Source organism: Carex rostrata, chromosome 4 (assembly GCF_964058835.1).
Source record: "Carex rostrata chromosome 4, lpCarRost1.2, whole genome shotgun sequence".
Lineage (NCBI taxonomy): Eukaryota > Viridiplantae > Streptophyta > Magnoliopsida > Poales > Cyperaceae > Carex > Carex rostrata.
This window is the reverse complement of record NC_135921.1, coordinates 11,962,331-12,034,419: the sequence shown is the minus strand read 5'-3', so window position 1 is coordinate 12,034,419 and position 72,089 is coordinate 11,962,331. Positions and strand designations below refer to the sequence as shown.

General features: G+C 33.7%; 4 protein-coding genes, 1 long non-coding RNA gene and 1 pseudogene across 8 annotated transcripts; 3 read left to right on the top strand and 3 right to left on the bottom strand.

The window, feature by feature from the left end:
* Positions 1–9,516: 9,516 nt before the first annotated feature.
* Positions 9,517–11,342, bottom strand: LOC144553252 (uncharacterized). The gene is made up of 2 exons (XM_078301347.1): positions 10,458–11,342; positions 9,517–9,522 (listed from the first exon to the last, which is right to left on the bottom strand). Exons 1-2 carry the CDS (start codon positions 11,340–11,342, stop codon positions 9,517–9,519), a joined length of 891 nt encoding a protein of 296 aa, XP_078157473.1.
* A 4,164-nt stretch (positions 11,343–15,506) lies between these two features.
* On the top strand, positions 15,507–19,064 carry LOC144553396 (inositol-pentakisphosphate 2-kinase IPK1-like). 3 transcript variants are annotated; one of them, XM_078301540.1, is made up of 8 exons: positions 15,507–15,831; positions 16,466–16,594; positions 16,847–17,050; positions 17,173–17,317; positions 17,440–17,474; positions 17,583–17,693; positions 17,828–18,418; positions 18,825–19,064. In XM_078301540.1, the coding sequence occupies exons 2-8, from the start codon at positions 16,493–16,495 to the stop codon at positions 18,936–18,938; spliced, it is 1,302 nt and encodes a 433-aa protein (XP_078157666.1). In that variant the 5' UTR covers positions 15,507–15,831; positions 16,466–16,492; the 3' UTR covers positions 18,939–19,064. The 3 variants fall into 3 exon arrangements, with proteins under 3 accessions (XP_078157666.1, XP_078157665.1, XP_078157667.1); XM_078301539.1 differs by having other exon boundaries at positions 15,507–15,893; XM_078301541.1 differs by lacking the exon at positions 15,507–15,831 and having other exon boundaries at positions 16,447–16,594.
* A 314-nt stretch (positions 19,065–19,378) lies between these two features.
* On the bottom strand, positions 19,379–36,837 carry LOC144553250 (subtilisin-like protease SBT1.4; annotated as a pseudogene). The gene is made up of 5 exons (XR_013511341.1): positions 36,694–36,837; positions 29,477–29,611; positions 28,166–29,233; positions 23,125–23,939; positions 19,379–19,800 (listed from the first exon to the last, which is right to left on the bottom strand). The product of XR_013511341.1 is annotated as a subtilisin-like protease SBT1.4 (transcript).
* Positions 21,093–22,496, top strand: LOC144553251 (F-box/kelch-repeat protein At1g57790-like). Its single transcript, XM_078301346.1, has one exon. It carries the CDS (start codon positions 21,360–21,362, stop codon positions 22,494–22,496), a length of 1,137 nt encoding a protein of 378 aa, XP_078157472.1. The 5' UTR covers positions 21,093–21,359.
* On the top strand, positions 25,302–27,486 carry LOC144553398 (F-box/kelch-repeat protein At1g57790-like). The gene has a single exon (XM_078301542.1). The coding sequence runs from the start codon at positions 25,438–25,440 to the stop codon at positions 26,545–26,547; it is 1,110 nt and encodes a 369-aa protein (XP_078157668.1). The 5' UTR covers positions 25,302–25,437; the 3' UTR covers positions 26,548–27,486.
* A 9,812-nt stretch (positions 36,838–46,649) lies between the features above and the next one.
* On the bottom strand, positions 46,650–49,414 carry LOC144552430 (uncharacterized). The gene is made up of 3 exons (XR_013511139.1): positions 49,302–49,414; positions 48,936–49,035; positions 46,650–48,679 (listed from the first exon to the last, which is right to left on the bottom strand). It is a non-coding gene; the product is annotated as an uncharacterized LOC144552430 (long non-coding RNA).
* Positions 49,415–72,089: the final 22,675 nt, after the last annotated feature.

Here is a 72,089-nt window from a genome sequence, read left to right as displayed (position 1 = left end):
TTTATGATAGTTGGGTCTATGAACGAAACTATATATTTTATTTTTTCAACCCTTGATTCAAGGGATTGATCCATGTGCGGTTGCATGTTAACTGTGCAATTGATGAGATATTTATTGAAAGTTATGATAATGTCTTTTAAATGTTTGCTTCATGTTATGAATTTTAAACAGTACTATTTCATCCAACTTCAGGTTCATATGTTCTATGTAATATATTGCGAGTGTAATACCCCAGGTACCTAAGGTGCAATTTAAAAGAACGAACGGCCCAGATTAATCTCAGTTGGGCCAAACTCAATTCGGAATCGGTTGGGACTAGGGTTGCACAAAAAGTTCGTAGTTTGTGATTCGATTCAAGTTTGATTCGAAAAAGTTCGTAAAAAAATCGATTCGAAATAGTTCGAAATTAATTCAAACCAAATTCAAACTGGACCTGGTTCGTTCGAAATAAGTTCACGAACTATTCTAATTTGAAATTCAAAGTAACGTGAACTATTGATTTTCGCTGATGACTTAAAAGTTAAAACATAAGACCGCCCAACCATAAGTCATAACTCATAAGACCGCCCAGCCACGACTTTCAGCTCTCGCTTTCGACGACTACGATCACTCTTCTTTATCATAAAAAAGTTCGTAAAAGATTCGAAATTGAGTTCGTAAAAAATTCGATTCGAAATTAATTCAAACCAAACTCAAATTGAGGTAAGTTCGATTCGTTTGCAGCTCTAGTTGGGACTGTAGGGGGGTATGCTTTGAGATTCGTGTCACATGAAAATATTGCTCCATTAATAGGAAACTCTTAATACATCTTTTAATCCAAAGTTTAATTTTATTATATGTTTTAATTTAGCTCTAAGAATAATATTATTGAGAAAACATTTATGAAGTGACTATATTTAAAATCATTTAATATATACTATCGCAATTTACAAGGAAATGCAGATTCCTTATATAAGTGTTATATTTTTTTTTTCTGAATTTTACAAGTTCTAAAATGAAAATAGCAAATTTTCTCAATCATATATGATCATAATTTTCATGTATATTTTTATGAGTATAATATTATACAAATTAATTTGTACAATTCTATCCGCACAATCCATAAGAATATTAATAATTTAATGAAACTAAGAAACAAGGAAAACAAATCATATTTACTAAAAAGTGTACTGAGCCGTGATATTTGCATGCAAATATTATAAGAAACAAGGAAAACAAATCAATATTAGTTAAAACAATAATTAATGACCAATAAACATAGTAAGATCTTAATAAGAAAAACAAAGAGAGCGTAAAGAAACTAAAAAAATGCGTTTGGATGGAGCAAGAATAACACTAATCCAAGAATAACATTATTCTTTTGAGTTATTCAATGTTTGGATGGATCAAGAATAGCACTAACTCACTATTCTTTATTTGTCTTATATGAATTAGCTCACTATTTTACTAACCCAATAAAAATTAAATTAGCTATTATTCTCAAAACTTGAGATTAGCTCTATTCTTACTTTATTCCTTGTTTCATCCAAACGTTCCCTTTAAAGAACAACAATCAGACCGAGGTCACAATTAAAGAGAATCCGATTGACTTTAGTCAATTTTGGATGAATCAAGGAATAGCTCGGAATAGCAGCTATTTCTGGGTTCAGAAGAGCCGATAATCCAACATTTTATAGGAATAGCGGAATAGCAGCTAACCCGAGCTATTCCTTTGTTGAGAATAGCATTTTTCTTCACTCAAACATGTTGTGTTGAGAATAGCTCGTCAGAAATAACAACTATTCATGAGTTAACGCTATTCCTGTGTCACCCAAACGTACTTGCAGTATTCATGCCCCTATTTAACATTATAGCATTCGTCATACTTGCAGTACACATGCCCCTAAATTTATAAGTTACATGTTTGAGAGAATTATTTAATCTTGTAAAATGATCGGTTGTGAGAAATGTCCGCTACATATCCAATCTAGTTGTCCTCGGAAACCGATAAGTTAGAAGATATTATTTTTCTTAAATAGATTGTGTGTTTTTATTTTTTTTTAATAAAGAGTAAAACAAATACTTTATATATTTAAAATGATTTTTAATAGGAAATGTTAATAATTCGAATAAAAGTGTAAGTATTTCAAAATTTAGTAGGGTAAATATGATATTATGAATTTTCAATGGGAAAATACGTAACTTCAAAGTTTTCAAGAGGAGGGATTTAATTACACTTTTTTTTGGTGACACCGGATTACACTTTATATTTTCAAAGTCGAAACAGTCGATCCAAACCATTCAACATGATGGATATGTTTAAATATACTTGTAGATCAAATTTTATATTTTTCTGATTTTTTTTACTATTTATTAAGATGGGTACAAAAATTCAATGGTCTGAATATATCGATTTTGTTAAATACTTAATAAATAGTAAAAAAATTCCAAAAAATGTAATATTTGATCTGCAAGCACATTTTAACATATCCATTATGGTGAACGGTTTGGATTGACTGTTTGAAATTTGAAAATTTTAAAAATTGAAAGTGTAATTCGGTGTCACCAAAAAAGGATTTAATTAATCCCTCCTCTGCCTCTAAAATAATTATACAATTATGTTCTATTTAAAATTTTGCTCCCACCATATCCTATTTTTATGGAATACTATACCATTTCACATGTCAGTAGGTATTTTTATACGTGGTCCCTTTTTTTATGAATAAAATTGAAAAAATAAAAGAGTAATTTCCAAGTCCTTACTTCTATCCCTCTAATTGATTAGTCTGGTAGGTTATAATTAGGAGGTGAGGTTAATTCCTATCTCCATGTCAACAAACCATGCATCACAGAATATAAAATTTGCTACCAGCTGGTAATCTAGAATCTTCTTCACTGTATATAAAATATGAGGAGGGATTCACTTGTACCCTTTTCTAATGATAACCAATTATTTTTTATATTTTCAAAGTTTTGAAAGTCCAAACAGCCAATTAAAATCGTTATTAAATGTGTTTGCAGAGCAAATTTTACATTTTTTTTTAATTTCTTACTACTTATTAAATATTTTACAAAATTATTGTTTTCAAACTGTTGAATTTTTGTACCAATCTTAATAAATAGTAAAAAAAATTAAAAAAAAAGAAAAATTTGATCTGCAAGCACATTTTAACATATCAATTATGTTGAATAGTTTGAATCGACTGTTTGAACTTTGAAAATATAAGATGTAATCAATTGATCCGATGTCACCAAAGAACGATGTAAGTGGATTCCTCATCATAAAATATAAATATAATTCAAACGCATATGTTTGTCTATCATATCATATGCTCAATTAGATTGTGTGAGGTGAGGCCGATACAGGTCGCTAAATAAAATATTCCTGCAACCTCATTCTAACGAAACAATAATATATTTTATTGTTGCTCTTATTGTAACTGATCAGCTAATTAAATACTCTAACATGTTGAAAATCCATACAAAAGTGTTAACAGGGTACGTAAGAGCTGACAGCATCGGATAAGGTCAAACAAATTAAACAAAATCATAAACGCTGCCAGTGGGCCCAGCAGATGAGATGCCTCAAGCGGTCTAGGGCTGTTCATGAGCCTGTTCATGAGCCGAGTTGAGTCCGAGTTGAAGATAATTTAAATTTAATTCACGAACTCATGAGTCGAGTTGAGTCCGAATTGCTAATTTAGTTTCGAGTCAAACTCTAATTTGGAATTAACTCGAATCGAAGCAAGTTGACTCGTGACTCATAATAAAATACATAGTTGTCACACCCCAAATCCACCGGGTCTGACAGCCTGCCGCGTGTATAAATCAACCGTCACATATACACACAAGGCAGTGGATCTTTTTATATGCATTACCAATATCCTCACTCGCTGCGTCCGTGCAATATAAACCTGAAAATAATCGGGAGGGTGGGGGTGAGAATAAATTCTCAGTGCGAATTTGCCACAGTTTAGACTATTGGACTTGCAATCAAACTCTATATTCAATAATGAAACCCAAACAATAACAATGCAAACAGATATACATATAATCATAAATAACAGAATGCCAGTGCTCGACAACAATTTATCAACCTGAAACACAGTTCACGGAATTTCCAAGATGAATCTCAAACACAACATATATTTTGGTTTAACTCGATTCCTAACTCAGTTCAGTAGGGCTTGTAGCAATTACAGATGTTCTTTCGAGCTGAACCATTATCAAACCCACATCTGTAGGGTTACTGACACCTACAGATGGCCAACCGCTGGACCCTTTATCTGACACCCATCTGCAACCGCTTGGCTTAACAGTTTATTAAGGTCTGGTTCAAATCATGTAAAGAAAATCCACTTTAGAATCGTTTCCAATATTCGTCATATTCAATCGACCGTTCAAATGCATTAACACGTAGGAAAATGCTACCGAGCCATAGACGTTACACAAGTCAACCACGATTTCCAATCACACATCTCATAACATAATCACCCTCCCTCGTCCCAACCGGTACTGGGAATATCGAGGGCCGTTCACCTAAGGCCATTTAGGATCCTGGGAATCCAAGTCAGCATACAGCCCGACTTGGCAAATTCATTGGATCCAAGTGCTTAACTTCGTAAATCCATTCACATACATTCACATACACAGCTCGTGGTGACTTTCAATCAAAATCAGATCACAATAGATCAACATAACCTATAACCATACCAGCATGCAAATCATTCAATTCAGATCAATTCGAGTTTAATTTAATTGGGCTATGCAAATGCTCTACGCAATTCAGTGATGCAATCAATGATATTCAACATGACAAACGAAAACACAGTTTAATTCCTGAAAATAAAGTATCAAACAAGTCCAAGAATCCCGCACCTTATTATGACGAGCGTACCGCTTAATTACGGATCGGGCGTCTCGAATTACCTCGCGATATCTGGCTCGACTGAGCCTACACCCGAGTTGGATGTCTCTCTCTTAGAAAGCCGGTTCCAAGGCAAGGCCGCGTCTCTCGACCGTCTAAAATCAGCGAGCACCACTTGAAATGGGCACCTCCAAGTACCAGGTCAGCGCAAGGGACGCACCAGCGGGATCAATTCGCAAGCATGAGGCACAACCCGCTTTTCTAGGGTTTCGAATTCTCACGGAACTAGCGGCAACCGGTGCCGAAGAGGGAGAGATAAATTGAAAGGGGTGTTCCACGGGTTAGAGAGAGAAGAGAGGGATATTTTGATGGTGGTGGCGTGGCTCGGCAAGAGAGGAGGAGGATGTGGTGCGGAGGGGCAGGGGAGGCCGGAACCTAGAGAGGGGGCGGCTGTTGGGGCTCCCATGGCCAGAGAGGAAGAGAGGAGAGAACGGCGGGTCCGGTGGGGTTCGCCGGCGACGGGAGGGGGCGGAGCCGCTGGGGTTTGGGGCTTGGCGTAACAGAGGGGGGGGCGCTGGGGCTTGGCGTGGATTTCACGCACAGACAGGGAGGGAGACAAGTGAAAGAGAGAAAGGAGGGATTTTAATAGGGATGCTTTGAGATTCGTGTCAATTCTATTTGAATGGTTGAGATTTTCCAAAGAAGCTACTCATAGAATGACATATATACCTGGCGCGAATTTCACCTGACAGGAAGCAACAAGAGTGGCAATTTCATAAAAATTGGTTTATTAAAAATTTAGTCTCTCTTAAATATCAAATTTATTTTATAAATTTGAATCGGAGTTTCTTAATTTTGCAATTAACTATTTCGAATGTTCATATTTAAATTTAGGATTCGGATAATTCGTTCTCAATTTATATAATATATATATATATTCGATTAAATCTCTAAACATCCTGAATGAACGAGTTTTATAATTTCTATAATTTATTTGTACGAATAATTTCGTATAATTATACACTTATTCAGAATTCAATTATCTATTTGTTCGCACGAATCTAATTAAATTAATTAAACTTTTTATTTAAGTCAAATGATCGATTTATCAATTTAATCAAGTTTTAAAATTTCAGAATGTAACAATAGTGAGACAATCTAATTTAATTCTAACGGAAAAAATAATACATAGTTTATCAAAATAATATACAATTGAAGACAATACATAATGAGATAATGGCCAGTATATAATTAAAAATTACGAAAATATCAAAATAATACATAATTAAAAATTACCAAACAGATAAAGTCTAACAAAACAGTACAGAGTGTAATAAATTAACAAAACAAAAGAAATCGTACATAGTTTATCAAATATTACAAACAAGTATAAGGTTTGACCAGGAACACAAAAATTAGAAATATATGGATCATGTGAGTCCAACAGAGTTGGAGGTAACTTGGATTCGACTCATAAATCAACGGAGTCATTAAACTTGAGTCAATTTTGATTCAAGTCAGTTTCAACTCGAATTATTAGCGAGTTGAATCCGAATTGATTCCAAACTGAATTTTTGAATCGTGACCCTCAACAGGTTATCTGTTTATCTTTCATTTTCATTTGAGTTGCGATTGTGCGTTCCAAGGGAATCAGATCTGGTTGTTGAGTGAAGTTGCTTAATTAAAAGAATTGTCACAGATCCTCGTGGGTCGGTTTGCAGATTTTTTTTTTTTTAGAAACTATAAATACAAAAATAGATTTTATCAAACTTACTTGATTACTTTGTTTTTTACAAAAATCATAAGAATCGAGATGCCATTTCAGTTCTGTTCTTTTTTTTTTTTTTGACCGAATTAACATTTCGGTTCCAGCCATTTTCATAGATTTTGAAAAAAAAAAATACGTTAAAAAATTGTGAAAATGCCTCAGACCGAATTATCATTTTGGTTCCGAAAAAATAATTGGACTGAAATGGCGACCGAATTGTCATTTTGGTTCCGAAAAAATAATTGGACTGAAATGACATTTCAATTCTTATATTTTTTGTAAAAGAAAAATTAATCATGTTGGTTTCATAATTATTATTTTTTAATTATTGTTTATAAAAAAAATTCCGGTTTGCATCCTCCAAATGGAAGAAGAAAATTGAGCCTTTGCCATTCGGAAGGGAACCAAATCGACCACACGTGCAGAGAATTCCTGCTAAACAGTGTCCAATTAAATATAGAATGAAATGCATAAATGAATGAATGGACTTTTGATTTCTTTTTTTCATCGATTTATAATCTGGATTTTCATGGTTAAAGCATGAATATTTTTTTTAATCTTATACACTTTTGATTTCAAATATAGTTGTTAAATCAATGAATGGATGGAAATATGGACCTGTTGACAGGAATTTTCTTTCTCATGTGAGCAGGAGATTTGATTCCATTCGAAAGACCCTTCTCTCGTAGTGGCACGGTTTGATGGACATTGCATCAAATTCGATCTCATATCTAATTTGTATCAAAATTCTTGCATTCTTGATCTTTACAAATTTTAAAGTTATCTACACGAAATTTTAATATGGATTAAATTACTATGTAGTATCAAATCAAATTTCATCTGATATCCATCAAACCGCTCTCCATTTCTTTTGATCGATCAATAACGAACGGTTCTGATCGGGTTAGTCAGGTGAGGTGATCCATTTCTTCACATTCGGAATATACTAAAAATAAGACCAATTTTCAAGGCTATACTCAAAATTCTTTTACAATATTCATGTCCATAATTATTATAAGATGAATAGGAATCACATATTGTACCTCAAATTTATGCTGCATTTTAAAGTCAAATGAAAAATGGTTAATGAATCAAATTTGAATGCACAACCAAAAATGGTTAAGATAACAGTTCGTCATTTTACCAAATTAAAAATTGGATTTTGAGCTTGTGTTATACAAATAATTTTATCTTTAAGTCAAGTCTACAAATTGAGATCAATAATTGTTAATAGAGGAGAGTTCAAATGCATTCAGTTTTGGTGTCTCCATATTCTTTAATTTTTAAAATTTAATAATTTAAAATAAGAAACTCCAATGTTAAAAACTTAAAATAAAACTTTTAGATATGAGTAATATCAATTCTTTTTTACATACATAAAAAATTACGATATTTGATTTTGTTTTAGTTGGCATAAAAAATTTGTGAAAATACATTGATATAAATAATTTCTACGGTTGAATTTTGAACTTATTAATTCATATAAAAGCAAAATTAATAATTGATAATTTCTTACGTGTGTAAAAAAATAATACACATCACATATGTAACTTTGATTTCTTTCTTTGTGTAGTAAAAAAAAAGGGTAAAAAAATAAAGGAACAATGATGATTGATGACAAAAAAATAAAACATTTAAATTTTTCTGTCATTTGAAATCTGATAGATTTTCTTATCCGTTCTAATTAATGCAGAAAGGAGCGTCCAAAGCGACCTTTGATTGGATGCTACAGTGTTGACAGCAAGATAAGCGACATTCCCAAAACATAGTGAAAAACTTGCATTGTAATTGGGCTGGTATTTTGAAGGCCCAAGAACTTCAGGTCGGAAATTTGGGTTGGGCCCAAGTGCCTCTCTTCATTTACGGATACGCATGCAAGTCTGTGTTGGGCTTTTTCTGTATTAGGTCTAAGAGCGTCGGTCACTAGGCCCACTAATCAGGTCCGAAATTTAATGTCTGGAAAAGAACTATTTGAGAAGAATTGGCATTGAAAATCAAAATTGATGGAATTTGCCCTTCTTATTGAATTAATTTATTACAAGTAACGCCTACTGGTTTTCAACAAAAATATTCTAGAGTCTTTGGGTCCCACCTGATGAAATTCACTGTGCCTTTAAATTTGATTCACGTGCACGCAGCACACATGTGGATCCCACATGCAAATAGTCTTCTAAGGTGGACGAATATTACTCAAATCATCATAATTGAATCTTTAATATTGTTCACACAATCATGAGGTGCAGAATAAATTTCTAAATCCTTTGCATTTATCATATGTGGGTCCCATCAAATCCGCTCTTTTCATTTGCTGTTGAACGGAAAAAATAATAATTAAAGAGGGTTGCGTAGCTAGTTGCTCGACAACCTCTCTTGGTAGTTGTTTCCGACCTGATAATTTTAATTTTAATTTTTTCAATATTGTGACTCTTTAGTTTTTTTTATTTATTTTGAAAGACGATAAAAAAAATTGTATAATTCTTCGGTTGAGGTCTTTTAGTATAAGAATGGTTAGAATAGTCAAATAAAGAATATATGTAATTTGTCTTATTAGAATAATTAAATTTTAAATTTTTTTAAGAATAACATATTCTAATAAAACAAAAAAAGTTTGAATTTTTTATTCTAACTATTTTAATCCGATCAAACACCGAATAAATTATTCTAAATAGCTTAATCTCCAAAATAACATATTCTCATCTCAACCAAACATATCATTAACACATTGTTTGGATAGAGAGTAGAGGAAGGGACAGATGGAAAGGAACAAAAACTTTTTGTTGAATCGTGTTTAGTTGATAAAATTATGTCAGAGGTGAAAGATACAGAAGGTGAAAGATTTAACCTTGTATTATAATTAACAAAATCGATTTTCCTCCGGTGACTTAACTCTTCTATTTAACCATTAAAACTAATAATGAGAACAATAATAATAAATTTATATCATAAGAATAAAAAAATATAACAATACAATTTATAGAATAATTATTTTAAAACTTCTAAAATTTTCCCTAATATATATATAGAGTAATATATAAAGAGGTGGAATTCACTTACAACATTTTACAACAATTCAATTTTGTTATTTTTAAAGTCCAAACAGTCAATTCAAACCGTTCAAAATGATATCTATATTAAAACGTATTTTGAGATCAAATTTTATATTTTTTGAATTTTTTTATTGTTTATTAAGTATTTTACAAAACTGTTGTTTTTAATAGTTCATAACAATGTTGTAAAAAATGTCCGTTTAGGCCAATTAATCGCCCGATTAGTCTTTGGCAGTGACCAAACCATCATAGATTTTTTCGACTAATCAGACAATTATTTTTGAATATGGCCAATTATTCCTGATTAATCACTTGGCGGTATCTTGTCCGTCCAACGACCGCATACCGTTATTTACAACACTGGTTCATAATTGTCTAAAAACATCAGTTTTATAAAATACTTAATAAATAGTAAAAATAATTCAAAAAATATATAAAATTTAATCTCCAAACACATTTTAATATAGAGATCATATTGAATAATTTGAATTGATTTTAAAAAATTTAAAATTATAAAATTAAATTGTTGCAACTTGTACCTTACAAATCAAATGTGATAAGTGAATCCTTTCTCATATATAAAAAAAGATTTCCGGATGAGTGTGGTTCGAAATTTTTAAAAATACCATTTTTTAATAATTATTAAACCAAAACACCAATTTCGGTTGGAAGCAGGCACCTGGAGCTGGGCCGCTTCGCACGGAAGCGAGCACTTTTTTGGGCCGCTTCGGAGCTCAGCGGGCTGGGCTGCGTTGGAGGGAAGCGGGCTGGCCGCTTTGGAGGGTAGCGGCCACACCTCCATGCTACGCAGCGACTCGGACCCGTTCGTCGTCATAATTCCCCAACGGAAACCCCCATCCAACGCCTGGAATATCTTCCATGGTTTAGGACATTCGTTCTCATCTTGATCTAGATACTTACCCACACCGTCCAACCAATTCAGAGCCCGATCACATACATCTCCCATTCCTTGCATTCCTTGCTCATATCTCCTCATCTTTCTCTTCGCCACACATATCCTGAAGTACTTGATTGCTTCTTCATTGCAATGATTCTTTTTCATATTTTCTGCTATGTGAGTAGCACAAAGACGGTGAACGCACTCATCCTCATCTTCCTCATTCCATCCCAGATCATCCTGTCGAAACACCTTTTTTATGCCCTTACCCCTATCAGTGATGACACACACAAACTTGGAGCGAATTACATTGCGCCTCAACCATTGCATGAACCATGCACAATCTTCAAAATTCTCTGTATCTACCAATGAAAAAGCCAACGGGAGGAGCTGATTTTCTGCATCGTACCCGGTTGCAATCAACATTTTACCTTTGTACCTGCCTGCTAAGAAACAGGCATCAACAGTGATGACAGGTCTCAGGTGTTGGAAAGCCTCTATGCATGGTCCAAATGCCCAAGCCGCCCTATTAAAGTACCTGTAAGGTCCAGGCTCACCAGTTGGATATGAGGTAACATCAAAGAATGTACCTGGATTGTTTCGCTTAATTGCCTCCAATAAGGGGACTATAAGCGCATATGACCCCTCCCAACTACCAAATTGGCGGGCAATTGCCAACTCCTTTCCACGCCACAATTTATTGTACGCTGGTACCTGATCGTTGTACGTTTGTGCACAAGCTATTCTGACAGAAGTGATATTTAAATCTACGTCATTTCTCATGTGCGCCGAGATGCAATCGGCAACCACAGCAGCGGTCAACTGTGCATGATCTATTCTTGTGGCATCCGCATGACAAACATGTTTTGTTGGGCACCTGGATACTTTCCATTGTGTACCAAAACCAGTGACCCTTGCATTAATGTACCAACCACATCTGGGGTCCTTGCACTTGAACCTAATTTGTTGTTTGTCACTGTGCGTATTCTTAATCTCTTTATTACAAAGAATGTGAAACTTGTAAATTGCAGCTTTCATTTCCTCCTTTGAATCATAGGTTTGTCCCTCTGACAATTCATTCTCAAACTTTGCATGTCTACCAAATAACCCCACATTTGCTTCCTGAAAACTTGACAGGTCATTGAAAGCTGCAATCGGGTGCTCAACCCCGCGACCCATTATCCGAAACCCTTTATCAACCTTGAATTTTTTTGGCTGCCCGAGCACAGGCCTCGTATCTGCTGTGTCACTACGATCGCTCATGCAATCAGGATCAACATCCCCCCAATTTTCCTCTGCCTCTTGTATTTCCGGAGCCACCGTCTCCTCAGTTTCCTCCGGATCACAAGGCTGGGCTCGGGATCGATGGTAGTGCCGACTATTAGACGGTCGGTCCCTCTGAACTGGGGCTTGACTACTCTCAGGCATGTCAATCGGCAAAGGGATTCGGGACCGACGGGAGGGCCGACTAGTAGACCGTCGGCCCTCCTGAACTGGGGCATTACTACTTTCAGGCATGTCAATCTGGAAAGGGGGTTGGGACACTGGACTTGATGAGGTTGACGCATTAGCCCGACTAGCACCCCGAATTAACCTTGCAAGGGGGTTAGGACGCTGGACTCGGTTAATCTCCACAAAGAGTTCAATTATCTTGTATCCACCCCCAGAAAAACTAATTGTCTGGTTGTACAGTACCTGCCAGACTCCATCATTCTGAACAGGAAAAAGTTGGAACCAAGTTTAGCCTGAACTAGTGGGCATGCTAATTTTGGCCTGAATATCAAGGTCATATCGATCTTGATTCAATCCGAGGTTCTGAGAAATAATCGATTTCAGAACCAACAAATAAGTACCTGAGATTACCGGTATCACAAAAATAGGCCCGATACTGTAATAAACCCCATTAGGGCCTGTTAAAATCTCACCACCAGTGTAAATAGATACCATAACAGCCATTTGGTATGAATATAAGAAAACCTACAATTAAAAATTAATTAAATTAATTATAAATACTAATTTTTTTTTTTAAAAGATAGAAAATAAAAAAACTTATGGTTCTGCTGAGAAGAACGGTGAAAATTGAAATGAATCTCTGTCTCTCCTCTGTAATACAACTCTGTAATATATATATATTATTTCAGGGTGCCCTCTACCCCAGGAAGCGGCCCAGCCCGCTGAGCTCCGAAGCGGTCCAAAAAAGTGCCCGCTTCCGTGCGAAGCGGCCCAGCTCCAGGTGCCCGCTTCCAGGGGAAGCGGCCATGCGAAATGTGCTAATTCCACGCGAAATTGGTGTTTTGATTTAATAATTATTAAAAAATGGTATTTTTAAAAATTTCGGTGAGTGTGGTACCGTGGTTGGTTCGCCGATGCGGTTCTAATGTTATATGTTCATAAAGGTTTTTTCTTTTTTGGTGTGAAGCCCGCAGGAGGTTTTATTGATATAAAGAGTTATAAACCAGTCGGTATATATAATTAGACAACAAATGTCTTATAAAGCATTCAACTGTAATCAAATTAAAAACACATAAGGGTATGTGCATCATGTGGACACAAATTTGGTTATTCTTGCTGAATGGAAATGATAGGAGCCCAGTGATTGTTTCCTCTGTGCGCAAAGTTGTCATGCTGGCAGACTTCATCGTAGAAGGTACTGAATCAAACTAAATTGGGAACTGAATTCACCAAACCGGGACAATCACCATTCATAAGTCCCAATTGAGGCACCAAATCAAACCGATTCAAAAACTGAATTAACCGGACTAAAACAGTCACCACGTAGATGTCGAATGAAAAGCTGCTAGCGGGAGAGTCAGAAAAAAGATGAAAGAGAGGAGGAGAAGAAAGAGAATACAACAAACACTAACACAGACAACAATATATAAAGTAACTGCATGTAGAGTTCGTTGCACCCACTCTTCCAGTACTAAAGAGAGAAAAAAGAATTTGAGAGAAGAGAACAAAAGACGAACTACTTGTTGAATAAAAATCCAAAAGATTAAGGAGGCGTTTGGTTCAAGCTTTAGGACGGTGATTCCCAGGCATTCCGATTCCCTGGAAACTGATTCCTGCGTTTGGCAAAATTTAGAAGGGAATACACATGGTAATCAACGATTCCTTGCTATCCTGATTACTTCATTTATGGCTATTGCGATGGCCAAAAAAAACGTGGATTTTCTTTGTTCCCGAGCGACGGTAATCACCCAGCGCGCGCGATTTCTTATTTTTTTCGGGACATACTCTCTCTCTCTCCCCCCAACTTCTCTTCTCTCCTCCATCTCCAACTTCTCTTCTCCGAGAGGGACAACTGTCAGCCTCCGTCACAATTTCTTTGTTCTAGAGAGGGAAAACCGTCAGCCTCCGTCTCCAACTTCTCTTCTCCGATTACAGGTTTGTTCTTTCTCCTCACTACTGACTTTTGTTCCCCAATCCCAATTCCAGTGTAGAAATTGAATAATTAGAACTCCGATTACTACGTTTGATTTCTCTCTTTCCTCCCTTCCCTTCCCAAATTTCATTATCTAAATTGAATAACCATCAGCCTCTGTTAGCTTGCACATGCTACTGGCTCCAAAAACGTTAAATTGAATAACAATCATAGCTTGTTTTGGACTTTTCCGTAATGTTGAGTGGTTGTTTCAAACTTGCTCTAACTCCAAAAATCATTGGTAAATATGAGGCTGTAAAGTGCTCCTGTGATCTGACACGATTGTATTTCATCTTTATTGGCAATAGCTACCGTGTTAATGGGATTAGTATAATTCGATTAAAATTTCAGCAATAGAGTCAGGGCTTTACTAGTGCATTTATATTCGGAATGCACTTGTCCAACTGTCTTCCCTACCGCTGTGCTTTAGGTTTTTGGGTTTCGATGTAAGTTTTGGTTTTGTTTAATTTCTTTAGATTTTTGGGTTTATATGTAAATTTTAGTTTTCAAGTTTGTTTTCAGGGGTTTTTTATTTTTATGTAAACAGTAACAAGTTTACAATTATTTGTTAATTTTATTTTGTTACTTTTGTACTGTTAACAACGTAATCACATTTTGCATATTGACACAAAATCTATCTACTGGTTCAAAGTGTGCAGCTGTTTTTTTTTTCCTACTGGTAAAGGATGTGTTTCTGAGGTTTTTTTGTTCGTTTTTTCTTACTATGTAAATTCCCTTACATTAGGTGTCAGGCTTTATTCTTGTATTTTAGTTGGTTTTTCTTTGTACTTGGTTTAGGAATTTAATTTGTTGTATTAGCAGATAGTTTACTTGGGCTTTTTTACAATCGTGGGGGTTGCAGAGGGGGTCGAAACAATATTTAATTGTCAAATTGATGCTTTTGTTGAAGTATTTTTTGTTGAGAAAAGTAGTTAAAAGTTCAAATATCAATATTCTTCTTCAAAAAAAAAAAAAAATCAAATATCATTAGTAGATCTACATCACTGAAATTCCAGTTTTAATGTGAAATAAAGTATTTTTTTTGGACAAAATTTAGTTAATAATTTAAAAATAGTGAAGTGTCTTTATAGCTATTGAAATAGCTATGCGCGAACTAAACATGATAATAACGCATTTTTTGAAATGCTGAAGAAATAGTCATGCGCGAACCAAACATGGTAATGATACATTCTCTGGAATAACATTCCCTGACATCACATTATCTGAAATCCTTCTATTTCCTGGAATGATCTATAGCGCAAACCAAACACCCCCTAAAAAAAAGCACAAAAACACCCACTCAAGTGAAAACGGAATAACGAATAGTGGTCAGATCTACTTGATAAAACCACCAAAAACGATATTCAGATTCATAAACAGTTGGCAACTTGGCATCACCATTCCACGGAGAAGCTTTTCCTTTTTCTTTTATTTTTCGCCTGGAGTTTCTCCATTTTTTTTCGCCGCTTAGAAAGCGGTGAGCGGTCACGATATAAAGGAAATTGAATTCTAGTGGATTGAAGAAAAACAGAACCACATGCATTTCTTCTTCCCAACAAGGCATTTTGGCAAATTCTGAAAAAAGATAATTCTGCATTTATTGGGTGCATTGTTCTTTCCAATTTCAACTATATAGAAGAACACTTTCCCTTTCGATCTCTCCCCACTACTCTTCTCCGTTGTCCCTCTCTCCTCCGGCAGACGCTGGGGAGAGCCTCGCTACTGCCTCCACCCCTCTCAATTGGCAATCGCTCTCCTCCCCGATCAAACCGAAACCCCAACCTCTTCTCTAATTGCGCTTAAACCGACCCAATTCGAGATTTTTTCAAGTCGGAGTTTCAATAATCAGTAACTTCCTCTGTCAGATCCGTACACCATCTCCTGTTGCCTTTCTCTTGCACTGACCTAAGGTAATTGCTCCTAATTCTACTTCTTTCAGTTTTCACCACACCTTTCCTTGAGATAATTCGCAACAGTAAGTACTTGCCACTTAGAACTCGATTGCATGGATTGAAACTCGGCGAACAACTCCATTTTCGCCTTTGATCACGGCCTCTTTTCTTGTTCTGGCTTCGAGGAATGTAATTAACTAGGCCTTTGTTTTGTCTTATAGCAGAGAAGGGTCGCAAGGCTAACTTTTCCTAGAATATTAGTCCTTCTGTATTGGATCTGCTGATTCTTCAAATTATTTTAGTGCAGTGACATGAAGAACAGAATCTCTAGTATTTTTTTATCACTTTTGTACAAAGTGCATGAATACTTTATACATCTTAATTGGTCTAGGGTAAATTTGGGAGTGGGTTAGGTGTAGCAAACACAAATCCCGAGGAAGAGAGAGACAGAGGCATAGAGGTCTTGATATGTAGTGTAGTTAAAATGAAATAACATGAATACTATTATACCAAATCAATCTTTGTTTTAGTTAAATAAAAGTGCATGGGAGTTTTAATTTCATCTTAAGTTTGTTTTATGTCATGTGCAGGAGTGAGTTTGGTCAAAGAGTGAAAGAATGGAGATTGTAATTAAAGCTGACGATGTGAAGGATTGGGTCTACAAAGGAGAAGGAGCAGCTAATATAATACTTAGCTATCAAGGCTCTTCACCTCGCTTGGTAAATCCTGGAAACCAAATGAACAAATTTTTATGTCGTATTTATACCTGACTTGTAATCAGACTGTAGAAACTTGTATTATACCTGACTTGTACTTTGGAGTTCAGAATTTAGATGGCGTTTGGTATCTTTAAATTATATACAATACTAGGCATTATAAAGAAGAAACTCTAAGAAGTCTGTAAAATATTGAACTGCAGTACTTTGTGTTACTGATATATTCTGATTTCTTTTATTAATTTTCTGAAACAGCTTGGCAAAGTATTAAGAATTCAAAAGGTCCCCAAAGATGAAACCGAACCACCAAATGCATGTGGACAATTATCTAAGCATGAACAACTTTTATGGGGTGATGTAGCTGAATTGATTGAGTCAAATTCAGAAGATAGCTTGATGCAAAATTATGCGGGTTGCATCATGGGCCCACTTCTAGGCAGCGTTCATATTGATGCAGGGGTATAATAACTGTTACTGTTCCTCATTTTACACCTTTTAATGCAAATCACAGATTGAATTTTTTTTTTTTTATTGTATTTCTAGGCAAAATTAACTGGGTAACTGCACATGCACTGAATTAGGTACGTGTATCAGTAACAAGGGAATTTTTGGAAAATGTGGAAGATAGTGCACTAAATTTTCGGCCTTCATGGAGGATAAAAGCATCCAAAATAGATACCTTAACAAAGTCGGCACTTCTTATCTCAGACCATTCTATATTTTCTAGTAAGAACCCTCAAGTCTGTATCTAATATTTTTTATTTAGTTGTTAGTTTGTTGTTTATTTATTTATTTATTTTGAGAGAAAGTTTGTTGTTTATTTACTTGATACAATTTGGGGTTTTCAGGTAACTCGACCTTGAGCATTGCTGTTGAGATCAAGGTATTTTTTGTCATAAGTTTTTTTACATTCTCTTTTCAGACTTCTTTTCTCTATGGTTTTGGTTTAGATCTTAAATTAACCAATTTTACTTTATAATTTGTATGCTAGCCTAAGTGTGGCTTTCTTCCCTCGTCAGAATACATATCAGACGAGAACTTTATTAAGAAGCAAGTAACTCGATATAAGATGCATCAAGCACTAAAACTTCATAAAATCCAGGTACATTCATAATATTATGTATATCTACAACTTGCTCTTACTGCATGTGAAATGGTGGTTGTTTTTTTTATTAAACTCTGCAATGCTTTAGTAAATAAGTTCTAAATTTTTTTAACCACTTTAAATATTTCCAGATTTTAGAAGAAAGTGCATATGATCCGCTAGATCTCTTCTCACAATCTAAAGAAAGAATACAAAAGGCGCTCAATGCTTTGTACCAGGTCCCGCAGAATAATTTTCGGGTATTTTCAAACGGGCACCTTATTTACGGAGGCATGGATACTGTTAGTAACAGTCATCATGCAAATAATTCATTTGAGGAACTAATAGGGACAACTAGTGGCCTTAATTTAAACTTACACAATTTTTTCGAGCTACTAACTGAAATGATATCCAGATCTGGTGTGCTAAATAAACTGTTAGAGACTCAAAAGTTAGATTTATATGACGTTGAAGGTGCAATACACTCATATTACGATGTGGTCTCTCAGCCATGCCTGGTTTGCAGTAGTATTTCTGATAAGGGCCTTTTGGAAAAGTTCGAAAAATTGCACTCTTTACCGATTCAGAGAAGTATTGAAATTGTGAGAGATTATCTTGTGTCGGCAACAGCCAAGGATTGTAGTCTGATGTTAAGTTTTAGGCCTAGAGAGAGAGATGCTGATGCTTCAGAGGGATATGGATCAGTGTGCATTGAATCTGTGGACCAAGTCTATGACTACAAGGTATGATATAATTGAACCTTATTCTTGTTTTAAATTTATAGAATTTATTTAAAAATGATTGATCTGTTGTGTATTTTTATCTTTTGCTATTTACGCATGGAATTACTTTAGAGGTGTTTGGATGTAAACACGGCTGATGAATAATTTCATGTATATTATGTGTGAGAATTGCCCTTTTCAAGTTTTCAAATGGGGTTTTAGTTACAATAAAAAAAACATAGAAGAATAGATGAGAAGGGAAATTTTATTAATTGAAATAATAGAGAGATGAAAGGAGTAAACTAAACTAAACTAAAATTTTGAACTGCTGGGCTCTCTTAGACTGTAAGATGGAATGCACTGAATTTTCCTTTTGCAAACCTATACTTATGCAGTTGGATATTTGTTATCAATTTTTTGTATTCAGGTGTATTTCATCGATCTAGATATGAAACCTCTCGAGAAGATGGTGTACTACTACAACTTGGATCAGAAGATAGTTAAATTTTACAAAAAGAAATTATCAAAATTATTGTTGTAAATAAATAATATGGTCGGTAATCCACCGATTTAATATTGTAAGTATATTAAGGGATTATTAACAACGATATAGTTGTAATAAGTTTAAGCTGGCAAAGAACTAATATCCATGGGCTTGTGTTGTTCATCTTTAACTTTTATTTTTAACACTGTATTATCATCTGCTTGTTCTGAGATCTCATCATTATTTCGTGATGAAAGGCATCTCTACTAATATAAAGCCAGTAATAAATACTCGAAGGTAACCCAAAGGATCTGAAGAGGCAAATTGGCTCGACAGGGAATATATGGTTGGGAAAAAAAGGAAGCACTATGCCTGTATTTTTTGCTAAATGAGCAGACCTGATGTAATCTCAGTAGGATGCAAACCATGTTAGAGAAATGAAAGTTTAGGTTCAGTAAACCTATAGGCCTACGTGTCATGTGAGAAACCCCAAAAAATAAAATGGAACAAGGAATACTTTTTTATTAGTAAAATTTATTCTGTGTTGGCCTCACAAGCAAGACTAATTATTCTGGAGAAGTATCAGTGCTCAGAAAGCTGCACAAATGAAAAACTGAACACTTTCTTCATACCCCTTATTCCTCATATATAAGCAATAATAATAATCTAAACAAGATCATCCTTGAAGCATAGGAACTCCTTGGCCAGGTGACAGCAATCGGGCGAGTCATGTCATGGACCAAACTTAAGATCGAATCAGCGGCCCCGGAGAATATGATTCTGTAACTCAAGCTCTGACCGACTGAACTGAACTCTAGTTTGCTTGGAATCACCTTTATGCTCACTCCACCAGATTCGACACATTTGCCTCATAAACAGCAGTTCCAGAGTTACAGAGCTTGCTTCATTTATTACAGTTCTGTGATACGTGACAACATCAGTATATGAAGAAAAAACAACTGAAAATGCTGATAGTTCAAATCACCAGGTCTAGCCAATGCCACAGCCGAGCAATTGACGGATGTACCATCTCTAGTGAATACAGAAATTTGATAGGATTGGTATCCAGTTGAGCACAGGAAGGCGATATAATCATCGACACCAGACCTGGATCGAGTGCCATGTTGCGGGTTCATGATTATGTGCAGAAAGAATCACATATTAAGTTTATCTACACAGAAATAATTAGCATCAAATAAATGATAGATAGTATGTGAAATTGTGAACCATATTTAGAATGGTTATAAAATATTAGAAAATATTTCTATTTCAAAATAGATAATGCATCCTCAAATAAAATAAATTTCCAAAACCAACGTCAATGTAATCATATAATTTTACATATCAGATGAATATATTTGTGTTCTTGTTTTAAATAGAAAAGATACATGAATTTGCATTCAAGACAACATTTCCTTATGTAATATCGTCTTCATAGGTTTGCATGGACAACAAACTCATTTTTAAAGATTAATTCATCAATCAAATGAATTAGTTTATAATTTGACAAACTCATTTCAGATATTATATAGTAAAAGAAAAAAATGTTTAAAAATTAATTCATCAACCAAATGAATAACTTAAAGTTTCAACTTTTATTGGTCTTGCCTTTGTAATCAATCTAGACCCGTGAACAATTTTGTGAATCTTTTTTTAATAAAATTAAATAATTTTTCTATATTTTAATTTATTTTCATTATTGTTTACAAAAAGAAGAATATATTCTAAAATCAGAAGAAATTTGGAACAAAAAGAAAAGAAAAAGGTAAGCGCAAGGTATTGAAATAGACATAAATATTCGGTCGCAGATTTATTTCTATTTATAACCGGCTTATTAACTGTAACAAGATTTAATTAGAAACAAAGGATAAAAAGGTATTTAAGAAAGGTAAAAATAGCTGAAAATTTGTGCTTTGAAAATAGTGGCCCCCTTTTGATTCATTTTCGTTCTTAATTAGAAAATGAGCAATATAAAGATTCTTAAATCAGAATGAAATAAAAAGGTAAGGTAATATCAAATATCGAAATAGACATAGCAGCCTTTTTTATAATTAGGTAACCTTGTTGTTGCCTCCAATAAATACCAATCTGGTCGCTTCTTTGCATGATTCACACTAATTAATTAGCAATTACTTGAGGATTTTATTTAAACTCATCAATCTTCAGGAGAGGAATTCTTTGAGTCCTGCACCAATTTTTGTCCTTGTGTTATCTTCAACCAACAAAAAGGTCTGTTTTATTTTGATTTTATTTTGAAGTATTTCTTGGTGTGCTATAATATTTAATATTACAGATTGTTCGTAATCTTACAAAAAAAAAAAAAAAAATTCAGTTGGCTTTTCACAATAATTAACACCCTGTTCGATGATGATAAAGAAATTAAATTCATAGAGTTAGTATATGTGTTGTAATGATACTTAATTGCTTATTTTTCCATTGTAAGAATTAATTATAAACCAACTTACAGTACAGGGAGCCATGATTTGTTGGTCGGACATGGCGTATGACGCGCTGGAACGCATAACCAGTTTCCTGCCTGTCACAGATCATCACCGATTCAGCGCTGTGTGCAAAAATTGGAGATTAGTAGCAAAGCAGAAGCGACACTCTCCAGCTCCTCAGCTGCCGTGGTTGGTGCTCGGAGATGAACCTGGCACCGGAAAATGTAAATTTTACAACTTGTCAGAAGATAAGCACTATGCCATGGACATTCCAGAGTTGTATGGTCGTTTCATCTGTGGATCTTCACACGGATGGCTTGTTGCCATCGATATCAAACTCACGGGCATCCTGATAAACCCTTTCACTCGTGAGTTTTATGAGCTACCACTCTTCCCTCATTACAACATTGGTTTATGGTCCAGAAATCCATTTGAGAATGTTCCCACTGATTATAGGGGTTATCCTGGAGCTCTTGACAATAAGTTTCAGGATAGTATTGTACGTAAGGCCATCTTATCTCATGATCCAAAGGAGAGATCTGATTTCACGCTCATGGTCTTGGTTGGTTTGATGCGTGTACCTGCTTTGTGGAAGCCCGGCGATTCATCTTGGACTGTAATAAGTGTATCAAAGATATGGGATGTTATATATTTTGATGGAAATTTCTATTTTGTAACCTTACGAAACACACTTTTATTCCTGGATTTTCAACCTGATCCTAAAATGCATGATATTAGTTCTCCTCGTATAAGGCTAAGGCGTATCACAGCACAGAGTTACCTAGTGAACTACTTCGGAAATTTACTACTTGTTGAGAGGTGGGATCGGTTATGTATTAAAAAAAGGTATTACAAGACATGCTATTTTAACATCCTTCGACTCGATTTTGAGAAGAAAAAAGTTTACAGGAGTAAAACTATTGGCGAGGCTGCAATATTCTTGGGGACAAATGATTCAATAGTTATAAATCCAAATGAATTAGTTCCAGGTTGCAAATACAAATGCAAAACCAAGAGCATCTATTTTACAGATGTAACTAAACCATTATGTGTTGAAAGAATCGACATGGGTATCTTCAACACGAGTGAGAAAACATTTAGCACCTTTTATCCCCCCGAAATACACCACACTCGTGTAGGTGCACCCATTTGGTTTACCCCAAATCCATGGTAGCTAGCTGCTCCAGGCTTCCCTTAATTGGTTAAGAGCAGTCTCACTTAATTACAACTTAATTTAATTTGTCAAGCTCCATTTTATTAGTTTCCGCTTCAAAAAAAATTTAAGTCTCTTTCTTAATTTCTTTCTGTATTACTATATAATACTTGAATTATTATGAGTGTAATTTTTATATTTGCTCTTGGAGTAGAAAATGTGAAAAATGAAGATGCTCAAGCAGATGTATTAGATAGTAGAACAAATATATGAGGACAATCAAATAGCATGTGAGCATATCAGTGGATAAGAAAATATTAATTTAAGTAATAAAGTTAACATTGGCCTATTAGCATATCAGTAGATGATTGTTGGAAAAAAAAAAAAAGTTAACACTTATGTGTTTGGGTATAATAGTCTGGCACAATGATATGCATAGCTTATGCAAGAAAATCAGATGAAAGCTTTAACTGGCTCAGCTAAGGGGCATTTCTGTCAATTTTTTATATAAAAACATCAGTTACAATCTATTATGAATTTGGACTTGGCGATTTTACTGTAGGTGGAGGTACCTAAGTACAAAATTACCCTAATTTTTTACATTATTTTTTGGCAATGGATAAGAAGGTAAAAATATTTTAAGTTTTACCTGAAGTTTTACGAATAAGTAGAACCCGTGCTCATCTGCTAGTTTTGAGTTAGAATTAGAATTTGCTGTGGCTCATTGAACTATTAGTAGAGCAACTTTTCCAATTGGTTTCAACCTCATCCAATAAACCTACATAAAGATGTTGAATTTAGACACACTATATGTCTGATTATTTTAACTCCTTAATGAGACTTATAGTGTGATTATTTTAATTCCTTAATTAGGCAATCAAATTTGAATTTGAATTTGAATTTGAATTTGAAACTCATAGTGTTTAGAACAGATACCCATGCATGTACCTGCCAATTTATAGCTCATTCCATAAAGCTCACATGGACCTGACAAAACTCTTTATGTTTAATCTTATAGCCATAACTAAATCCTGGACTTCGTTACTAATTTGAATGCTGAACTTCTTCGGAAAGTATGTAAATCTGAAACCTGTACCAATAAAATTTTAAAGGAAATCTTCCCTCTTAAACAAAAGTTCTAGAGCTTCCTTCATTTGTTACAATTCTGTGATACGTGACAACAACAGTATACGGAGAAAAAAATATCAACTGAAAATGCCAGATAGTTCAAATCGCCTGGTCTAGCCAATGCCACAGCCGAGCAATTGACGGATGCACCATCTCTAGTGAATACAGAAATTTGATAGGATTGATATCCAATTGAGCACAGGAAGGCAATATAATCATCGATACCAGAATCATGCACCATACCTGGATCGAGTGCCATATCGGGGTCCACATGGCCAGCGCCATGAGCAAATGGTGTTGACTCCTCGCCAGTCACCAAATCTTTAATTATTTGACCTGAATTATCTAAATTGTAAGCGGTGATCATAATGGCTGATTTTATAGCTTCCGGGCTCCATGTCAGTTTTGCACTTTTCAGTAGTGCTGCTCCACTTACATGCAGACAAGCCATAGAAGTACCCGAATTTATATTAAACTCGACCCTTCTCATGTCAATGTCTAAATCAGTCGGGCTAATTGCCCGGGCTAGAGAATGCTGCTACCCTTGGGAATTACGGTACCGCGTAAATCAATTAAGGCAGTAGGTAAGGTTACAGATTTGATATAATTGTTAATTTTGTCTCCGGCATCTTTACCAACTATACTGGATCGTATGAGATGTGAATCGGCACTTAACTCATTCCTGCTCTGAGCAGTATTTGCTAAAATCATGCCGACCCCATCGACCTCTTTAACAGAAACTCCCTTTTCTACCTTGGCAACAACACCACGTTCCCAAAAGACAAATTTACCCTTGACCATGCTTGCATTAAGTTGGCCACATACACATTGATGGGACACACAATCTCCACCATAGACTAATGGAAATTGATTCTGACTTTAAAGGTTCTCCGGTATAGAGGGATGTACCAGTTACCGTCACCTAGGATGACATCAGCTGGACATTCTCGATTCACTGTGGATGCTCCAACTGTAAGTATCCATGGTGCAATATTTATTGCTGCGTGGGGACATATATATTCGGTCGCAGATTTCTTTCTATTTATAACAGGTTTATTAGTTGCAACATGATTTAATTAGAAACAAAGGATAAAAAGGTATTTAAGAAAGGTAAAAATAGATGAAAATTTGTGCTTTGAAAATAGTGGCCCCCTTTTGATTCGTTTTCGTTCTTAATTAGAAAATGAGCAATATAAAGATTCTTAAATCAGAATGAAATTTCGATGAAATAAAAAGGTAAGGTAATATCGATATTGAAATAGAAATATAGTCGGTCACTGATTTCTTTCAACTTATAAGCAATTATTAACTATCCTAATTATAACATAATTTAATATGAAAGGCAAAAAATAGTTGAATTTTTGCTTTGAAAATATGTAGCAGCCCCTTTTATAATTAGGTAACCTTGCTCCCGCCTCCAAAAAATACCAATCCGGTCGCCTCTTTGATTCGCACTAATTAATTAGCAATTACTTGAAAACAATTTTTGATCTCATCAATCTTCAGGAGAGGAATTCTCTGAGTCCTGCACCAATTTTTGTCCTTGTGTTATCTTCAACCAACAAAAAGGTCTGTTTTATTTTTATTTTATTTTATTTTGATTTTGATTTTTTTTTTCCAAGTATTTCTTTGTGTGCTATAATATTCAATATCACAGATTGTTCATAATCTTACAAAAAAATAAAAAATTCGGTTGGCTTTTCACAATAATTAGCACCCTGTTCAATGATGATTAATTCATTAAATTCTTAGAGTTAGTATATATGTTGTCATGATACTTAATTGCTTATTTTTCCATTGTAAAAATTAATTATAAACCAGTACACAGGGAGCCATGACTTGTTGGTCGGACATGGCGTATGATGCGCTGGAACACATAACCAGCTTCCTGCCTCTCACAGATCATCACCGATTCAGCGCTGTGTGCAAAAATTGGAGATTAGTAGCAAAGCAGCGACACTCTCCAGCTCCTCAGCTGCCGTGGTTGGTGCTCGGAGATGAACCTGGCACCGGTAAACGTAAATTTTACAACTTGTCAGAAGATAAGCACTATGCCATGGACATTCCAGAGTTGTACGGTCGTTATATCTGTGGATCTTCACACGGATGGCTTGTTGCCATCGATATCAAAATCACGGGCATCCTGATAAACCCTTTCACTCGTGAGTTTTATGAGCTACCACTCTTATCTCATTTCAACAGTGGTTTACATTCCAGAAGTGTATTTGAGAATGCTCTCATGGATTATAGGAATGTGGCTGGACATTGTATTGAAGATTTTCAGGTTAGTATTGTACAGAAGGCCATCTTATCTCATGATCCAAAGAAGAGACCTGATTTCATGCTCATGATCTTGGTTGGTTCAATTGGTACACCTGCTTTCTGGAAGCCCGGCGATTCATCTTGGACGGTAATAAGAGTTAGAGTATCAGAGATAAAGGATGTTATATATTTTGATCAACATTTTCATTTTGTAACCAATCATAACAGACTTTTATTCCTGGATTTTCAACCTGATCCTAAAATGCATGATATTAGATCTCCTCGTATAAGCCTAAGGCTTCCCACACCACAGAGTTACCTAGTGAACTACTTTGGAAATTTACTACTTGTTGAGAGGTGGAATCGGTTATGTATTAAAAAAAGGTATTACAAGACATATTTTAACATCCTTCGACTCGATTTTGAGAAGAAAAAAGTTTACAGGAGTAAAACTATTGGCGAGGCTGCAATATTTTTGGGGACAAATGATTCAATAGTTATTAATCCAAATGAATTAGTTCCAGGCTGCAAATACAAATGCAAAACCAAGAGCATCTATTTTACAGATGACGGCATGGGTATCTTCAACACGAGTGAGAAAACATTTAGCGCCTTTTATTCCCCCGAAATACACCACACTCTTGTAGGTGCACCCATTTGGTTTACCCCAAATCCATGGTAGCTAGCTGCTCCACGCTTCCCTTAATTGGTTAAGAGTGGTCTTACTTAATTACAAGTTAATTTAATTTGTCATGCTCCATTTTGTTAGTTTCAGCTTCAAAAAATATTTAAGTCTGTTTCTTAATTTCTTTCTGTATTACTATATAATACTTGAATTATTATCGGTGTAGTTTTGTACATTTGCTCTTGGTCTTGCTCTTGGAGTAGAAAATGTGAACAATGAAGGTGCTCAAGCAGATGTATAAGATAGTAGAACAAATATATGAGGACAGTCAAATAGCATGTGAGCATATCAGTGGATAAGAAAATATTAATTTAAGTAATAAAGTTAACATTGTATAGAATATTATAGGCCTATTAGCATATCAGTAGATGATTGTTGGAAAACAAATAAAAGATAACACTTATGTGTTTGGGTATAATAGTCTGGCACAATGATATGCATAGCTTATGCAAGAAAATCAGATGAAAGCTTTCACTGGCTCAGCTAAGGGGCATTTCTGTCCATTTTTTATATAAAAACATCAATTACAATCTATTATGAATTTGGACTTGGCGATTTTACTGTAGGTGGAGGTACCTAAGTACAAAATTACCCTAATTTTTTACATTATTTTTTGGCAATGGATAAGAAGGTAAAAATATTTTAAGTTTTACCTGAAGTTTTACGAATAAGTAGAACCCGTGCTCATCTGCTAGTTTTGAGTTAGAATTAGAATTTGCTGTGGCTCATTGAACTATTAGTAGAGCAACTTTTCCAATTGGTTTCAACCTCATCCAATAAACCTACATAAAGATGTTGAATTTACAAAATGACACTTTGCACAGTTTGCGAAAAAGCTGGAAAATAATATCTGAAAATCAATTAAATGCAATTTTGATTCAAATAAAATGAAATTCGTACCAGAAACCATTCTACTTGACATGGGGCACATTTTGGAACTTTAATATATAATTTATAACTATAAAATGCCTAACAATTATTCAAAGTAAATCAAGTTCATTTATTTTTTCAGAAAAATCTGCAAAGTGATTATGTTAGCTCCTTAATTAGACATAGTGTGATTATCTTAACTCCTTAATTAGACAATAACTAAATGTCTGATTTGAATTTGAATTTGAAACTCATAGTGTTTAGCACAGATACCCATGCATGTACCTGCCAATTTATAGCTCATTCCATAAAACTCTTTATGGACCTGATGAAACTCTTTATGTTTAATCTTATAGCCAAAACTAAATTCTGGACTTAGTTACTAATTAGAATGCTGAACTTCTTCGGAAAGTATGTAAATCTGAAACCTTTTAAAAATGCCAATAAAATTTTAAAGGAGATCTTCCATCATAAACAGCAGTTCCAGAGCTTCCTTCATTTGTTACAGTTCTGTGATACGTGACAACATCAGTATATGAAGAAAAAACAACTGAAAATGCCGGGTAGTTCAAATAACCAGGTCTAGCCAATGCCACAGCCAAGCAATTGGAGGAACTACCATCTCTAGTGAATAAAGAAATTTGATAGGATTTATATCCAGTTGAGCACAGGAAGGCGATATAATCATCGACACCAGACCTGGATGGAGTGCCATGTCGGGGTACACCATGACCTGGATGGAGACCAGGTGTCAATAAATTGTAAGTGGTGGTCATAATGGCTGATTTTATAGCTGCCGGGGTCCAAGTCAGTTTTGCACTTTTCAGTAGTGCTGCAACTCCACTTACATGCGGACAAGCCATATAAGTACCCGAACTTATGTTAAACTTGACCCTTCTCATGTCAATGTCTAAATCAGTCGGGCTACTTGCCCCAATCCAAGTTGCAAATATATTGACACCTGGGGCTATTATGTCAGGTTTTAGGATCTCAGGAGCCCTGTAATTGGGGCCATGGCTAGAGAATGCCGCTACTCTTGGGGCTGACGGTGATGGCCCAATTACAGTACCCCGTAAATCAATTAAGGCAGTTGGTAAGGTTACAGATTTGATATTATTGTGAATTTTGTCTCCGGCATCTTTACCAACCATACTAGATGGTATGAGATGTGAATCGTCACTTAACTCGTCCCCGTTCTGAGCTGTATTTGCTAAAATCATGCCGACCCCACCGACCTCTTTAACAGCACTCCCTTTTCTACCTTGGCAACAACATCACGTTCACAAAAGACAAATTTACACTTGACCATGCTTGCATTAAGTTGGCCACATACACATTGCTGGGACCCACAATCTCCACCATAGACTAATGGAAATTGATTCTGACTTTAAAGGTTCTCCAGTATATAGAGGGATGTACCAGTAACCATTTAAGTTGGTACCGTCACCTAGGATAACATCAGCTCGATTCACTGTCGATGCTCCAACTGTAAGTATCCATGGTGCAGTATTTACTGGTGTCTGAGGACCTGGACCAGAGTTGCCGGCAGAGCAAGAAAGTACCAGCCCGTGCCTTACTGCTCCAAAAGCACCAATAGAATATGGGTACATAGAAGGCCGGGGCATTGCCGTTGGGACTGACTGAAATTGAGATGACATCAGCACCGTCAGAAATTGCCTCGTATATTGCTGCCCGTATATCTGAGTCACAGCAACCTGATAACCAGCAGATTTTGTAGGCAGCTATGTGTGCTTATGTGGCCATGCCACGGGCTTCCCCACGTTCATACTGGTAGAACCCTGCATTTGTTGACCTTCGTCAATCAAAACAGTTTTTTTATGATACATGACTTGGTGTATAGAGTACAACTGTTTGTTTCAGAACCAGTAAGCAAAGCAAAAGGTGGCTGTCTGGTAAGTGGTAACAGTAAGTATCACTTTCATTTCAGACCATTGTTTAGAGAGGGTTAAACTCAATATTACTTAATTAAATGGCATAAAACCATCTAACTTTATTTTAGGAAAATTTAAATTAAAAAAATACTATATTTTGCAACCTGGATTCCTTCATCTCATTAACCAGACGTCCCATGAAGGCCTCATAACCCTTGGAGAAGAACTTAGCCCCAATCAGCTTATTGACACCATACCGAACCATTAAAAGATGCAGTCGTCATACATTGACCTTTCCACTTGAAAGGAGGAGGTGAAAACGATTCATTACACGCAAAACTTGGTCATTCTAGCCAGATACCAGTATCCAGCACAGTCACAATTGTACCACCAGCTAGGTTTGATGTAGGCCAGAGAGCAATGGAAGAGTGGAAGGAGAGAGGTCGAGAAATGACGGGGTGTGCATGATATGGGGATAGTGCACCTGTTCGGGTTGAATCGAGAGAATCGACGGGTGGGATTCGAGATATTAAGCTTGAGATTGAGTTAGCACAGCAGCATAGCCGTAGGCTGAAAGAATGGAGGTATAGAGATGGCTTGGAGAGGGACGGAGGAGATGAGATGGAAGGAGAGAATGCAGAGGCGGGGGAATTCGTATCCTCTGAGATATCTCAAACTTTGCGTGACTTTATGGAAAATCCCAACCGTTTAAATAAGTTCTACACGAATCTCAAAGAACAAGTAATACTGACCCTATATCACCCCCGAATAGACACCGGACACGTCGGTCACGCAAAAGTTGAGATATCTCAGAGGATCGCACTCGAGACGGGGAGACTGAATTCGGGTTTGGATTTGAGAAACCGAGGGGAGAGGTGGATCGGGTTAGAAGGAAGAAAATAGCAATGAACAGTGGATAGTGGATCTATATTGTTCGAAGTAAAACTTGACACTTTCCGAAGAAACAGATGGCATTTAAAATATGTTAGGTTATTAAATGCGGTTTTTATGCAGAAAGCCACTGCATGAAAAGAAAAAAAATCTGTTTTTAGTAACGATTTTTAAAATATGTTACTTTAAAGCAATATTATTAAATGTGATTTTTATGCGAACGTTATATGCAGATTTTAGTAACGACAAAAAAAAAAAGTTCAGTCTAACTATTATATTATGTTTAGTAGCTATTATATTTTGTTTAGTAACTAACTTCTATTAATCTATCTTGATCTTTAAGTATTTAATATACTTTGTTTAATTTTTAAACACATGAGTTCAATAGTAATTCTGACTTAATTCATGTGTTCAAAGTATTTAATATAATGTTTAGTAGCTATTCATGTGACTTAAATGGGCTTCAATTCAAAGGACTTTTAATAAAGCCCAGCAAAGCAGTGAGAAGTATTAATTTGCAGCCCACTTAACAAAGTCCAATAAAGACTAGCGCCCCAAATCAGCAGCCCCAAGTCTGGTTTCTATATTCTGAATTAGTTCACAATTTCAAAGTACATATTACCTAAGCGCTGGAGAGCTATAAAATAAGCCGGAGAGTGCTGGATATCTTAACGGACCCGGGTTCGGAACATAAATAATGGTACTGGCAGTGGCGTAGTCAGAAATTTCACGAGGGGTAGGCAAAAAATAAGCTATTATTAAATTATTATTTTTTAATAATATTAAAATTGTCAACACACTATTTCGTAAAAATAATGATAGTTTTTTTATTTCTAACAATTCAATAAAAAGTTAATTTGTATAAAAAATCATGTTAGGACAAACATATATTACTAAAGTTTACTATATTTACAAGTTAGCCATACACAATATATATGATATATTTTTAATTTTAAATGGACATGTATTTATGAAAACATTAAGTCATAACTGAAAAAATAATAATTAAAATTTTCACTATAATTTGTGATTTAGACAATTTTCTTTATAACTTAAAAAATAAATTGATTACATGTTAAAAACGTCTAAATAACAAGGCATAATTATCTTGATTGATGTGATGGCTCAAATAACTTCTCATGGCCCAAACAACTTCTCATGGCCCTGGTTCAATGTGAACCAACTACTATTTTTTAATTTTTATACTCAATGCATCAATAGACCAAGTATATTTAAGAAGTATTCAATTAACTTTCTTCTTCACCCAACCTTTATTCTCTACATATATCGTTCTCTTCATTTTTTTTCCAAATCAACAAAATTAATAAATTCAAGTGATGCACAAAAAAGGCTGAATCAAGCCACATTTAGAGAGAATCATGACAGGGGTAGGTAATGAACCGAAATAGGGGTAGGCAATAATCGAATTTTATACATATTTACAAGTATTTTTTCAAAATCCAGGGGTAGCAGTTGCCTGCCCCTGGCCAATACTGGCTTCGCCTCTGGGTACTGGACATTTCAGATAAGAAAACTCGGTTAATGGGTCTGTTAATGGATTATTAATATTTTTAAACTCATTTTCAACGTATGCAGTCCGCGTATGAATTTTTAATGCGGTTGGAGGGTGCATACGTATATGTGGCCGCATATGCACCGCATAAAACTGTATTTTATTAGACTGCTTTAAAGTGATGACAAAATAAGCGGGAACAGATTTTGTGTTGTACTTCTGCAGTACAATCTGTTTTAGATGGTTTGCTCCTAACTCAAATTTTGAGTTTAGATCCGGATCGTGAGATCAAAGTTCTGGCCAATCTGGTGAGAGGTGAAATGCACGGGCTCCATTAATATTGTGCCAAAACAGATCCAACGGTGTGGATCTAAAATAAAAATTTGAGTTATTTCAGGAATTCAGATAGTATGAATACGTTTTAGTTGTACATATTGCCATAAAGTGCACTCATGCACTGTCGCAGCCTTACAGGGTCGGTTTCACGGAAATTGATCAGACAAACCGGACTTGCCACGTGTCGCTACGTAAATGATATAATTTGGGCCTCAGTAGATGGGCCCAAAACCTCTCTGTCCGTTCATCTTGAATTTGTAGTTCTTTGTTTTTAACGACACTAAGCTATAGCTAGAAGCTATACTAATACAGAGAAATTATGGTAATTGTTCATTTGCTATATAAATGACTGTTCAGAGCAGAGGCGGATGCACACTCAGTGATTTTCTATGTAGTACGGGGGTCAATTGATTCCATCTATATTCTAAAATAATTGATTTTTTTATATAATTTATAGTAAAATGTTATGTAAAATTAATTCTTATTCACAGAATAAAATATTTATATAATTGATCTCTATTAATATTTGAACCTCATATTTTGAAAGTTTGGCTCCGCTTCTGTTTCAAAAGTTTAAAATTAATTATTTTCGACGTTTTGCTTTAGATGATCAAGATTTATATGTGCATAATCTCTAAAGAATTGAGCGTCTTAATTAGTTTGCTTTCGCTCCAAGTTCCATTTTTGAGAAACTATCATCCTTTTCCATTTAGGCTCAGAAACAGTGCACGGACAGGAAGGGGAAGGAACGGAGAGAAAGGTGATCAGCGCGTCGCTCACTCCACACAATATTTCGTACACCTTGATTTGATAGTAACAAATCTCAGCAAAATACACAACGTCGTCATCTCCGAACAATGTCAGTTCCCTTCCGCTTCTTCTTCAGTTTTTCTCTTTTGGAGCTGGTGAAGGAGTCCGGACATCTTGCGGTATGGCTACTCTTCACTTCTTCTTCCTTTCCTTTCCTTTAATGAAGGTCTCTTCTCCTCCTCTGAAGCACGGCCTTAGAGTAGAACTACGGTGTTTCTAAGTTCATCAAATTTCTTTGTGAACTCAACTCTAAAATCTATCGAATTTATTTCAAATGACTAATCTGAAACGTTGAAATCCGTCTAACTTACGAATGATGCATCTATATACAAAAAATTTAATTTTCAAATTATTTTTGTATAGAGTCAAATGGTAAAAAATCGTTCAAAAAAATGAATGCATTAAAATTAATTTATAAACTTTAATATTTTGATCACTTGACTTTATACTAAATTAATTCAAAAGTTTAAGTTTTTTTATATGTTGACACATCACTCGTAAGGTAAACAGGTTTTAACAATTCGGATTCATCATTTGAAATCAATATAGTAGATTTTAGAGTTGAGTTCACAAAAAAACTTAATAAACTCAGAAACACTCTAGTTTTACTCAATATGAGTACAATATTTTATTAATATAAAATGTTCATCCACGTTTTCAAAAGCTATCTGTTTTAAACTTCATTTTTCTTATATATGAGGAGGGATCAAGTTATAATAATTTTTGAGTTACAATAGGTTACAACAAGTATTTTCTATATTTTCGAAGTCTAAATTGTCGATCCAAACCGTTAGATGTGATCGCTACAATAAAATGTACTTGGAGACCAAATTTTACATTTTTTGAAATTTTTTTACTATTTATTAAGATGGGTACAAAAACTAGTCAAATTCAGATCATTGAATTTTGTACCCATCTTAATAAATAGTAAGAAAATTCCAAACAATGTAAAATTTGGTCTCCAAGCACATTTTATTGTAGAGATCACATCTAACGGTTTGGATCGATGATTTGGACTTTGAAAATGTAGAAAATGGTTATTGTAACTTGTTGTAACTCAAAAATCTCTCTCTCTCTATATATATATATTTTTTTTTTTGTGGAAACATATATTGTTGATATTTAAGCCTAAAGATCCAAATAGTAGAATGATGGGTCCTAACCTAAATCTAACTTCGGATTTCTGAAAAACATTAAAAAATATATATTTCAATTACACCTGTTTTAAAGAAAAATACTAGCAATATATCATTTATTTTCAGCACTTGGACGTATAAGTTATAACAAAATAATATTAATTGACCCATTTCATTTATCCAAACATATGCAAAATAATTATTATAAGGATATGGGGACTTCATGTAATTAACTAAAATATTACACGACATATTAACATCTGTGTAGAATTTAAGGGTTTGGTTAGGGGTGTTTATTGGGTTCGGTTTAGTCGGTTTTGAACCTAACCGAATTAGTTTGGACTAAACAGTTTGGTTTTTTCAGTTTAATGGTTCGGTTCGGTTTGTTTTTTAAAACTGAATTATAACTTCGGTTTGGTAATTTTTAAAACAAAATAACCGAATCGATTGAACTTTTATGTATTATGAATTTGGTCCCGACGGCTCCGGTATATTTCTTAATACCCCGGTTTATTTGTTAATTATTTTTTTAATATTTCGATTTATTTTTTAATATTCCGGTTTATTTCTTAATACCAGTCCGGTCAAAAAAAAACCCAAAGCCTTCTCTGGGTGGATTTTCGAAAACTAGTCTCTACCGATCTCTAGGATCGGTGGAGCCGAAAAAAACCCAACCTATACCGGTCCTAGGGATCGGTGGAGCCAACATTTACCCCGTTACAGATATGCTACACCAAAGATCACACCAAGACCTCCACCGATCCACGGTATAGCTTTAAAAAACGTCTCCACCGGTCTTTAGAATTTTAAATTAAAAACCGTGAAAAGAGCCGTGGAAAGTATATTTGAGTGGTTCCAATTATTTTCTTTATTCAAAATTTATTTAATTCATTGTATATAGGCTGCTTTCAAATTCCAAATGTTGGTGCCGGTTCGTTAAAATGCTCTACATAACGGGTCTATTTCTACGACTATATATTCACTTCTGCTTATGTGGAAGCTAATTATTTGTCCAATTAAAGTATTGTCTTGCCATGTCATCAAGTAAACAAGAGATAGTCTAGATGTAATGTGGAAACAGAAAGGCTGAAATCTGTTGGGTGTCTCAATCTTTTTTTCTATTAGAGGATGTGAATGTTGCTCTGGATAACTTGGGATTTCTGTTTAGGATTTAAAATTTGAAATCAAGGCTTCTAGGGACTGGTGGAGGTATAGATGAGGGATTTTTTGTGGCAAGGCTATCCGTTAGTGCAAAACTAGCTTCATTGGTCTGTAGGACCGGTGTTGATTAGATTTTTTTTGCTCCACTCCCCAAACAAAGGTTGTTTAGTTGAAACTAGTTAAGTGCCCACGCGCTGCTGTGGGGATAGAAAATTTGTTTTGATCATTTTCTTTAAATAGAATTAATATAAAAATTTGTTTTGATTACTTTCAAGAAATATTAAAGATAATAGTTCAAGACATCTAGTTTGACAAAATAAAATGAACTTAATATTTTAGATTTTAGTTCTCATATAAATATGTATTTGCAGACCGGATTTTATATTTCTTAGGAACTTTTTACTATTTTAAGATAGGTAGAAAATCATTTGATCTGAAAATTTTGAACCATCCAAAAACAATGATTTTCTACCTATCTTTAAAAATAGTGAAAAAAATTCAATCAGCATGTATATTTCATATGGAGTTATCTTGAACGGTTCGGATTAACTATTAGAATTTTGAAACTGAAAATATTGATCCGTATCACTAACAAAATCGTGATATGCATAGTACCATAAATTCATTCCATTCCTTTAGTTATTTTGTTGTGGCTATCTTTTCAATTTCTTTATTTTTTTTTGTTTTATTAACATTTTTGCAATCTACAAAAAAAAGTAATATTCTCAACTTACTTTCATCTGATGAGATAGTCAAAATTAATTATTGATTTTTTTTAAGTATAATGTGTCTGAGGTAAGAAATTTGTTTCTGAGATGCACGTAGAATTTGATTTATGAGAATATTTAATAGCCATATTCATAGCAAGCTAAAATTTTATAGCAATCTTTGTTTTCTGAGGTAGCAGAATGTTACTGTGTAAAGTTCGAATCACAAAAAATAATAAAGGATTCATTGATCGCTTGGCCCTTTGTTTTCATTATTCCAATATTTTTCTCCTATATTGTGAGGGAGTCGGGAAGAAAAAAAAAAGAAAAAAAGAAAAAAGCAAAACACGTGGAGAAAAAGAAAGAAAACGCGTCGGGAATTTTAACAAAGCAAATTACTATGTGACTTTTTATTTGGTGTATACTTCTTTAATTAAATTGACTACATGAAACAGGTGTATAAAATCAAAGTAATATTCTCAAAATTAACACGCTTGATCAGTCAGAGCGACCATTGGACACATGGATCCGTCCCTGTTGAGCCCGCATCGTCTGCATTAACTCAAAATAGCATCTTTTGAGTTAATACATACGGCCGTCCGATTGTTAACGAAACTCATCCGACCCCGTCTAAGAAATAAGGGTCTTTAATATTTGTGCGGATTTAATTTACACAAATCTTAAAGCTCATTGGACGGTCCATATGCATTTAACTCAAAAGAGTCCTTTTTAAGTTAATGCAGAGGATACTAATTCATCCCTGCAGAGCACTGATTTCGCTATAAAAAGGGGAACCCACCCACCGGCCCACAATATCAAACAAAAACCTCAATTCTCTTCTTGCTAAACGCTTCAGAATTGAACAGAGAGACCATGGCATCGAAGCGCAGCAAAGAACCTCTCGTCCCCTCGTATCCCAATGTCAAGTCAGACATCTCCTTCCCCTCCATTCTCGCTCTCTTCACCTCCATCGGTGCTTTCCTCCTCTCTGAACCCCTCTTATCATACTCCACTTTAAACCCTCAAAGCTCAATAATCAACTTGTTGACTTCACTGCTCCTCTTTATCCTAGTTCCGACCACCTTCTTCACAGGCATGGGACTACTGATCATCAGAGCAGCCGTACCCTCCGACTCTCCACGTGGCAAAATCTACGCCGTTCAAATCAATCGCTTGGAGAAAATCACGGTGGCGATGGCTCTGGTGAGTCTCCTTGCAGGAGTGGCAATCGGGGTTTATGTTGTGTGGCCAGAAGCGGTTGACGCTTGGTGGTTTGGATGGTAGCGATTCGAGTCGGATAGTCATAGATCTGATATTTTATTTTGCTGTCAAGGCAAGAAGTATCAAAAGGGGGGATATTAATGATTAATTGATGCTTGTCAATTAGTGCCTTTTGATTAACAGAGTGCTGTCAGGGATGAGTATCTTGTTTTTGATCTTCAAATCTCAAGGAAGGTCACCGGTTGAGATTGGAATAACAAGATCCTGGTGATTATTTTTTAGAATAACAGGAGATTTATTTCCGGGTTTAGGTTGTAAGTACTTGGGGAAGTTACTCGTCGGGTTTAGGTTCGGTGTAAATTGAATGTTTTTTTTTCTTGGCACATATTTATAAGCTGTGTTTGTACATAATTTTTTATATTGTCAATTTTGTTGTTTACTTGGCCAAGGTGATTTAGTGCTTGCTGTTGTTATCTTGCAAATTTGTCTAGTTTAACTGGGAAAGTGTAAAATTTCTTCTATGGCGCTACTATGCCGTATGCGGCCGGGTTGTTGGGAAGGAAATAAATCTGCTGTGATTCCAAAAGGGGATCTTATAATATGATACTGTTAAAGGCAAGAAGTATCAAAAGGGAATATTAATGATTAATTGATGCTTGTCAAGTGCCTTTTTATTTGTTAGCTATAATAAGTTATTACTGGTTTTGGTAAAAAAAAATTGAGAACTGATAGAAGCTATCAGCTGATTTTGGTAATTAATTGGCACCTTTTGCTGAGCGTTCATTTGATTTTGACCAGGGGAATGATTAATTACTGAATCACAGCTCACATCCACTAAGGAATTCACAACCTCAGATTACCTGACTGACTACAATTGAAACGGACTGATTATAAATTAAAGAGTCCAGATCCTTTAATGTAACTCAAATTTAAAATTCAAATTCGGATTGTTCAATCAGAATTCAAGCTAATTCAACTCGAGGTGAAATACACGGGACTCTTTTAATATTTGTGTCAAAGAAAATCAGAATTCAAGCTAATTCAGCTGGAGGTGAAATACACGAGACTCTTTTAATATTTGTGTAAAAAAAAATGGAATCATGGAATGGTCTAGATCTAAAGTCAAAATTTGAGTTACCTCAGGTCATATGAATTCTATGAAGACTTTGTAGCAAAAGAAGACTCACTTGACACGTAAGCATTATTACATTGAAACATAAGAACGGAATATTGAAACTATATTTTTATCTTTAAAATACACATGAACGCGCCCGCAAGTTGTTGTATCGATATTTATATTTTACTATCATGAAATAGAGAGGAAATGCCGATCTTTTTTTCTTTTCATATTTAATAATATAAATAATTTAATGGCATAGGAAGAGCATATGACGATCGACATGATCCGACACTTGTTCACTTAACAAAAATAATTAAAGTTAAAAATTAACTTTGAATTTAGTGGCAAAAAAACAATATTCAAAATCTTTGTTGATAATAAAATTTAGAAGGCTTTGACTTTTATTTTTATTTTTAAAAAGTTAGTTAAAATTCATAAGTTCGAAAAAAAAAAAGGAAACACATACTTGTGACAATATTTTGGTACAAAATTCCCCCCGCTTTAATAAGTATATTAATCTTGTTCTAAGCTTGTAAACAAAAATGTTTTTATTTGCCGATAACGTTGGAGGTGGAGGAAGCTGCTTAACAAGACTAAGTCTATGTGGGCCTCTTGATAGCCACTATCAAGCTTCTAAAAAAAAAAAAAAAAAAAGTCTATGTGAGCCCCCTGTTTCGGTGGTCCCATAGACGGTTGGTGGTCCACCCAGGAAAACCACACGTGAATAATAAAATACAAAAGTGTCTAGGTTTCAGAAAACTTTCTTTTTCTTAGGCCTAGAAGACTTTTTTTTGTTTTTTGAGGAGAGCCTAGAAGACCCGATTTTTTTATTTTTATCCAAAATTTAAATTAAATTTCAAAACTTAACCGGTTTGATTGTCATTTTCTAATTCTACCCAAACCGGTTAACCGTTAACCGGACCAAATTTCCGGTTAACGGTTAACCGGACCCTTTGAAATGGTTCGGTTTACCGTTAACCGGACCCAAACCATGGGTCCAGTTAACGATTAACCGGATTTGTTGGTCCGCTTAACCGTTAACCGAACCGAATTTTTTTTTTTTTTTTTTTTTTTAAAACAGAAAATTTAAAAAAAAAATTTCTATTGAAAATAAACATGAAAATTCGTATTTAGATTTATCAAATTTACACCAAAAATTTCCATGTATATTTTCAATAGAAAAATAAAAAAAATTTAATAAATCTAAATACGAATTTTCATGTATATTTTCAATAGAAAAATAAAAAAATTTAAAATTTTCTGTTTTAAAAAAAAGTAAAAAAAAAAAAATTGGTAACCGTATATTATTTATGTATATGTATATGTGTATGTGTATGTGTATTTTTCTATAATTTTAAATAGAAATTTTTGGTGTAAATTTGATAAATCTAAATACGAATTTTCATGTTTATTTTCAATAGAAATTTTCATGGTGGTTTTCAATACGAATTTGATAAATCTAAATACGAATATTTAATAAATCTAAATATGTAAATTTTTGGTGGAAATTTTTGGTGTAAATTTGATAAATCTAAATACGAATTTTCATGTTTATTTTCAATAGAAATTTTCATGGTGGTTTTCAATACGAATTTGATAAATCTAAATACGAATATTTAATAAATCTAAATATGTAAATTTTTGGTGTAAATTTGATAAATCTAAATACGAATTTTCATGTTTATTTTCAATAGAAATTTTTTTTTTAAATTTTCTGTTTAAAAAAAAAAAAAAAAAAAAAAAAAAAAAAAAAATTCGGTTCGGTTAACGGTTAAGCGGACCAACAAATCCGGTTAATCGTTAACCGGACCCATGGTTTGGGTCCGGTTAACGGTAAACCGAACCATTTCAAAGGGTCCGGTTAACGGTTAACCGGTTTGGGTAGAATTAGAAAATGACAATCAAACCGGTTAAGTTTTGAAATTTAATTTAAATTTTGGATAAAAATAAAAAAATCGGCTAGAAGACTTTCAATGCGCCGCAGTTGGACACATTTTTTTTTTTTTTGCTTTTACATAATGACTTGTTTAATTTGCAACCACTGTAAAATTTATAAATAAAATTACATTTTTCAGAAAAAAAAAATGCAGTGGCGCCTAAATGGATATTGTATTCCCCGACTCAACAACTGAATTTTTTTTTTTTTTTTTTAAAGGTTGGCTGAAAGCCAACATATATTAATCAAGAAAAAGTTATATACAGACAATAACTGAATTAAACAATTAGTGTGTTTGGATGCACTCTAAAATAACGAGAATAGCTACTATATTGGGAATAACAAATAAAAATAGCATGGTAAGATAATAGTGCTAACTCAAGCTATTTGGAATAACTAAAATGTTGTTTGGATGTACTCTTTGCAACAGTCGCTATTCATAATTTTTGTTGGAACAGCAGAATAGCGGTGTTCTGCTTATTCAGAATAGCAAGTGTAGTTGTTTGGATGCACTTGATTTAAAATAACACTGTTATTATGAGAATAACACTATTCTCATACCATCCAAACATGTACATCACGGCATTATTTTAGTTACCGTACTAGTACTACAAGTATAAGAACTAACTAGAAATATTAAATGAATAGGCCGCCTGTCTCAATTATTATATTGAGCACGTAAGCTTTCTAATCTGGTTGTGATTATAAGACGATTTTTTGAATTAAACATTAGTTCTCTAATCAAATATTATGTTTTTTTATTTATTTTATGCATAATTTTAATGTTTTACTATGTGTAGAGTCTAAATTTATATAGATAAGTACTCATTGCATGTAGATATCATGATTTCTCTATTTTTTGTTAACTTTCTTTTTTCTAAATCTCTCTTAATTGATTATCAGATATTCGAGTTCTTTTAATTTTTTTTTAAATATCATTTAAGAATACAAATCCAGTAACCGATGCAATTTTTTTATTTTTTTGTCTGTCATTTAAGAATATATGATCCACATATTATAGCAATAAGGACTACACTAGTATCGTACCTATACGTTGTGACGGGGATATATTATAAAATTGAATAAAATATAAAAATATTTTGTTATTGGAAACACAAGATAGAGAATAATTTTTTTTTATAGATTATAACAACTAACTTCACATTCACCCATGCTAATACTGATGCATAAATAGGGGCGGATGCAGAATTTCTGTCAGGGAGGGGTAGAAATCGGATTCAAATATCTTATCGGGTTCAAATTCATTAGCCAATCGGATCCAAACCCATTAGTTAATCAAGTACTTATATAAAAATCGAGAGAGTGAATGGATTTCAAATTTTTTTAGAGTAAGTCCAATTTCATCTATTAAGTTCGGTACGTTTGGATGCACTCTAGAATAGCTAGAATAGCTACTATTTGAGAATAGTAGATGAGAATAGTGATTTTTAGAAGAGTGTGAGAATAGTGTTGACGTGGTGCTATTCGGAATAGCGAAAATGTTGTTTGGATTGAATATTTAGAATAGCAATGAAAGGATTGAATATTTGAGAGAGCATCAATTGCTATTCCAACCTTTTGTAGGAATAGCGAGAATAGCGAGAACAGCGCTATTATCACTATTCCGAATAGCAATTGAGTATGTTTGAATGGATCGGAACAGCGCTATTCTCGCTACATCCAAATGTAAGAACAATGAGAATAGTGCTGTTCTGATTCATCCAATAAGAACAACGAGAATAGCGATGTTCTTGCTATTCCTACTAAAAGTTAGAATAACAAACGTACTTTCTTAAATGTTCAATCCCTCCATCGCTATTCTAAATGTTCAATCCAAACAACATTCTAAATAGCTTTGAGTTAGCGCTATTCTTAAATAGTAGCTATTCTAGCTATTCTTAATCTGCTATTCTCAACAGTAGCTATTTTAGCTATTCTTTAGTGCATTCAAACATTAGAAAAAGAAAAAGAAAACTAAATAATTAGTGCGTTTGGGTGACATAGGAATAGCGCTAACTTAGGAATAGCTACTATTTATGGCGAGCTATTCTCAACACAACACGTTTGGATGAAAAAAAATGCTATTCTCAACAGAAGAATAGCTCGGGTGAGCTGCTATTCCGCTATTCCTATGAAATGTTGGGTTAACGGCACTTCCGAACCAAAAAATAGCTGTTATTATGAGCTATTCCTTGATTCATTCAAACGCACACTTAAGTGGACAGACGGATGGCGACTCAAATGGACAGGTAAGCTGGCCATAAACGGGTTTGATTGATTCTACCGGTAATTGAATTCTCAATCTAGGACAAGAATTCCGACCGTTCTTGTCAGTTTCCATTTTCGAGGGAAGTATGTGGGCCTCCTCTTTCTCTATCATATCTTTATGATGAGGGTTCAAATGCATCCAAATTTTTGTGCACCCAAATGCACCCTATCATTTTTTTTTCATTTTCAAAGTCCGGATAGTAAATCTGAACCGTTAGATACGATCTATATATTAAGATGTGCTTGGAGACCAAATTTTACATTTTTTTACTATTTATTAAGCCACTTTGAAAATCGCTGATCCAATGGTCCAGAAAATGTAAAATCAGCGATTTTCAAAGTGACTTAATAAATAGTAAAAAAATTTCAAAAAAATGTAAAATTTGGTCTCCAAGCACATCTTAATATATATATCGCATTTAACGGTTCGGATTGACTATTTGAACTTTGAAAACGGAGAAAAAAGATTTAAAAGATAAGGTGTATTTTGGTGCACAAAAATTTGGGTGCATTTGAACTCTCCTCCATCTTTATTTTCAAAAAAGAAAGAATGTTGGATTTCTTTGCTTTTCATCTGATTTCGGATCTTCTGTGAGTTTTACTAAGAACCATGTTGTGTAAGATTTTGAGCTATAAGGGTCGATTACATAGTTATTGATTTCATTTTATGTTTAGGAAGATGTGGAGTACAATTTGAGAAAAACTGGAAGGAGAAGTAGGGAGCGTATCCTCTGCGGAGGTTTTACCTGCGGTGCTGTGCGGTGATTTTGATCTGGCCGTTCGTTTTGAATCAGACGGATCAGATCAGATCTTGCTTAAATTTTAAAAAAACTCAAAATTTGGTGAACCCTTAACCCAGCCCGTCCGATCCGAAACGAACGGACCAGATCAAAACCACCGCACAGTACCGCAAGTAAAACCTCTGCAGAGGATAGCGTTTCGGAGAAGTATGGAGTCAGATAAGTGTATTTGCTATACGATGTCTATATATTTTTTAGGTTGTTTAAAAATGAACTACATTAATATAGAATTATTTATAAAAAGAGCTGTCTAGCGAATTTTCATGCGTATCATGTATAATTTGCACAAAATTTAATATGTTAGAACAAATATACCATGTACAAGTTTGAATTTCTATATGAATTTTACTTGATCCAATCATTTAATTTGTATATGATTTTGAGAAAAACAGTCGAAAATTGACACAACGCACAACCCTTATATAAAATGTGCACAAAGATACATCAAAATTCGTAATAAAAATTGTACAATTCACCAAAATTCATGCATAATTCCAGACGGCTGCTAGACAATTCACCAAAACTTTTTATGCACGAATTTTGATGAAGTTCAATGGTTAGGATCGGAATAACAGGACCTGTTATTCTATTGGAATAACAGCAGATTTATTTCAGTTTTCCTCTTACGACGGCTGTGAGTAGGGCTGTATAAAAAGCTCGCGACTCGTGAGTTACTCAAACTCAGCTCGGTAATGAACTCGCTAACAACTCGTTCGTTTAAAATTCGAGTTATTCTGACTCGAGTTGAGTAACTCGTGAGTTAAACGAGTTGAGTTTGAGTTGGACTGAACTCGCTCGTTACAACTCGTGACTCGTTTGATTGATGATTTTCTTCATAATTTTTGACCTATTTTATTTTCCCAACTAGATGTGACTGACTCAAGTTGACCCAATTCATTTAATTTAATCATTTTGTTGTGAATTGTTTGTTAATTCAATATTTACTTCTCATTTTATTACATAACAACAATCATAAGTTCAAATGTTCAACATTTCAACACCTTAAACGAGTTGACTCACGAGTCACGAGCCAACTCGAGTTACTCGCAAGTTGAATTCGAGTCAGCGAGCCAGCTCGGCTCAATAATCTCAACTCGAGTCAACTCGACTCACTATCTTTCGAGTTGAATTCGAGTTGTCCATAACTCGAGCTAACTCGGCTCGTTAGCAGCCCTACAGCAAGCACTAAATCTCCTTGGCCAAGTAACCAACAAAACTGACAAATTTGCAGGATATCCCGAAAGAGGAACTTCCCAAGTACTTGACTCAAATTACACCGAACCTAAACCCGGAAATAAATCTGTTATTCTATAAAAAATACCAGGAACCTGTTATTCCAATCTCAACCGTTAACCTTCCTTGCGATTTACTCATGAAAAACTTTGAACGTTAAGATCAGCATAACAGCAGATTTATTTCCCCTAAACCCTCACTGATTCAATTTAAATTTCAAAATTAAAGAAATTACTTTCGAACTTCAACAATTTACGCGATCCCTCCTTCGGATCGTGGTGACACAAATCCAGCGACAATCACTGAGATTTGGTAAAAAAACGATCTGCCTAACGCAAAATTAAGAAGCGCCCCATTGCTTCTTGGAAGCAGCTAACAGTCCCCCAACTCCAGTCCCCCAAAAATCTCCCAACTAATTCTGTAAACATCAATACTAAATCCTGTAAACATCAATACTAAATCCTATAAACTAATTCAACAAATCCTGTCAACATAAAACTTTCAATTCTGTGTGGTCCCAATAACTTCCACTTTAATTTTCACTTTAACTACCACTTTAACCACCACTTTAACCACTTTAACTACTTTGTTTGGGACCACTTTTAAACCTTTAACCAGGACCACATCTAGAAGATCTCTAACAGCTTTTCAAAACTAAAAACTAACCATGACTACATTAAAACTTTGTAAACAAAAATATTTTAAAAATATTCGATTTTTTTTCTCAAATTTTTTTTTCAAATTTTTTTTTCAAATTTTTTTTTCAAATTTTTTGTTTCAAATTTTTTTTTTCAAAAATTTATATTCGAACTTTTTATTCGGAATTTTTATTTTCCAAAATTTATTTTCAAAATTTTTATTCGGAATTTTCTTTCAAAATTTCTTTTCAAATTTTTTTGTTTATTCTAGATATTACTTTTAATTATTTTGAATTCTGTAAACCTTACTACATAACTATGTAAATAGTTTCGTTTAATCCTATAAACCGGTAAAAAAAAATTCAATTTTTAAATTTTTTCAATATTTTATTTTATTTTTCAAATTTTATTTTTTAAAAATGTAAAAAAGAATTCAAATTTTTTTTTCCAAATTTTTTTTTTCAAATCTCCTTCTAGATACACATAGTATCCTGTAAACATACACACATATTATCATGTGAACATACACATATTATCCTGTGAACATACACATAGTATCCTGTAAACATACACATAATATCCTGTCAACATACATATTGTACTTGGAATTATTGCAGTTGAAAGCACGTCAGAACTAAGCTAAAAATGGAAGGTTTTTATACACGGGGATTTTCGGAGGACTATAGCTCGGGGGACGTTACCTTTCAAAGATCCCCCAACTCCAGTCCTCCAAAAATCCCCCAGATATTTTCAAAGATCCTGTAAACTAATGGAGCAAATTCGGTAAACTTCAATACTAAATCCTATAAACTAATTCAACGAATCCTGTCAACATAAAACATTCTCATTTCTGTGGAGTACAAAACATAAAACTAGTAATATGAGGCGAATCAAGGCAGAGGTTGAGCACATATCATGTAGAGTGAGTACAAAACAACTAAAAGTGGTTAAAGTAGTTAAAGTGGTTAAAGTGATAAAAAACATTCAAATTTGTGTTTTTTTTTAAATTGCATCTAGATACTACTTCCAATTGTTTTGAATTCTATAAACCTTATCACATAACTCTGTAAACATTTTCGTTAAATACTACAAACCAGTAAAAAAAATTCAATTATATATATTTTTTAATTCTATAAACATTATCATATAACTCTTTAGACAGTTTTATTGAATACTATAAATAGGTAAAAAAAATTCAATTTTTTTATTTTACATCTAAATACTACTTCCAATTATTTTGAATTCTTTAAACCTTATCGCATAACACTGTAAACTGTTTATTTAAATACTCTAAATCTAATACATAACACTTCTTTTCATATATCATCAGGATTGAGAGTTTGTACCAGCACAAAACGAACTTTTTTCTTTAAATTTTGAAATAAACTGCCTTGAAATGATAATATACCCTCAATTAAACAACAAGCCAATGAATATCAGAGTTCTATCTATAATCAAGCAAAAACACAATAAGAAAGTACACACAATTAATAAAGTACAACAGAAAGCATTTAGCTTCATAATACAAACAAATAAAAGAAAACATACTATAACTATTTCAATCCTTCTATCCTCTCAAATCTCTACAGAAGACTAAGCAACACAAAAGTAATATAATTTAGTTTAAGCAAAATAGATGAAAAAAAGGTTATTTGGTAAACCAAAGAATTATAACAAAAAGAGTACAACCAGACCTATAGTAAAGGACACCCCTTGGTAATTGATTGTAGCTTTGCTTGAAGAATTAGAAAGGCAGGATGGTTGAATGTAATAGAGAGACCTGTTAGAGATAAATGCTGGCTCAATGTACAGATTGCCTATAGTGTATGTGTCTGAGCCCTGAAAAAGGAAAAAGAATACAACTAACAATTGAGAAGCTTTGTGCTATATAAACCTTAAATTATAACAATCAGCTCAGGTTGAGATTATTAAAGGAAAACTCATTGGTACAACTCGAGAAAAGAGAGTCATATAATCAGAGAAGTTGGAAGAAGAACTATCCATCACTGGAAATAGACTCCCTGCAAGAGCTGTCATCCAACCAACAATAAAGATTATAACAAATCATAAAAAGGACAAAAAACCAATGAGTTTAGTATAAAAGACGACTTGGTGAGCTTAAGAACACCTGAGTCTACTCTATATACTCCATCACAACTTCATAATTTAGTGCAATAATAAGGGTTGCCAATCAGCCCCTTAACCATAATTCTTGTAGTACATCTTATCGGGCTTCACATGTTTACAAAGGTTATGCAAAATGTACTGACAAGGTCACAGTCAAATGATATGCATTCACTGATAAGAAAAACTGCACATGTTTACAAAGGTCTCAAAAACCTTAATCAATTCCTTTTAGCGTCTCATGACCCAATAACATGGCACTAATTGCATGCCATATACTGTTAAAAAGAGAATTTTGTGACTAATAAGCACTATTAAGCCACTGATTTTAACTACCTGATCGCAATTGAATGAACCAGTCCATCCCTCTTTGTTATTTACAGTGCCTTGGGCTTTTGTGATGTACTCTGGTTGATCCAGCTTCTTCAATTTCTCATGCTTCCTCAATCGAAGAGTAAACATTTTAAATAGTAAATTTCTAACCAGCTGCATTTCAAAACACAGCTGAAATTTTTATTTTCTTGAATTATAAATCAAAGTCCAACTTTTTTTCAAGAATGCAAACTACACCAACTGTTAGATCCATTTCAATTTGATCAAAAAGTATATACACCATTTTGTTGACAACTTTTCCCTTTTCTAGTAATGATATTTTAAAATCTACAAACATATTAGTTGAGTTAACGAAATGCTCTGGAGCACTTGAGAAATTTTGATATGGGTACTTTTAACTCCCATTTTGAGCAAATGAAACAGTAACTTTCTTATGCTATGTAAATTTTTGAAGCATTTGGTATTTCTAACAATATAAGATTTGAGCATATTAGGCCCATAGACATAGTCTACTGCAAAACATTCACCTGTCAGGTGTAAAGCAGCTTTGGCTCTTTTGTAAGTGTTTTGTTTATTTGTCCTATAAGGATTCTACAAATGAAAACAGAAAAAACAGAATGTGCAATGCTGACTCTTACCAGTAAAGTACAAGTGTCACCAGAAACAATTTAAAATAAATTAAGGTCTGAAACCTTCTAACATTTGCTAGGTTTTAATAATTCCATCGCAAAAGAAAAAAAAATGGCCTAAAGGTACCAAACTGAGCCTCTAAGGTTAGCAAGTAGGAAGTCGTAATCCTGACATAATACCATCATTGTATTTGATATGATCTTTTTATACCCTCAGATCAAATAAATACAAAGTATTATGCTTTACTCAAGAGCTCAGTAACAAGTCAAAGTATCTGTAAACTTCTTCACATAATTCTGTAAACATTTGTACTTGATACTATAAACCAAGCGAGAACTGAGAGAGAGACCTTGTCAGTGTCAAGATCTTAATAAAAAATGCAAAAAATAAAAAGACTAATTAGCAAATTAGTTACTAATAGGTACCTGATTGTCCTCTTTCATGATCAACAGATGTTTTGACCAGTAGTTGCCTTGAAACTTGCACAATTGCCAATGAATTCTGACAAGCCTGATTTCAATTAATCAAATATCTTGTAATATAAATCTTGGCAAAAAAATTGTTTGAAGGAAGGCCAACTTAAGAGGTGATATGCAATTTAAACTATGAAAATACTTGATACAACTCACAACCATATTTACAGATTTTCAATTACACACCCAACAAACTTATGAATAAATGATCTAGAATGAGCAGTAGGCTAAAATTAAATATAACAAATAATTAAGTATATAAATGCAAGTAAAAATTGCAAAAGTGTATATACCTGAGCCATGAACACGGGAGATATGACCAGTCAGCTCAGCCATCTTGGTCATTGAAGGAGCTGATGGTGTAAATCTGAGCTCTGATGTTGTTGTTCACAACTGCCATATTAATTTTCAAGGATTTAGGTAAATTTTACCAGTAAATTAAGGACTCAAGCACCTCTCCAGTAGAGACAAAACAAAAATCCCTCAGTCCACTCATCCCCCCACAATAAATTAATTTACAAAGATTTAGATAGTTTTATGAAATGAAACCCACACATTTCCTTTGGCATTAATTCATGAAGCAAATTAGATATATTGCAACAGTAAGGCAACAAACAAATACAAAAGAAAATAAACAAAATATGAAAAAAATTAATTACCGTGCTACAAGCATTCCACAAATAGACACAATTAACATATAAAACATCTCCTATTTTACAAGTCGTTCATATTTCATTAAAAAGCAAATTTACATGTGTGCCTCTGTGCTGGTATTGGTGCCTCCGGTGGGAAGGCGGCGGCGGCGCGAGTGAGGAGAGGGAGATCGCTAAATCTGTAGAGGAAGGAGAGAGAGATCGGAGTGGAGGCGACGGAGGTGATCTGCGCTGGAGCCTCCAGTGCGAACACGGCAACGGCGGCGCGAGCGAGGAGAGGGAGATCGCTAAATTTGTAGAGGAAGGAGAGAGAGATCGGAACGGAGGCCACGGAGGTGATCTGCGCTGGAGCCTCCGGTGCGAACACGGCGGCGGCGCGAAGATCTCGCCGTGGGGAGGTTGATCGGAGCAGTCCTTCGTTTTTTTTTTTTCTTTTTCAGCCTTTTCTAATCGGTTTTTTTAAATGAAGAGATGGGATCAGAAGTTTATAAAAGGTCGTATCCGTACCGTTAGAATTCTGTTAGATAGTGGATAAGAGAGTGGATAAAATAGCTGCGGGGATTTTACGGGGACTGGACATGGGGGGACGTTACCTTTTCTCTTGCTTCTTTACCTCGTCGATCGGATCCCCTCTGCTTTCATCCACAGAAAGTCAGAAAGGGCCGCAAATTATTGAAGACAAACAAGATACTCGTCTCTGACACTCTGACAGCAAAATAAAATATCAGATCTATGACTATATCAGACTAGAATCGCTACCATCCAAACCACCAAGCGTCGACCGCTTCTGGCCACACAACATAAACCCCAATTGCCACTCCCGCAAGGAGACTCGCCAGAGCCATCGCCACAGTGATTTTCGCCAATTGATTGATTTGATCGGCGTAGATTTCGCCACGTGGAGAGTCGGAGGGTACGGCCGCTTTGATGATCAGTAGTCCCATGCCTGTGAAGAAGGTGGCCGGAACTAGGATAAAAAGGAGCAGTGGAATCAACAAGTTGATGATTGAGCTTTGAGGGTTTAAAGTGGAGTATGATAAGAGGGGTTCAGTGAGAAGGAAAGCACCGATGGAGATGAAGAGAGCGATAATGGAGGGAAAGGAGATGTCTGAGTTGACATTTGGATACGAGGGGACGAGAGGTTCTTTGCTGTGCTTCGAAGCCATGGCTGTTCAATTCTGAAGCGTTTAGAAAGAGGAGGATTAAGGATGTAACCGTGTGTTTGACATGATGGACCGGTTGGTTCCCTTTTTTATAGCGTAAGGCCATGTTCGGCTGCACAGTAGGATTGGGAATAGGAATGGAAATAGAAAAAGTTTGAACTAAAATTTACTGTTTATGTGGGACAAAAAAATTCAGTCTGAGTGAATTTTTTTTTTCCCACGTGAATAGTATTTTCGGAATTACATCCGAACATGCCCTAAAAGTGTTCAGCATGTAGGGACCGATCCACATGGTCCGATAGATTTAAATCTGCTCCTTTTCTCGAGAAAAGGAATACCTTCTTATTCTTTAATCCGAACAGTTTAAAATTAATTAAACGGTTTCAATTTGTTTTTATATCAATATAATCTATTAAAATGAATCAGATGTAATAGAAGCCGTGCGATCGATTTTAAACAGTTCAGATTGAAAAATAGAAGGTTGCTCCTTTTCTTGAGAAAATGAACAAATTTGAATCCATGGTCCGATGGTCTCCCTAACTGGTCAAAATATGATTAAATATGATAAGATAGACTGTTCAAAATATGATTAGATAGACTGCAGAGAAGTGAACATTGCAAAAATTTTGTTTGTAACTTTAACCTGATCTTTAATTTCCAAAGTGGTTGAATTTAATTTTCAAATTAATATTTGAATTTGATAAGATAGTCCTATGTGAACATTGCAAAAATTCTGTTTGTAACTTTAACCTGATCTTTAATTTCCGAAGTGGTTGAATTTAATTTTCAAATTAATATTTGCATTTGATAAGATAGTCATATATGGTCTCTTAGTCAAAATATGATAAGATAGACTGGAGAGAAGTGAACATTGCAAAAATTCTGTTTGTAACTTTAACCTCATCTTTAATTTCCAAAGTGGTTGAATTTAATTTTCAAATTAATATTTGAATTTGATAAGATAGTCCTATGGTCTCTCTGACTAGTCAAAATATGATAAGATAGACTGGTGAGATGGGAACATTGCAAAAATTCTGTTTGTAACTTTAACCTGATCTTTAATTTCCAAAGTTGTTGAATTTAATTTTCAAATTAATATTTGAATTTGATTTTCAAATTCAAATAGAATTATTAGAATGTGAAAATTAAATTGTTGAATAGCATAAATTAATATTAATTAATTGTATTTAATTGTTAATGTGATTTTAAATTCTATTGAAATGCATATTCAATTTCAAATAAAACAAAAATACATAACTGTTGAAAATAAGAAATTTTAAACTTGACTTCAGATGATTTTTCTTTTATTAAAAAACGGTCATTATGGACTATGCTTGGTAACTCACGTAGATCTTTTTGTAAATTTTCCGGAATGGAGTCATAATAAGAAATCAAAATTTTATATCAAAAGTTTTGTATGCTTGAAGTCTGAATTTCCATTTATATTTTTTGCTATAATTCTTCGGCCTGCAAATTGATTTTTTTTATTAAGAAAATAATTGTCAATAAATTAATTTAAAGTCTAGATTAAATTTCAACAAGTTAATTTATTTGATTATCTTTTCGATTTCTTTTCAAATTAAAACAGAATATTTAAAATGTGCAAAATTGAAGTATTAAATTAGTAATAACTTTGTAATCTAACGTGCAGTAGTATTAGTGTTTATCAAACGGTCCGGTCTGGTTCGACACATTTTTTTCCACTCTATGCACGACTCTCTAGTCTCTACAGATACGTTTGGATGAAACAAGAAATAGAACAAGAATTAAGTTAATCTCAAATTTGAAAATAGTAGCTAATTCAACTTTTGGTTGAATTAATAGAATAGTGAATTAATTCATATAAGACAAACAAAAAATAGTAAACTAATGTTATTCTTACTTTATTCAAACATCGAATAGCTAAAAAAAAAGTGCTATTCTTGTTCTATTCAAACGCACCCAAAGTTAGAACGGCTGCGGAATAAGAGCCGATTTGTTTTCAAGACCATGGGATAATATGACACGAATAATGGCGATTTCCTAGAAACTGAACTAAGAGTTAATGTATTATTATCAGTTGAGCGACGACATTACGCCGACAAACTGTACACAGTACGCAGCGAGAATGACGTGGCAGTACGAAAGTAACGAACCAGATCACGCTGATCTAATTAAGTATTATTCTCTCCAGTCATAACTAACACGCTGGAGCTATTGAGTATTATTCTCTCCAGTCTTAATAAACGGGAGAGAGGTTTTACGCACTGCCATTACGGACAAAATCTTAGAGGGACTCAACAAAATAGTGTGATTTTGCAATAAACGGGAGAGGGGTTTTGTGCACATTTATCTTAGAGGGACTTGACAAATTCGAAGGTCCGCAGAAATGTGGTTGCATCAAAATTCGAAATTTTTAAAAAACGTAGTAGTTTGATTTATGGTTTACTGGATTTCTTGAGCCACCAACCGTCTGTAGGAACACCAGAACAGAGGGCCCACACAGACTTAGTCTTATCAGGAGGAAGCTGCTTGGCAACAACTTCTAGCTCCAACGTTATCGGCTAATAAAAAAAAAATTGTTTACAAGCTTAGAACAAGAATAATATACTTTTATGAAAGCGGGGGGAATTTTGTACCAAAATATTGTCACAATTATTATTATTATTATTATTTTAAACTAATGAACTTTAGCTATTTTTTTGAAGAAAAAAAATAAAGATCAAACCTTCTAAATTTTATTATCCACAAAGATTTTGAATATTGGCTTTTGCCACTAAATTATAAGTTAATTCTCAACTTAATTATTTTTGTTAAGTGAACAAGTGTCAGATCATGTCGTCATTTGCTCGTCCTATATGCCATTAAATTAAATTATATTCTTGCACATGAAAAGATAAAAAAAATATTTCCTCTCTATTTCATGATAGTAAAAATGTAAAATATAAATACCGATCCGACAACAAGTTGCGCGCTTTTTAATCTGGGTCGCGGATTTTTTTAGCGGGTCGGGTATTTTTAAAATTCCGGTCAGAATGTGGTTATTTTTATTAAATTAATTGTTTTAATAGGTATTTTTTAAAAATTCGGGAATAAAAGTTAACTTTTGATGATATGCTATAGTTATTGTCTTATAATTTGATTCTATTTCTAAATTTTTTTTTTGGAAGGGAAATCTGTTTTATTAATATAAATTTCAAAATTTATAAATAATTCCGAATTATACCTTAATTATGAATTTTTGTCTCCGCGGAACCGAATCCGAATAATTCATTTGTCACTATGCTTATAAGCTCCAAGAGTGACACACTCGGCAGCTTCTGGCCAGGAGACCGAATTGTCTGCCCCCCGGGGGCCAGGAAATTCCTGCCCCCAGAGTCTCTACAGGTGGGGCCCCATTTAAAAACAGTAACAATAGTTAAACCCTTAAACAGTAACCGGTCCCACCTCGCAGTGACTCTGGGGGCAGAAATTTTCTGCACCCCGGGGGCAGACGATTCGGTTTCTCTGGCCAGTTATAGGAAAAAAAATCCAACTTCATCAAAAGAAAAAAGGAAAAAAAAAAAATCCAAGAGTGACGTGTCACACGTGGGCCGAAGAATGTGAATGATAGGATTTCAGATGAGGTAACACAGTCAAAATAGATCCTTGATGCGATCTTCTACAAGGGATGGATTACGGCCAGAGGCCCCGAAGGCCGAATTATTTTGTTATAAACCAGCCTGTGAGCCTCCTGGCCTTCGAGAATTTCTTTAATAAACCATAATTAGAAAAAAAAAATTTCTCTAAAACTAACATGATTATTTTTTTTTTCAAAAATTATAAGAAACGAAATGCCATTTTGGTCCTGTTATTTTTATTTTGGACCAAATTGTCATTTTGATCCCAGTTGTTTTCACAGATTTCGAGAAAAAAATACGTTGAAAAATTGTAAAAATACCTAGGATCGAATTGTCATTTCGGTCCCACCAAAAAAAAAAAAATTCGGAATCAAAATGACATTTCGGTTCTTATGATTTTTGTAATAAAAAAATAATCATATTAGTTTTATAAAAATCTTTTTTTTTTAATTATGGTTTATAGGGCTGCTAACGAGCCGAGTTAGCTCGAGTTATGGACAACTCGAATTCAACTCGAAAGATAGTGAGTCGAGTTGACTCGAGTTGAGATTATTGAGCCGAGCTGGCTCGCTGACTCGAATTCAACTCGCGAGTAACTCGAGTTGGCTCGTGACTCGTGAGTCAACTCGTTTAAGGTGTTGAAATGTTGAACATTTGAACTTATGATTGTTGTTATGTAATAATATGAGAAGTAAATATTGAATTAACAAACAATTCACAACAAAATGATTAAATGAAATGAATTGGGTCAACTTGAGTCAGTCACATCTAGTTGGGAAAATAAAATAGGTCAAAAATTATGAAGAAAATCATCAATCAAACGAGTCACGAGTTGTAACGAGCGAGTTCAGTCCAACTCAAACTCAACTCGTTTAACTCACGAGTTACTCAACTCGAGTCAGAATAACTCGAATTTTAAACGAACGAGTTGTTAGCGAGTTCGTTACCGAGCTGAGTTTGAGTAACTCACGAGTCGCGAGCTTTTTATACAGCCCTAGCTTGATGTTATCTTGCAAATTTGTCATAGTTTAACTGGGAAAGTGCACGATTTCTTCTATGGCGCTACTATGTGGCCGGGTTGTTGGAAACGAGGTCTTAATATATGATATTGTTAAAGGCAAGAAGTATTAAAAGGGGATATTAATGATTAATTGATGCTTGTCAAGTGCTTTCTGATTTGTTAGCTATAAAAAGTTATTACTGGTTTTGGTAATTAAATTGGTACCTTTTGCTGAGCGTTCATTTGACTAGGGAGTTCACATCCCTCAGATTATCTGACTGAGTACAATTGAAACGGACTCATTATAAATTAAAGAGTCCGGATCCTTGAACGTAACTCAAATTTAGAATTTAGATTCGGATTGTTCGATCAGAATTCAAGTTAATTCAGCTCGAGGTAAAATACACTAGACTCTTTTAATATTTGTGTTAAAGAAAATCAAATGGTCTAGATCTAAACTCAAAGTTTGAGTTACCTTAGGTGATATGAATTCTATGAAGATTTTACAGCAGAAGATGACTCACTTGACACGTAAGCATTATTACATTGAAACATAAGAACGGGATATTGAAACCATATTTTTATCTTTAACATACACATGAACAAGCGCGCAACATGTTGTTGGATCGGTATTTATATTTTACAATTTTTTACTATCATGAAATAGAGAGGAAATATATATATTTTTTTTCTTTTCATGTTCAAGAATATAATTTAATTTAATGGCATATAGGAGGAGCAAATGACGACATGATCTGACACTTGTTCACTTAACAAAAATAATTAAAGTTGAGAATTAACTTTTAATTTAGTGGCAAAAGCCAATATTCAAAATCTTTGTAGATAATAAAATTTAGAAGGTTTGATCTTTATTTTTTTTCTTAAAAAAAATAGCTAGAGTTCATCAGTTTTAAAAAATAATAATAATAATTGTGACAATATTTTGGTACAAAATTCCCCCGCTTTAATAAAAGTATATTATTCTTGTTCTAAGCTCTTAAACAATTTTTTTTTATTAGCCGATAACGTTGGAGCTGGAGGTTGTTGCCAAGCAGCTTCCTCCTGACAAGACTAAGTCTGTGTGGGCCCTCTGTTCTGGTGTTCCCACAGACGGTCGGTGGCTCAAAAAAACCAGTAAACCATAAACCAAACTACTACGTTTTTTGAAAATTTCGAATTTTGATGCGATCACTTTTCTGCGGACCTTCTTTATTATTGATGTGTATTTTTTTCTTGGACAACGACCTTCTTTATTTGAGACTACCGGACAAGAGGGCAAAAACATGTTATATTGTTTTTTTTCTGAGCACATAACTAATTTTTTTTTTCTTGACATGTTATATTGTCGCATAATTATACATGATGAAATTTGACGAGTACAAAAAAAAATAATTTATGAGAACTTATACATATAATATGCACAAGAATGATTTTGAGAAAATCTGCTGAAATAAATGTTCGGTTATACTATGAAAATAATTGTGAAAAATTATATTTTTGTTTCAAAAACACTTGATTGAATGCAACTTTTTTCTAATAATGATTAATATAGTTAAATAAAGTGGATAAAACAATAACAAAACAACACTTATACATTTTTATTTCTAACGAGACTTTTACTCGTAAACTTGTTATACAATCACCCGAAAAAATCAATAACAAGTAAAATTAACAAATTGATTATTCCTAATTCTTTAATTTGCTTGAAGCAAAAATAAAATTATGTATTTTTTATATTTTTTATGTTGGAAATTATTGTTGTTTATTAAATATTCTGATTTTTTTAATAGAAGTGTAAACACTATAAATTAGCATATGAATGATCAAATTTTCATTGTTTGCAAAAGTATAAATCGAAGACAAATTGAAAATAGAAGAGTGAACACCAATGTCTCTGTCATGGATATAAAAATAGCTCCAACTTAGATATTATTTTTTCCCATCAATTTACACTTGAATAGACCCCCCCAAAAAAAAAAAAAAAAAAACAAGAAGAAGAAGAAGAACACAAATCCCATTTCATAACAAGTTCCATCCAAATAAATCATGACAATTTTATCCAACTAAATCAAAATCTCATCCCATTTTCATGAAATTTTGACCATTAGAAAGGGACCTCAAAAAGGAAGCTGCTTGGCAACAGCCTCCAACGTTATTAGCTAATGAAAACATCATGTTTACCAGCGTACAATCACACGCACGCACGCACACACACACACACATATTTTCAAATTGAGATGACTCGACTATTTTTGACAAGTGGACAAGCGCCGGATGCTGGTCGTCATGTCACCATGTGCTCCATCGCTGTTTATTTATATTAAAAATATTTTGCGTAATTAAATAAGACTTTTTTTCTAACCGGATAGAATGTCTTACACGGCTCCATCCCCTATGCCATTAAATCCTATATATATGTATATACATTTGAAAAAATAAAATGTAGTTTTGATATCCCAAATTTTCTTCTTCTTATATTTCAATGTAATAATTATTGCGTATATAAAGGTGCGTTTGGATGGAGCAAGAATAGCACTAACTCAAGAATAACACTATTTTTTTGAGCTATTAGATGTTTGGATAGAGGAAGAATAGCACTAACCCACTATTATTTGTTTGTCTTGTATGAGTTAGTTCACTATTCTACTAATCCAATTAAAAATTAGATTAGTTACTATTCTCAAACTTGAGATTAATTCTATTCTTGCTCTATTCCTTGTTTCATCCAAACGTAGATGCTAAAATGGTCGGATCACGTGCGATTTAAAAAGCTTGAATATTTTTCTTTGTTCTATTCCTTTTCTTCCTTAATTCATACCATGCGCAAAGAATATAGTCAAAATCAATGTTGTCAAAAACGTCCGTTTAGCTAGGCTGATTTATCGACCAATTAGTCGTTGGTGGTGATCAAACCGTCACGAGTTTTCCCGATTAATCGGTCAATTATTTATGATTATTCTTGATTAATCGCTTGGTGGTACCTTTCCATCCGACAACCATATACCGTTATTTACAACACTGGTCAAAACAACGGTATATATCCAGTGACGTAGTCAAGATTTGAGCCAGGGGTAGGCATAATTTTTTCTCCTCTCGAATCGTCTCTTTCGATCCGTATCGCGCCTTTGATTTTTTTTTTCCTTTCCAAATTGTCCTATTTGCACACAAACGGCTTCAGGACTTCGGATTTGAATCTTCTTCTAAATGAGTTGCTGCTATATTAAAATTAACAATGCACAAAGAGTTGGGCTGCAGCTATGAAATTATAAATAAATAAAATGTCTTTCCAAGGTAAATTATCTTTTATCCACTAATATTATGTTAGCATAGGTGAGCAAATATTAACCGACCAATTTGAATTGGACGCTCAAAACCAAGTAAATTAACTACAGTGTTCTTCGAAAGTTGTAGACAATCCACATAACATTTAGAGAACTCAGCAAGGTCATGGGACCCACCATGTTAAATATTGCTGCGTAGAAACAAAAAAAGTAACTGTTGCGAAGATCAAACGGACAATGTTAACTATTGTCCTCCAGTCAACCTGATCGAACAACCTACGATTATTTCAATTCTCCTGTGCAGGACACATGTTGGCATGACGTTGCTGCTTTTGTGGACTAAAACAGAGGTAGGCATGTAGTAAATCATGGGTAGGCAAACGTTAGTAATCAAATGTAGTAAATCATGGGTAGGGCGTGTTCGGCAGACAGACGGAAATAGGAATAGGAATGGGATTGCAAAATTTTTGAAGTAAAATTTACTGTTTACGTGGGAAAAAAAAATTCAGTCTGAGTAAATTTTTTTTTCCCACGTGAACAGTAAAATCCGAACACGCCCTACAGGAGTAATAATTTTTAGGAGTAGGCAAGTGCCTACCCCTGTGATGAATTGGCTCCGCCTCTGTATATATCACTTGTGTGCTGCATCAATCAAAAACTTTTTTTTTTTTTTTAAAACAAATGTTTACCGTTAATTCGAGGATGGAAACTTCGTAACAAAGCACAATTGGGAGTCGAATATCAATTTCTTGGACGGTGCATGATATGATGCAGGGTGAAAACGACTTCATAAAACAAAATGAAGTCTTTCCTTTCCATCCCCAAGTTTATTCCACAAAATGGACTGCTAACACATGTCCATCCAAACATGTTTATCTGAGTCAAAATTTATGGTGTGAATTTAATGTTGTCCAAATAATTGATGAGTTAGACTTAAATGACTAGATTCAAATTACAAATATAAGCTGATGACAGTGATATATTTTATGATGATTTTTTTGTTAAATTTATTAATTTTTAAAAACAAACAAAGAACTAAAGTATATATATAGTTGCTATTATATAGCTTGAAGTTAATAACTGATAAATTAGTTCCAAAACATATATATTTTCAGAGTAATTTAAAGATACAGTGTCCACTAAAAGTTCGAATTACCTTAGAAAAAAGACGATTCCCTTACCTTGTTGCTATCTTCTTCTTTTTTTTAAACATTTGACTAAATTAAATAATCATATGACCACAAATAAAAATCATTACTCCTAACAATTATATTTTAACAACAAATATAACATTTTAATAGAATTCTAATAGACGCTTTGTTGTTATTCTAATAATAGAACTTTTTCTCAAGAAAAAACAATATATAGAACTAAAATTGAAAAAAAATAATTAAATTAAGTACAGTAATAATGTTATTCTCTTATATCATATTAAGATCTTTATTTTCATCCAGAACTTGTGTGTTTTTCTGATATTTTCACAAATGCAAATTTAAAATAATACTGTTTAACTTTTTTTTTTTAAAGAATTTTATAACAAGATGGAGATCTACTCAATAATTTAAAAAAAAAAAAAGAATTTTCACAAATCGCCTAACCATCGCCAAAAAAAAAAAGAATATTGTTTGAGATAATGTAATTAATTGTAATTAAGTTTCAAACTTTAAGCCCATTTGGGTTGTATAATTTTCCTTATCAATGAAAATCGTAAGATGGCAACTTGTCACCTTACCCTTCAAAAAGAAATCGATTAATTTAATATTTTTAGCTTCTCTTGTTTGAATAAAATTGCTGACACATGGATATTTATCTAATAAGCAAAATAATATGCAATTAAATAAAGCTAATAAAATAAAGAAGATATTTTTTTTTTACTTCAATACTTGATATAAACTATATTCACGTATCGAAATTGTTTGCGTTCTTTATTGTTCATGCCATACTATAATTTCATTATCACATGGCTAATTTCTTTTTAAAAAAAAAATTAGATAAGCTGAGAAAATTTTTGTTCACCGCTTTTGAGTTGTCTACTAATTTCTAACAAAAAAAAATATATTATAGCAAACATAATTTTATTTGATCTGATCAATATAATTAAAAAAACAATTAAATTCTTCCATTTGAAACAAAAACTAAGAATGTAATTTTTATTATTGAAATTTTTAGTTTTTTCCAATATATTACGAAAAAAAATTATAAAATTTATTTGCTTGGTTTATTATATTTTCAGACTGCCATATAGAAAATTTTAGTTAAATTTGTCTACAAAACTTTCGTAAGACAATTTACGAGAGAAATGGTTTGAAACAGTAAAAAATAATAAAACTAATAAAAAAAAGTTTAGATTATCTTTTTGATATTGAGACTTGAAAACTTGGAATGAAGATTAATAGAACACAAAGTTCAAAGCAGCAGTTTTATTTATTTTGCCTCACAATCTCACATAAAAGCCAGCCATAATTTTTGACCTTTTACTTCAATATTGTCCACAAAATTAAGAGAGAGAAAAAAAAATAAAAGGTGAAACAGCCTCGAGTAGAACTAGAGTATTCATAAGTTTATTAATTTTTTTTGTCAAACTCAATTCTAAAATTTATCATATATTGATTTTAAACGACGAATTCAAATATATTGTTAAAATTCATCTATATTATAAATAATGTGTTTACATACAAAAAAAATTTAAACTTTCAAATTAATATAATATAAAATCAAGCGATTAAAATTTAAAAAATTATAAATTAATTTTATTACATTTATTTTTAAACAATTTTTTACCACATGATTTTACAAATAAAAAAAAAATTAAAACTTGTAGTTATCAACACATTGAATTAATGCAATGTTGGTAGTCACTGACTCACCGTCAAGCCTTTAAAAAAAATATTCAAAATTAGTTCAAAAATTTAAAAAACTTCCCATGTAAACGCAGATTTCAACAGTTTAATTTTATCATTTAAAACTAATTCAATAAATCTTAAAATTAAATTTACAAAAAAATTTAATCAACTCGATAACACCCTGCTTCTACTCAATAGTCATTTCAAATCACCTGCCCGAGTCAATTTTTTTTTTAAAATATCGTCAACGGAGTCACGGAGGAAACAAATCGGCTGTCAATGGCATCGCTCTCCGAAAGCAATCAATGGCTTTGCTTTAAAGAAGAAGAAACAAAAAAACTAAATAATTAAGTGTACGGATGGATGGCGACTGTTCTTGTCTTTTTTTTTGAAAAAGTCATGGCAGCAATTGCCAGAGCATGTATTTATTTCCTTTTAGTCAAAATACATGAATTGAATAAGGTTAAGCAAAATCAAATTAAGCCTTCTTAAAACTTAATCTGTTTCTTTTAACTTTCTTAACTGCTTAATTCTACCGAACACCAATTCTTTAATGCAGATTGAGAACACTTTTTTAACCTCTTTTTGTCCGAATCTTAATCCTCTGTCTGGACCTTAAAACATATCTATACTTTCGTTAACTTTTTTAATTTTTATTCACGAATTAAGACAACTGAACATCAGTTCCTTAATGCTCCTTAAGTTCTTAATTCTTTGTTATCGAACGATCTCAAATTAACGGTAACCCAGCTGTAAACAACCGATTTTTTTATTTATATCCAAAAAAAATATAAATTTAAAAAACTAACCAAACCGTTTGTTATTTTCCAAAACTACCCAAACCGGAAATTTTTTTTCCGGTTTCAATACCAATTTCCGGAAATTGGATCCTAAATCCGGAATAATTTTTTCCGGATTTAGGAATTTTTTTTCAGTTTTTATTTATAATTTATTTATTTTTTGTATTGAAGTATTACAAATATTTAATATATTTTAAAAAAAATAGTGTTACGTTACGAAATTTTTACAATTAAATTGAAATGATTTAAAAGGAAGAACCGATAAATTGTGTTAATAAAATGGAAGTTTAAACCTTAATCAAGGTTTCCCTAAATAAGTAAGTTAATTGTGAATTGAAACCGCGTCGAAATTTCGAGATTTCGGAACCTTATGGGCTCAGTGCGGATTAGATTGACCGCAGTGCGGATCAACCTCATCCGCAGTGGCTCAGGATTTTTCTGGAATTTTGACAAAAATATGACTAAGTAGTGAGTGCGGGTGAGGGATCCGCAGTGCGGATTAGTTTAGCCGCACTCATGAATTTCTGTATTGCACTGAATTTTCCTGAAATCGACTAAGTAGTGAGTGCGGGTGAGGGATCCGCAGTGCGGATTAGTTTAGCCGCACTCATGAATTTCTGTATTGCACTGAATTTTCCTGAAATCGGCTAAGTAGTGAGTGCGGATGAGGTTGAACCGCAGTGCGGATCAGGTTCATCCGCAGTAGGCTCGGACTTTTCCTGGATTCGGCTGACAACCGACTAAGTCTCGAGTGCGGATTAGGTAACCCGCAGTGCGGATTGGCTAATCCGCATTCAGGGTAATTTTAACCCTAAAACCCAAATTAAACCTTCTCTCTCTCTCTCTCTTCCACCATTCCCCATTTCTAAGTGAAATTCGTCCAAGAGAGAAGGAAAAGATCCCGTGAGTTTCCGTTTCGTTCAGACTCCCGATTGTTGCGAGAAATCGAGTTTGGAACCGAGAAAGCAGCCGAGGATCTCTCAGAACCCTTCTATTTGGTATTTCTTTCTCTCCTTTTTGCTTTCGAAACCTCGAATTTTCTCGATTTCTCGGATTCTCGTTTTAAACCCGAGATTTGTGCTCGAATTGCTCGAGGACTAGTTCCTCTACACTTCTTACTAGTTTGTTTGTTATTCTTTTTCCCGATTTCTTCCGATTTATGAAATCTGATTTCTAGGGTTTCGTGCCAAAATTGAAAGTTGGCATAATCGTGATTTGATTTGCTTAACCCGACCAATTAGACTTGTAATCGGTAGGGTTGCCTCCTGATCGTGAATTTCTAGAACATTTAACGGCTGATTTGAGGTTTTGACCAAATTAGGGTTAACCAAATGGTAAATTGAAATGAACCGAGAACCAAAGTAGTGAAACGGTGATTGATGGTCACCAAATGGAGAGTTGTATGGTCCAGAGGACCTAGATGAGATTTTGTGTAGTTTTAGAGGATTTTGGTAATAAAGAAGGATCCGAAAAGAATTGATTTGGGACTGTACCAACCCTAAGTAAACGTATAGACCACTGAACCCGAATTAAACCAAGTATACGTATGATATAGGTGTAGGCTCGGTCGAGCAAGAACTTGCGAGACCATACGAGACGTCCGATCCTTAGCTTAAGCGGTACGCTCGTCAAACAGGTGCGGGATTCTTGGACTTGTTTGATACTTTATTTTCAGGAATTAAACTGTGTATTCGTTTTGTCATGTTGAATATCATTGATTGCATCTGAATTGTGTAAAGCATTTGCATAACCCAATCAAATTAAACTCGAATTGATATGACTTGAGTGATTTTGCATGCTGGTATGGTTGTAGGTTGTGTCGATCTATTATGATCTGATTTTGATTGAAAGTCACCACGATTGATTTGATTTGATTTGATATGTATGTGAATGGATTTACGAAGTTAAGCACTTGGATCCAATGAATTTGCCAAGTCGGGCTGTATGCTGACTTGGATTCCCAGGATCCTAAATGGCCTTAGGTGAACGGCCCTCGATATTCCCAGTACCGGTTGGGACGAGGGAGGGTGATTATGTTATGAGATGTGTGATTGGAAATCGTGGTTGACTTGTGTAACGTCTATGGCTCGGTAGCATTTTCCTACGTGTTAATGCATTTGAACGGTCGATTGAATATGACGAATATTGGAAACGATTCTAAAGTGGATTTTCTTTACATGATTTGAACCAGACCTTAATAAACTGTTAAGCCAAGCGGTTGCAGATGGGTGTCAGATAAAGGGTCCAGCGGTTGGCCATCTGTAGGTGTCAGTAACCCTACAGATGTGGGTTTGATAAAGGTTCAGCTCGAAAGAACATCTGTAATTGCTACAAGCCCTACTGAACTGAGTTAGGAATCAAGTTAAGCCAAAATATATGTTGTGTTTGAGATTCATCTTGGAAATTCCGTAAACTGTGTTTCAGGTTGATTAACTGTTGTCGAGTAGTGGCATTCTGTTATTTATGTTTTCTTATATAACTGTTTGCATTGTTGTTGTTTGGGTTTCATTATTGAATATAGAGTTTGATTGCAAGTCCAATAATTCAAATGTGGCAAATTCGCACTGAGAATTTATTCTCACCCCCACCTTCCCCGTTATTTTACAGGTATTGGTGCGACTGATTCCGGAGAGGCACGAGAGTAGTAGGCCTTAGTAGCTTACCAGTATATGACCCTAGATATCTTTTGTTGTATAGATTTAGGGTAGGCCTCGTGGTTGGTATCCGGATGAGATACTTTTGTTGTATTATATGCTGACCAGACTGTGTACTCTGATATATATATTAGAAACTTGTTTGAATTGCTTGTTGTTTGGTTTGAAATGTGAGTAGCCTTGTAAGCATACACGGCGTTGTATGCTTACGGCGGGGGACTGTTACGACCCGTGGCCGCGGGGTGTGACAAATAGATGGAATACTATATAATTTGATTTATTCGAAAGACTGCTACAAATAATCCGGATCAACATTTTTCATGCCGGATTTTTTACGGCCGTAAAAAAAAATAATATAATATAATATATGTATATGTATATGTATATATAATATAATATAATATATGAGATGGGCTACGATGGGTTGCGAAGTAAAGCGACTATTTTACTTCATATTGAAATGTGCTTGGAGACCAAATTTTTCATATGTATTTTGTGATTTGAAAGTTCAAAACGTCAATCCGAACCGTTCATCTTGTTCTCCATATTGAAATGTGCTTGGAGACCAAATTTTACATTTTTTGGAATTTTTTTACTATTTATTAAGCAATTTTGAAAGTCGCTGATGTGATGGTCCAGAAAATTTTACTGTTTTTCACTGTTTACAGCAAAACAACAATTTTCAAAAATGCTTAATAAATAGTAAAAAAATTCCAAAAAAATGTAAAATTTGGTCTCCAAGCACATTTCAATATGGATTAAACATCTAACGGTTCGATCGGTCGTTTGGACTTTCAAAATAAAAATGCGGCGTGAAGTAGAAACGTGTTTTACTTCGCAACTCACCGTAGCCCATCTCATAATATATGTATATATATGTATATATAATATAATATATATGAAAATGAAGATATAAAATATGAGGTATGATGAGGTATTGGAACCCTCGGTTAGTGCCTCAAAAATTCAGTTTAAGTTTTCGTTCAACGATAGGCATTAAACGATCGATATTTTCAAAGTTTTCAAAGTCCAAACAGTCGATCCAAACCATTCAACATGATGGATATTTTAAAATATGCTTGCAGATCAAATTTTACATTTTTCTAAATTTTTTTACTATTTATTAAGATGGATACAAAAATTCAATGGTCTGAATATAGATAGCGATTTTGTTAAATACTTAATAAATAGTAAAAAAAATTCAAAAAAATATAAAATTTAATATGCAAGCACATTTTAACATATATATACATCTATTATATTATAAATACATATACATATATTATATTATATATACATATACATATATTATATTATATATACTTATACATATACATACGCATATATTATATTATATTAATTTTTCTTACGGTCCTAAAAAATCCGGCATGAAAAATGTTGATCCGGATTATTTGTAACAGTCTTTCGAATAAATCAAATTATATAGTATTCCATCTATTTTTTTTAAAATATATTAAATATTTGTAATACTTCAATACAAAAAATAAATAAATTATAAATAAAAACTGAAAAATGAAAAAAAAAATTCCTATAAAAAAAATTTTCGGAAAAAAAAATTTACTAAAAAAAAAAAATATTCCTAAATTCAGAAAAAATTATTATGGAATTAGCAAAAAAAAACAAAAAAAAAAAATCCTAAATCCGGAAAAAATTATTCCGGATTTATGATCCAATTTCCGGAAATTGGTATTGACACCGGAAATTTTTTTTCTGGTTTGGATAGTTTTTTTTGAAAAAAGACAAGCGGTTTAGTTAGTTTTTTAAATTTATATATTTTTTTGAATATAAATAAAAAAATCGGTGTAAACCAACTACCCGATATTACATCATGCAAATCCAATGTGGATGATTTTATTTCCTTTTTGAAAAAGTCATGGCAGCAGCTGCCAGAGCATGTATTTATTTATTCCGACTGTTCTTGTCTTTTTTGAGAAACTTAGCAGAAACTGCCGAAGTGCCGAGAGTTTGCATTCATGAGATTACATCTTACAAATCCTCCGCAATAAATATGTTACAAGCAACACACAAAAAGAAAAAAATTAAAAAAGAAAAAGAAAAAAACAAACAGAAAAGTCTAAAAATTAATGCCTTGCAGAATTTAAAAAGACAAGAACAGATGACCAAATTATTCATGTCAACGAAGTTTCTTTTAAGAACTTTTTAAGATATTGCAGAATTTAATGCGCTTTTTTAGCGCTTCATAGTTCATACAGTGATACTACTGCACGTTAAATTGCAAAGTTTTTTTTTTCTCTAAAATAATCATATATCTGCTACAATTTAAGAGTTATTACTAATTTAATACTTCAATTTTGAATATTTTAATTATTATATTTTAATTTGAAAAAACGAAAAAAATAATCAAATAAATTAATTTGTTGAAATTTAATCTAGACTTTAAATTAATTTATTGACAATTATTTTCTTAAAAAAATTAATTTGCAGGACGAAGAAAAATAGCAAAAAGTATAAATGAAAATTTAGACTTCATGCATACAAAACTTTTGATAGAAAATTTTGATTTCTTATTATGACTCCATTCCGGAAAATTTACAAAAAGATCTACATGAGTCAATGTTTTAAAATGCGGTTTTGTTCATGCATGCGGAAGGCCACTGCATACCGCATATGCGGTATGCGGATTTTCATGCGGATTTATATGTGCGGATTTTAAAATAAAAATCCACGTATATATATATAGAGAGAGAGAGAGTGTGACTAATGTGCATTTGTATGCATACGGTCCAAATTTAAAATTTTAAAATCCAAAATGTCGATCCGAACCGTTCATCTTGTTCTCCATATTAATATGTGCTTGGAGACCAAATTTTATATTTTTCTGAATTTTTTTACTATTTATTAAGCCACTTTGAAAATTGCTGATCCAACGGTGGCTGCTGATCCGCATGGGAGGACTGCATGGCCGCATATTCGGACCGCATGGCCGCATTTTAATCCGCATATGCATTTTTTTAATCCGCATGGCCGCATATTCGGACCGCATATGCGGCCGCATGCTCAAAACCGCATGGGATGACTGCATGGCCGTTCTGAGCGCGGCTGCCGACCGCATACGCATATGCGGCCCATGCGGCCACATTTTAAAACACTGACATGAGTTACCAAGCATAGTCCATAATGACAGTTTTTTAATAAATCACATTAACAATTCAATACAATAAATTAATAATTAATTTATTCAATTCAACAATTTAATTTTGACATTCTAATAATTCTATTTGAATTTGAAAATCAAATTCAGAAATTAATTTGAAAATTAAATTCAACAATTTTGGAAATTTAAAAATAAAGGATAAAGTTACAAACATAATTTTTGCAATTGTTCACTTCTCAACACAATCCATCCATCTATTCATATTCTGAACAATCAGAATTTTTTTTTTTTTTTTGAAAATATTGGTAGAGGCTACCAATGTTTACAGTCTTACAGCAGCATAAGTGACAACATCTAGTTTACTACCCAACCTCCCTCCTTATTTTCAAGCCAACTAACCTATACCTATTCTTCTTAAAATATTGAATTTGTCTTTTCAAAACCATTGTTGTAAAAAACATATGTTTAGGCCGATTAATCAGTCAATTAGTTGCTAGCAGTGACTAAACCATTATAATTTTTTTTGATTAATTAATTAATTATTTTCAATTATAGATGATTAATTATAATTATTTTCAATTAATCCATTAACGGTATCACTTCCGTTCAACCACCACATACCGTTGATTTTTGATTTCAAGGTGTCTTATCCTGCGGAGCATGAGCATTGATTTTACGCTATAAAAAAGGACCCACCGGCCACCGCTCCCTCAATGTCAAACAAAAGCCTCAACTCTCCTCTTGCTAAACGTCTCTCAGAATTAATAAGCAAAAAAAATAAAACTAAAAGATGCTCGCGCCAATCTCTTTCGCTGTCTCCAAAATCATATAAAATTTCCACAGCCCATCCTTTTCACCGTCTCCAAAATCACATAAATTTTCCAATCCCCTTTCATCTTCCAAGAAACGACAATACGACATACAACCCAGCATAAAGGAAAACACATGTTTAAAATAAAATAATAATAATAACAATAATAATAATAATAATAATAATCTCCCCTCTATATATAACCCATTCTCTGAACTTCCAAGGCACCTCACAATCACATTTCCAAATTAGGAGCAAAAAGGTAGAACTTCCTTGGCTAAATCTAGAATTGAACAGAGAGACTATGGCATCGAACCACAGCAAAGAACCTCTCACCCCCTCGTATCCAAATGTCAACTCAGACATCTCCTTCCCCTCCATTCTCGCTTTCTCCACCTCCATCGGTGCTTTCCTCCTCTCTGAACCCCTCTTATCATACTCCACTAAAACCCCTCAAAGCTCAATCATCAACCTGTTGATTCCACTGCTCCTTTTTATCCTAGTTCCGGTCACCTTCTTCACAGGCATGGGACTACTGATCATCAGAGCGGCCGTACCCTCCGACTCTCCACATGGCGAAATCTACGCCAATCAAATCAATCGCTTGGCGAAATCCACGGTGGCCATGGCTCTGGCGAGTCTCCTTGCGGGACTGGCAATCGGGGTTTATGTTGTGTGCCAGAAGCAGTCGATGTTTGGTGGTTTGAATGGTAGCAATTCGAGTTGGATATAGCCATAGATCTGATATTTTATTTTGCTGTCAGGGATGAGTATCTTGTTTTTGGGATTTGGCTAATATGCTATGGGTAGCTAAGAGGCCTCCCGTGCTACGGCTCAATATTCGACTTTTCAAAATTCTAACGGTCGATCTGAACCGTTCATCTTGTTCTCCATATTAATATGTGTTTGGAGACCAAATTTTATATTTTTTGGAAAATTTTTACTATTTTTTTAGATTTATTGAATATCGCTGTTTTTTATGGTCCAGATTTGTCTGAAAAACAGCGATTTTCAATAAGTCTAAAAAAATAGTAAACAATTTTCAAAAAAATGTAAAATTTGGTCTCCAAACACATATTAATATGGAGAACAAGATGAACGGTTCGAATCGACCGTTAAAATTTTGAAAAGTCGAATATTGAGCCGTAGCACGGGAGGTCTCTTAGCTACCCATAGCACCGTAGCCAAGTCCCTTGTTTTTGATCTTCAATAATTTGCGGCCCTTTCTGTGAATTGAATTGAATCAATAAGGATTTATGGGAAATAAATCTGATGTTATTCCGATTTTAACTGTTCAAAGTTTTTCATGCGTGAATCTCAAGGAAGGTCAACGGGTTGAGTTTGGAATAACAGGTTCCTGCTATTATTTTTTAGAATAACAGCAGAGTTATTTCCGGGTTTAGGTTCGGTGTAAGTCAAGTACTTGGTTACTCGACGGGTGTAGGTTCGTTGTAAATTGAATGTTTTTTTTTTGCTTGGCATATATTTATAAGCTGTGTTTGTACATAATTTTTTATATTGTCAATTTTGTTGTTTACTTGGCCAAGGTGATTTAGTGCTTGCTGTTGTTATCTTTCAAATTTGTCTAGCTTGACTGGGATGTAAAATTTCTTCTATGGCGCTACTATGCGGCCGGGTTGTTGGAAAGGAAATAAATCTGCTTGGAAAGGAAATAAATCTGCTGTGATTCCAAAAGGGTATCTTAATATACGATACTGTTAAAAGCAAGAAGTATGAAAAGGGAATATTAATGATTAATTGATGCTTGTCAAGTGCCTTTTGATTTGTTAGCTATAAAAAGTTATTACTGGTTTTGGTAAAAATTTTTTTTAGAAGACTGATAGAAGCTATCAGCTGCTTTTGGTAATTAAATTGGTACCTTTTGCTGAGCGTTCATTTGACTAGGGAATTGAATTCACATCCCTCAGATTATCTGACTGAGTACAATTGAAACGGGCTCATTATAAATTAAAGAGTCCGGATCCTTTAACGTAACTCAAATTTAGAATTTAGATTCGGATTGTTCGATCAGAATTCAAGTTAATTCAGCTCGAGGTAAAATACACTAGACTCTTTTAATATTTGTGTTAAAGAAAATCAAATGGTCTAGATCTAAACTCAAAATTTGAGTTACCATAGGTGATATGATCAATTCTATGAAGATTTTGTAGCAGAAGATGACTCACTTGACACATAAGCATTATTACATTGAAACATAAGAACGGGATATTGAAATCATATTTTTATCTTTAACATACACATGAACAAGCGCGCAACATGTTGTTGGATCGGTATATATATTTTACAATTTTTTACTATCATGAAATAGAGAGGAAATATTTTTTTTTTCTTTTCATGTTCAAGAATATAATTTAATTTAATGGCATATAGGAGGAGCAAATGACGACATGATCTGACACTTGTTCACTTAACAAAAATAATTAAAGTTGAGAATTAACTTTAGGTCCGATGGGTATCGGAACTACACGGCTACAAATCCGGTCCGAGGTGAAATGGACGATGATATATATGATCTTAAAATTTCTGTTACCTCAGCTCAGGTGATATGACTATGAGGGTAACAAAAAGGAAAAAAGTCTTTCTTGGGCCACTTATTTTATTCATCATTTTTGAAAATAATTTTGCAATTGGGGAAAGTTCGCATTGGTTCGTCCACTATTTGCGTTGAGACAAGATGTAGATAAAACTAATGGGCGAGTTCGGCCCAATTTTTTCTCAAATAATATAGTTAACAGGCTTTATTTTTTTTAATTATTAATATATTAAATTATTTTGGGCCCTCTATCTTTCTTATCAAATATTTATTAGTTTCAGAAAAATAAACATAACTAACCAAGGGAAAAATATCGATCTTTCAGGATCCGACAAAAAAAAATGAGAAAAGGTAATGTCCAAACTTACATGAGAGAAATGTACGTCTCTAATTCACTAATAATCTTCTAAATTATTATATTGTGTTGTGTTGACTTGAATGATGGTGATATGTAAATTGAGACGTAACCATTCATCTAAAATGAAATTCAAGCAAATTTATGATCAATATTATGTCTTTTTTCTACTTGCTGTCTCAAAATCCACCAAATAAATATACATAATCAGCATTAAATAATCACAAATAAACACTAATTTTGTGTCTTTTTTCGTACTACTAGTATCTCGAAAATTCCCGATAACACCTAGATACGCACTCGTGCTTTTCTCCGAGTACGGACTTTTTTAATAAATCATCTATTTATTTTATTTCTTCATTTAGATTTTGTGTGACAAAATCTTCTAATTCGAAGTTAAAGAGTATTTTTTTTTTCAAAAATAATGCCAATTTCAAGATTTTAATAAACTATTTATTTTATAAAAATAATATTCCCGAATTATAAATATATTATATTTAAAATATCAAATTTGGACATTTTCAAATTATTTTCATATTATTATTTTGTTAATATATATCATTAAACTTTGCTGGAAAATTGTTTTTTTTACGCCAAG

Bases quoted from the DNA above. Each gene is read 5' to 3' on its own strand.
- LOC144553251 (XM_078301346.1), top strand. From the start codon at position 21,360: ATGATTTGTTGGTCGGACATGGCGTATGACGCGCTGGAACGCATAACC.
- LOC144553398 (XM_078301542.1), top strand. From the start codon at position 25,438: ATGACTTGTTGGTCGGACATGGCGTATGATGCGCTGGAACACATAACC.
- LOC144553252 (XM_078301347.1), bottom strand. From the start codon at position 11,342: ATGAGAAATGACGTAGATTTAAATATCACTTCTGTCAGAATAGCTTGT.
- LOC144553396 (XM_078301540.1), top strand. From the start codon at position 16,493: ATGGAGATTGTAATTAAAGCTGACGATGTGAAGGATTGGGTCTACAAA. The intron at 17,318-17,439 runs GTAAGAACCCTC...TGGGGTTTTCAG, and splicing joins AGACCATTCTATATTTTCTA to GTAACTCGACCTTGAGCATT. The intron at 17,694-17,827 runs GTACATTCATAA...AAATATTTCCAG, and splicing joins TAAAACTTCATAAAATCCAG to ATTTTAGAAGAAAGTGCATA.